Source organism: Triticum aestivum, chromosome 2A (genome assembly GCF_018294505.1).
Source record: "Triticum aestivum cultivar Chinese Spring chromosome 2A, IWGSC CS RefSeq v2.1, whole genome shotgun sequence".
NCBI classification, from domain to species: domain Eukaryota; kingdom Viridiplantae; phylum Streptophyta; class Magnoliopsida; order Poales; family Poaceae; genus Triticum; species Triticum aestivum.
This window is the reverse complement of record NC_057797.1, coordinates 171,608,670-171,680,758: the sequence shown is the minus strand read 5'-3', so window position 1 is coordinate 171,680,758 and position 72,089 is coordinate 171,608,670. Positions and strand designations below refer to the sequence as shown.

General features: G+C 47.6%; 1 protein-coding gene across 1 annotated transcript; it reads right to left on the bottom strand.

Annotated features, from left to right (window-relative positions):
- Positions 1–32,563: 32,563 nt before the first annotated feature.
- Positions 32,564–44,402, bottom strand: LOC123188192 (fatty-acid-binding protein 1). Its single transcript, XM_044600229.1, has 4 exons — positions 43,934–44,402; positions 43,530–43,776; positions 33,434–33,525; positions 32,564–32,866 (listed from the first exon to the last, which is right to left on the bottom strand). The coding sequence occupies exons 1-4, from the start codon at positions 44,277–44,279 to the stop codon at positions 32,727–32,729; spliced, it is 825 nt and encodes a 274-aa protein (XP_044456164.1). The 5' UTR covers positions 44,280–44,402; the 3' UTR covers positions 32,564–32,726.
- Positions 44,403–72,089: the final 27,687 nt, after the last annotated feature.

The window sequence follows — 72,089 nt, the reverse complement described above, 5'->3', positions numbered from 1 at the left end:
GGGTATCCTGGTTTAGTTCCCATCAAGATAATAATGATGCTTCTGTTTGTTGGTGCACTTCTCATTAATTCTTATTGACAATTGAGATGTCGCTGTTAATCTTGTACCACTGCCAAAACAAAGTAACAACACTATATCCCTTTTTTATATTTTTGCAAACAGCGATGCGTATCTCCATACCCGGGCATGTCTTCCTCAATTTTAGTGGAACTACACAAAATTGGATGGCCATTGTTGTTCCGCCTCATTGTCCTCTGCCATGTGGTTCTTCCTTCCTCGAGCTTGATTACTGAGAAGAAATAACCACGGTGAGGATTTGTCGAACTTCATAGGTGCCTCACCCAAACTTGATGCCAAATGGATGATGCATCGCCATGATGACCTACTGATGCTCATGGTTGCGCCTCATGGTTGCATCGGCTAGTGAAGCTGATCGATTTTTAACGAAAAACAAGCTATCTTCCATCTGTGCTCTTTGCTTGTTACCCACAAAGATGATATCCTTCATCAGCTCACCTTGGTTGCATTGCAGACGTAGTCGTCTTCCACGTTGGTGCAATTTTATCACACAATTCGCTATGAACCAAATGTTTCCTCGAAGAAGGGTCGACGTTGGTACTAAGGGCATAAGTTTTGTATTGATTTCTAAGCCTTCTCACAACTTTGTCTTCAGCTCCCCTGTAATTTTATTTGTCCATCTATTAACTTTGATTAAGAAATGGTGTGGACTAAAAACCAGGATGGATGTAGTAGCCCTCCATTTTTATTTACTCTGCGTATTAGATTTGACTAAAGTTAAACTTTGTAAAGTTTGACCAAGTTTAGGCCGAACACAACAAACCATAACTATTAAGAGAGGGCAAACTGTACATACTCTCAAACCTTTCCGATAATTGAAATTAAAATTCTTTATTTGTACGCACTCCCACACGTTTCCGATAATTTGGCGCATGTGTGGTTGTTCACTTAAGGGAGGGTAGTGTACCGCACGTGAAGGACAGGAAGTGCGACCAGGACGCATGGATCGTTAGTTCATCGAAAGTAGTTGTTTTCTTCACTGGTACGTTAAATAAAGAGTTTTGTTTCGTAGATACACAATTTAAAATGATTGTTATGGAGAGAATAAGAAAACCACTCCATTATATATTAGTAGTATACACGAGTACTATATGGACGCAGCTTCATTGACTTAGTGCACTTGCCTTTGGGTGTATGATAGGTGGGCCCAAAATGTGGCTGGCCCACCTGTCATACAACCAAAGGCAGGTGCAGTTAAGGTACCGGAGCTCAGTCCGTAATACACTATATATGCAGTACACTATATAAGATGGAGCCTCAGCGCTTGTTCGCTAGGGTTTGCACTCTCCACACTCTCACCGTACTATACACGCTGGAGGCTCAGTGTTCCTTTGTTAGGGTTTGCTATACTCACAGTCTCTCACCCTCTTCACCAGATCTAAACAAGACTGTGTTGGCCTCTGTCTCTCTCCCCCGTCACAGCTGTTGAAGGAGGCGTTCGGATCCCGTCGCACAGGGAAGGGGAGGAGGCGCAACGTTCACTCTATCGCCTTCGGCGAGGGAGGCAATCCACTGCCGGCTGCGCTGTTCTCTTTCACCCAGTGCCTATACAAGAGGGCCACCGACCCCTTCTTCCTTGCTGTCGCACGTAGTGTCGGCAGATCCGGCCTCTCGCCGCATGCCTTGCCACATCCCGATGACCCTAAGGTATAAGTTTCTTTGATAGCATCACTGCTCTAGCTGCATGCGGATATTTTTCTATTCTGTAGTCGAATCTAGGTCTTGGTTCAAAGAGGAAAGAAGGGTGCGGTGGGGTGGAGCATGAATTTAGGACATGGTTCAATGAGGAAAGGAGGGAGGGAAAGTAGTATAGATTGGCTATCCAGCTGCTTTGTTGGTCGAAAAGGGAAAGGGGGCAACCCCCAGTACACACACCTGTAAGGAATCGTCCACTTTGTTGAAAAGGGAAAGAAACTGGGGGGTCGGGAAGTTTGTGTAGGACTAGATTTGCTGCCCTCACATAGGAAAAAGGTTCAAAGAGAACAAATATGGGACCAACGCAGATATGCTGCTTGGATACATACTCTGCATCACCCATTTATACGTGTTGACGCACATGGTGCTGGCATGTCCCATGTCCCATACAACTATTTTTCTGTTGTTAATCTAAGAATGCTGCTGGAAAATTGAAGCAATGCCACTGTTAAAAGTAAATTACATTTTTAACGAATGTTGTTTTAACAGAATGTCTCTATTAATATGAATCAATGCAACCGTTTTAGAAATGCTAATGCCCTACTTTGTTTTCCATCAACATATGTTAGATGCTTCTTTTTGTAGCCATTTGTTTCATCCTCCTTTATTGGCCAGTAATTGTTTCCTTTTTGCCTCTGTTAAAACAGGGGTATCTATTCAACTTGTTGCTATAGCAAACTTAAATGTCACACTAGTGACTTTGCTTGATTTTAGTGCAACTACACAAAACGAGATTGGATTTCCTATTCGTGTTGGCAGATTCGTATGTGATCTTGTGTGCGTCATGACAGGTTGGTACTTGCCTTCATCCACATGATCGTGCAATGTGTTTTGAGATGTTATGCTACTTGTATTGGTACTGTTTTAAATAAATGTTGAATTGAAGCTATTGTATTGCTCTCTTTTCCCATTAAGTAGTGAACAAAAATGGCACCAACCCAGACATGATGCTTGTTGCTTTGTTACAACAAACTCTGCATCACCCCCTTTATAAGTAGATGGAAGCACATGGTGTTGTTGCGCCCACTCTCCCCTGGAACTGTTTATGCTTTTTGTTAATCTAATGCCGCTGGTAAAATTAAGCAATGCCACTCTCAGAATTAACTACTGGATCTTAGTTCAGAATTGCAACACTCGTTAGGGATTGGCGGAATGACCATTTTTGTGGCCGCATGTTTCATCCTCCTTTATTGGCCAGTAATTGATTCCTTTTTTGCCTATGTTAAAATAGGGATATCTATTTAACTTGTTGCTATTGCGACATTTTGCTTCGCTACACGAAACACTTTTGTTTTAAGAGTGTTTTGTGCAGTTCAACTTGAATGTCACACCGGAGACTTTGCTTAATTTTGGTGGAACTGCACAAAAGGAGATCATGGATTTTCATATATGTGTTGGGATTTCTTTCAATTCCTCCTCGCGAGTTGTTTCAAATCTTGGTCAAGAAAGGTCAGTACTGACTTTCATCCACATGATGTTGCGGTGCCCTTTGAGATGTTGTGCTGCTTGTATTGGTACTGTTTTGGATAAATGTTGAATTGAAGCTATTGAACTACTATCTTTTACCATTAAGTGGGCAAAAAATGTTCCAACCCAGACATGATGCTTGTTTCTTTGTTACAACAAAACTCTGCATCACCCCCTTTATAAGTAGATGGAAGCACATGGTGTTGTTGCGCCCACTCTCCCCTGGAACTGTTTATGCTTTTTGTTAATCTAATGCTGCTGGTAAAATTAACTATTGAATTAACTATTGAATCCAAGTTCAAAACTGCAACACTTGTTAGGGATTGGCGGGATTACCATTTTGTGGCCGCATGTTTCATCCTCCTTTATTCTCTAGTAATTGATTCCCTTTTGCCTCTGTTAAAACATGGATATCTATTCAACTTGCTGCTATTGCGACATTTTTCTTCACTTAATTTTGGTGGAACTGCACAAAATGAGACCGGATTTCCATATATGTGTTGAGATCTCTATCGGGTCTTCCTCATGAGTTGTTTCAAATCTTGGTCTTGAAAGGTTAGTACCGACTTTCCTCAGAATTAACTACTGAATCTTAGTTCAAAACTGCAACACCTGTTAGGGATCGACGGGAGTACCATTTCTATTAGGGATCGGCCAGAGTACATGTTTAAGAAATGTATTGTTCAGATAATGTCTCTGTTATTATATATCAGTTACAGTGTTTTACAAATGGCACTATCCTGCTTTGTAGTTCTTTCTACATGTTTAACCAAGGTATTATTAAGATAATGTCTCTGTTAAAATGAATCAGTCGCATTGTTTTAGGAATGGTACTTTTTTGCTTTGTCATTCTTTATACATGTTGAAACAAGGCATTGTTATGATAATGTCTCAGTTAATATGAATGAATCACACTGATTGAGAATTGATACTCTCCTTCTTTGTTTCCCATTAATATAAGGTAGATCAGTAGATGTTTTTCTTCTGGGAGTACAAGTCATCAACCGTTATTTCTTAGTAATTGTTTCCCTTATACCTATTCTTGCTTACAAGGGTATCAAAATTAAAGCTGTGTTTTATTCCGACTTTGATTTTAGTTGAACTGCACAAAAGGAGCCAATGTGTTTAAGGCAAACTGCTGCATTAGTGGGTCCAGTTGGTCTTACCACTCTGCAGAAAGAAGCAGTCACTGTTTGCACTACATTACAGAAGGAATGATCGAGAAGCTTTACAGAGTATTAGTAGACGCTGGTGACATGACTAGTCTGCAGAGAGCATAGGCAACTCTACAACACATGGAGTGCACTGGGAAAAAAGTGCCCAAACAAGTACAAGAAGCCAGGACATGACTCCAAGTCTGCCAATGTCATTCTAAGCAACAATGATGGGGCATCTGGGTATGGTAATTTGTTTACCATACTTTAAGTTTGTTAGTCCACCGATTGGTGGGTTGACACTGGGGCCAATATTCATGTGTGTGCTGATGTGTCTTTGTTTTCTTGTAGCATATAAATATGAAATCCACAGGGATGCTGAGCTTGATTTTAGTGGAACTGCACAAAATGTTCAGATGGTTCGTGTCCTCCATAATACTTCATCATGCACAATACATCGAATGGTTTTCTAATCATTCGTTGTCACCTTGAGCCACCGGACTATCAGGTAACAAACTGATGACAAACCCTGCATGTTCCACAATCATAGGCATTACATATTTTGAATGGGAAAAGCTTGTCAACGTTTAATCATTGATGTTAGCAAGAAGACATTAGTTTAATATATTGGAATTGGAAAACCTTGTCAAATTTTGCTCATTGATGTTAGCCAGAAGACATGCATTTGATATTTTTGAGTGGGACGCCCTTTGCTGTGAGCAACGTCGATCATTTTTTCCTATTCTTGTCTTCAATTCAGAAATATTTACTCTGCTGAGATGCATAGTCACATGAATGTTGACTTATGTAAGGTATTTTAAGAGTTTGTTATGAATGTTGTCTATGTAATGCCAGGCCTTGTGAGTTTGATTGCAAAGTACAGCTTGGAATGTTGTGGCATGCGGCATCACGAGCTGTTCACCATGCCTCCTGAGAATAATGCTTCATATGGTTTTGCATGTTGAGCTAATGCCTGTGATTTGCATGTTATGAAGATCATCCTCTTCTGTTGTTTCTGTGCTTAAGAAGTTCATTGTCTTATGTTTCATTCATAGCCTATACGACAACTCGGGTAGGTTAGAGGTGAAACCATATGAGCTTCCAACCAACTCATCATCTTAGGTCGTGATTGGATCGTCGTTTTCCAACAAAAACCGCTTGTAAATAAAAGCAGATGGTCTCGAGCGAAGAGCTTGGTTGGTCGATTTTGACTAGTAAAATATACACTGGTCTCTCAAATTACACGCGTAACACGCTAGTTTTCGTTACAGACCTCGGGCCCTCGGTTTCATTACGCATGTATATCACGCGTTGTTTCTGAGGATGAGTAAATTACACTTGTATCTTAATATAGGTGTGAAATAAACCAGAGCTCCCAAGCGCGGCCTTACCATTTCATGCCGTCTCAGTCTCTCGAAGGTGCTCATAGGTGTCCGATGATCCAGGCTTCCTGAATGAGCAGCGGGCGCTGTATCAGACCATCTGTAGGGCCCGTGAGGCCCTCTCCGTCGTTCTTCGAGTTGTTGCGCTCGTCATGGCACCGCCGTCTCGCGTTGTCAACATGGTCAATAGTGAACATGGTCAACAGACATGAGGAATGAGGAGATGACTTTACTTGGAGAGGATGATAGTGGGGACCCACCAGGGCCATAGCCGCACGTACGCAAGTGCCTCCTTATTATATACAACTGTAATTTTTTGCTTCCTCCTGGTTTCCTGACATCACGGTCCCACACCATTGTCAACCTATGTAGTCAATAAATGAGAAAATTGCACATGGAGCGGCTGACAGCTGGGACCAAGCGGCTCGAGCAGTATTTGTGTTTTTGAGGTCTGAGCACTGCAGAGTTTTTCTTAAGCGATGTTTTCGTTGTTGTTCAGAGGAGAGCAGGGTATTAACTAGGTGGGTTGTGGCCCGTCTAGCCCAGGCCAGATATTAATTTTTTCCAAGCTGAAAATGGCTAGCCCAGCTATACATTTTTTTGAGGAATACCCAGGCAAGGTCAACTAGTTATTCCAAGAAAATGGTCTTTAAGAAATAATAAATGGGATGTAATTATAAAAAGTGGGCAATAATTATAAAAAATGCACCAAACATGTAATTACTTTATAAAATATTATTTTTGGATTTTGAAATTTTTAATTTCATTAATTGTTGCGCGCGCAATGTTTCATTGGATATTTACGTAATATAAATTTATATTGAAACTGTATTTAATCTGACTAGAAATTTCGGGATAAAAATATTTCAGATCCCATCAAAATATGGAAATTTTTATTGAATTCTGTTTTGAATGGTTGGTTGAAATTATTAATCGTTGTCCTAGCTAAAATAGGATGTACTTTTAACAAACTGTAAATGGGCTGTAGTAAATTCCATTAGAATTCAAAAATGGGCTGTACATTATTACAAATTGCAAATGGGCTATAAGTTCTCTGCCACATACTTGTGGGCCTACTAAACTGACGCGTCCCCTAAAAAAATAAGTAAGTAGAGCATATGCAAGGCTTTGTCAACTTATAGTCAACACACGGTTCTAGCAATAGTGGTCGTTGGATGTCCATCCAACGGATGTCGTGCTTCTTCTTCAATCTCGGATATTCTAGCTTCAGCTGCCCAAAAAATGATTCCTCCCCCTGACATCTAGGGCGCACCGTTTCGGAGGCTGACCTGTGGGCCTACTAAGTTGACGCATACCAAGGACTTTGTCAACTTAGTCAATATAAATGATTCTAGCTACAGTGACCGTACGATGCCCATCCAATGGTCGTCGTGCTTCTTCAACCTCTGGTCTTCTTGCTCCAGCCGCCCAAAGCAGCGCCGGTCGTGCCACCTGCTCCTGCCTCCTGTGGCCGGCTGTGCTGCCGCGAAGGCCTCACCGCCCCTACTACTCCCACCGCTGGCAAGGCCATCCCTCTGCTCTTCCTGCTCCAGCCGCTCAAACAAGCACCGGGGGGACTGCCTGCTCCCTCCTCCCGTGGTCGGCTGTGCTGCCGCGCGGGCCTCACCGCCCCACCGCACTCCCATCGGTGGCCTAGCCATCCCTCTACTCACCCACACCTGCTGTTATTCTTCAGCGACGACGGATGAACCAGTAAACCCTTGTATTCCCCTCTGCTTGGGAAACAACTGTCAAGTCTTCCCTGGCTCCGTGTCGTTCCCTTCCTAGGCCTCGCCGTCATCCACCGCCCTGGTGCTCTCGGCGCGGCGTGGTCAACGTGGTCAACGAACGACGTCCATCGGAAGTGGATTGTACGTGGAGATGCTGACAGCTAGGTCCATGACCGCATGCAAGGAAATGCCTCCTTATTACGTGCAAAATAATGATTCCTCGACCTGACAACTGGGACCCACTAGCTATATCTTCACACGCAAGGAAGTGCCTCCTTATTACGCACAAAAAATGAATACTCCCCCTGCTAGCTGGGACCCACCATAGTGGGAGGCTGACTTGTGGGCCTACTAAGTTAACGGGGACGGAGGGCTTTGTAAACTTAGTCAATATAAATGATTCTAGCTCCAGTGATCATACGATGTGCATCCAACGGCCAAAGAAGCGTCGGTCGTGCCGCTTGCTCCTGCGTCCTGTAGCCGGCTATGCTACCGCGGACGCCTCACCGCCCCCTACTATTCTCACCGCTGGCCAGGCCCTGCGGCGATGGCAACCTCACACCACAGCCGAACCAGTGAACCCTTGTACTCCTCTCCGCGTGGGCATCCACTACCACGTCTTCCCCGGCTTTGCATCGTCGCATTCCTAGGTCTCACCGTCGTCCACCGCCCTGGTGCTCTCGGCACGGCATGGTCAACGTGGTTAAGGAATGACTTCCATTGGAAGAGTACTGTACGTGGATGTCGGTGTCCTGGGAATGGGGGTACCCAGACTTGCCTGCCTGCGGCCCAGGGCGTGGCTCCACCAACGGCCTGGTATGGCCCATCTTCATCAACAACCACTCAAGACCCTCACGAGGTGCCAAGCCTCGCGAGGCGGACGATGCCAAGACCTCCTGGGGGCAGCCTCCCTAGGCTGGCTCCCGAGGAGCGGAGATATCAGTGCAAGGGGCACCTCACGAGGTTCTCGTGACGTGAGCCATGAAGACCAAGGCCAGGCGCACGCCAGCTGGCGTAGGGTTCCAGTTTCCTCTTTGGAGCTAAGGAAGCAGGCGCAGGCGAGGAGTCCCAAGGCATCAGGCAAAGGTTTCCATATCGGTGCAACAAGACCAAGACCAGCAGGACGGCACGACAGAGGTCACTGTGGATCCCATGGTGGCGTCACCACCAGAGCCTTTGGCAGGCGAAGACCACCTTTTGTCAGGATAACTTGTACTAGTTGTCCCCCTTCAAAATTGGCCATTGTGGGATCCCTTCCTGCCTAAATATTCAGGAAGAGGACCGGGGCCTCTATAAATAGGACTAGCCACCACCTTAGCAAGGGACGGATGATTGAGACCATCCTCACACACACAAGCTCACCGAGCTAAAGAACACCTCTCCTGAGGAGGCTGTTCATCCCTTGTACTAGTTAATCCTCAGCCTGCGAGGCAATCCACCACACCACACTGGAGTAGGGTATTGCACCGCAATGGTGGCCCAAACCAGTATAAACTCTCGTGTCACTTGTTCCTTGGGTTCGGTGAGCTAGGCCTAGAGATCATTGTGAGAGTGAGTGAGGAAGGGAGAGATCTTCACGCGCACCCCAGTGTTCGAACCTCAAGGGTTTGCCGGAACCCGTAATCTGACATTTGGCACGCCAGGTAGGGGTGCGCCGAAGCTTCGCCTCTCCGTTTGCTTCTTCCAGCTCCATGGCCGACGCCATCCCCCCAATTAGGCCGGCAGGCACCTGTGGATGCGCCGCGGGCATCTGGGCCTTCACCCATGCTTTGCGGCAAGTGAGGTGGCCCCGCAAGTTCAGTCCGGAGATGCCGCCCCGCTACGACGGCGCGACGGATCTAGCAGCTTTCCTGGAGGCGTATGAGGAGGTCGTCCTCGAAGTCAGAGGCGACAACCAGGTCATGGCCAACTGGTTCCCCCTAGCCCTGGCCGGCGTGCCACGCGCCTGGCTGCTCAGCCTACCGGGATCTTCGGTGGCCTCCTGGGAGGAGTTGCACCGCCTCTTCATCGCGCGCTTCGCGGCACAAGCGCCTCTCGCCGTTGTAGCCCTCCTTGCTGGTTGGCGGGCACCACCCATGGATCGCCATGTCAAACAGTTCTTCCGCCATGTGGCCGCTGCCCGCGTGCAGCCGGGGGCTCCCCCGGGTGGGCGACACCCTAGGCTGACCTCACCTTCAGCTTGGAGGACCACCCAGCTATCACTGCGGGCTCAGGCGCGCTCCCGATGTTGTGCACACCCACCCTCTGCAACGTGGCGGTGACCAAGACCCTCGTCGATGGCAGAGCCGGCCTCAACTTGCTATCTGTGGAAGCCTTCGGCTTGCTTCATGTACCATATGGCAGGCTCCGCCCCACCAAGCCTTTCTATGGGGTCGGCATCGGCTCCACCAGCCCCTGGGGCAAATAATCCTCCTGGTCACCTTTGGTACCCACAACAACTACCGCACCAAGCTGATCGACTTTGACATCGCCCACATCGGCCTCCTGTACAACGCCATCCTCGGGTACCCTGCCCTGGCTCAGTTCATGGCGGCAACCCATCTAGCCTATAACCTCATGAAGATGTCGGGGAGGAGCGGTGTTCTCACCGTGGCATGGGACACCAAGGAAGCCCTGACGGCTCTCAGGCTCTCCTTTGGACTCGCCGCGGCGGCACGCCCAGCCGACGAGGCCACCCCGGGGGCTAAGGGGGCCGCACCGGCAAAAAAGAAGCAGTTGTTCACTCAAAATCGGGCAGAAACCAAGCAAGTGCCGGTCGAGGAAGACGGGACCTCGGGAGCCACTTTCACCATAGGCGCCAACCTCAACCCCGACCAAGAAGAGGCGCTGGTGAGATTCTTGCGTGCGAACAAGGAGGTATTCGCCTGGGAGCCCAAGCAGCCAGTGGGAGTCCCAAGGGGAGTGATCGAGCATCACTTAAGGGGCCCCAATGTGCGCCCTGTGAAGCAGAAGGCGCGACGACAGTCCACGGAGAAGCAGTCTTTCATCATCCAGGAAACCCACAAGCTACAAGTTGTGGGTGTCATCCGCGAGGTCTGGTACCCAAAATGGCTGGTGAACCCCATCGTTGTGCCTAAGAAAGGTGGGAAGGAATGTATGTGCGTCGACTTCACCAACCTCAACAAAGCCTGCCCTCAAGACCCATTCCCACTTCCGCGCATCGACCAGATCGTCGACTCCATCGCCCAATGCGACCTGCTGTGTTTTCTAGATGCCTTCTTGGGTTATCACCAGATCAAGATGGCGGTGGAGGATGTGGAGAAGATGTCCTTCCTAATCCCATGGGTGGTATACTGCTACACCTACATGCCGTTCGGACTGCGCAACACTGGGGCAACCTTCCAGCGGCTAATGCACATCGCCCTAGGCCAACAGCTCGGGAGCAACGCTGAGGCCTATGTCGATGACATCATGGTGAAATCTCAGGAGGCGAGAACCCTCATACAATACTTGGAGGAAACTTTCGCCAGCCTGCGACAGGTGGACCTATGACTCAATCCAGAGAAGTGCATGTTCGCCCTCCCTTCGAGCAAGCTGTTGGGTTTCCTCATGTCGCATAGGGGGATCGAGGCAAATCCGGAGAAGGTTAAGGCAATAGAAGACATGAGCCTGCCCCAAACTCTCAAGGAAATGCAGAAGCTCCCGGGTTGCATGACCTCGTTGGGGCGCTTCATTTCCATGCTGGGAGAACGCGCCATGTCGTTCTTCAAGCTGATGAAGAGGAAGGGCTCGTTCGAGTGGACCCCAGAGGCTGACCTGGCATTTCAAGACCTCAAGAGATATTTGACCAGCCCTCCGGTGATGGTCGCGCCTCGACCCCTCGAGTCCCTAGTGCTCTACCTGGCCGCCACGCCCCATTCATCCAGCGCGGCGTTAGTGGCACTCCGGGAGGAGCGCCGGGCCAAGGAAACGCTGCGTAATGCCGAACCTCTAGCCGGGACAGAGTGGCATCAGGATGGCGCCGCTAAAGCCACGATGAGGCCTGCGGACAATCGGACCCCGTAATATGGCATCTCTAGGCCTATGGAGGCCGTGGTGGGCAACCAAGCTCCTGAGGTCCCCGTACCTCGGGGAGGCACCACACCCTCCGGAGGCCGAAAGCTCCACCGACGCTCCCGCCCTCGTCGAGCACCCAGTCTACTTCGTCAGCATGGTACTACGGGACGCAAGGGCACGGTACCCCATGCCGCAGAAGCTCCTGCTCGCGCTCATGGTGGCTTGACGCAAGCTGCACCATTACTTCCAAGGCCACCCAATTAAGGTCGTCTCAGCCTACCCACTAGAGAGGGTGCTTCGGAGCCCCAACGTAGTGGGCAGAGTCGCCGAGTGGAACATCAAGCTGCAAGCATTTCAGCTGGAGTTCAGCACAACTAGGGTCATCAAGGGAGCTGCACTCGCCGACTTCATGGCAGAATGGACCGATGCTCCGGAGCCCGAAGCGGGTGAGAACCGATCCCTTTCGCTAGGAAGTAATGCGCCAAACGGCTAGGTCATGTACTCCGATGGCGCTTCCGCACGCCAGGGCGTGGGGGCCGGAGCCGTGCTCACCTCGCCCACTCAAGACAAACTCTACTACACCGTGCAACTCAGCTTCCAGCGGGGTGAGAAGGTCTCCAACAACATGGCGGAGTACGAAGGTTTGATCGGCGGCCTCAAGGCTGCAGCAGCCTTGGGGGTGAAGCGCCTCACCATCAAGGGCGACTCTCAGCTCCTCTTCAACTTCTCCAACAAGGTATACGAGCCAAAGGACGAGCACGTGGAGGCATACCTCACGGAGGTACGCAAAATGGAGAAGCAATTTCTGGGCCTAGAACTGCAACATGTGCCCCGTGGCACAAACAAGGAAGCGGACGATATCGCCAAGCGGGCATCAAGGCGACAGCCCCAGGAGCCCGGCGTCTTTTAGGAGCGACTCTTTAAGCCTTCAGCGGCCCCTCCGGCTGCGGAACCTAAGCCTCTCGAGAGGAGCTCCCACCACCACCAACCTCAGGAGCTCCCGCCTGTGGCCCGACCTCAGGGGCACGCCTACGCCTTGCGCTTGAGACTCGGGAGGGGTACTGGACTGAAAAATTCAAGGCATACCTGCTGCGGGGGACACTGCCGGAGAAAGAATAGGAATCGGAGCGCGTGGCTCGGCAAGCTACAGCATATTGCATCCAGGATGGTGAGTTGTACAGGAAATGACCAAACAATGTTTATTTGCGATGCATCTCCACGAAGCAAGGGTGAGCTGCTAGCTGACATACACGACGGAGACTGCGGGCATAACTTGTCGTCACGCACCCTAGTTGGCAAGGCGTTCCGCAGCAGATTCTACTGGCCCACGACACTCAGCGATGCAACTGAGCTGGTGAAATCCTGCGAGGCTTGCCAGTTCCATGCCAACCAAATCCACCAGCCTGCTCAGGGCCTCCAGACCATCCCACTCTCTTGGCTGTTTGTGGTTTGGGGGCTGGATATCCTGTGTCCATTCCCTCGAGTGCCAGGGGGCTACCGCTACCTCTACGTCGCCATCGACAAGTTCACCAAATGGGTGAAGGTGGAAGCCGTCTGCACCATCCTAGCTGGGCCAGCAGTTAAATTCATCAAGGGCCTAGTGAACCAGTTTGGGGTCCCTAACCGCATCATCACCAATAACGGCTCGCAGTTCACTAGCAATCTCTTCAAGACATATTGTGCTAACCTTGGAACGCAGATTTGCTACGCTTCGGTAGCACACCCCAGGAGCAACGGCCAAGCCGAGCGCACCAACACGGAGGTCTTGAGAGGCCTCAAGACTAGGACCTTCAAGAAGAAGCTTGAGGCCTGCGGCAGGGGCTGGCACGACAAGCTCCAGTCCGTGTTATGGTCCATTCACACCACCGCCACCAAGCCAACAGGTGAGACCCTGTTCTTCCTCGTCTACGGAGCATAAGCGGTTCTCCCACACGAGGTCAGGCATCGCTCCGTGCGGGTCCTGGCGTTTGATGAGATGCAGCAAGATGCCATGCGACGGATGGACCTTGTGTTGGGGGAGGAATGCCGCCGTGAAGCCTCGCTCCGGGCGGCAAGGTACTAGCAGGTGTTGCGATGGTACCACTATCGCAGTGTCCGCTCCAAGACGCTCGAGGTGGGTGATCTCGTCCTGAGGCGGGTGCTCTCCAGGGAAGGGCTGCACAAGCTCTCACCCATGTGGGAGGGCCCGTTTAGGATTGCCTGTGTCTCCAGGCCTGGCGCCATGCGCCTGGAGACACAGGACAGGATACCAATCCAAAATGCTTGGAACATCCAGCACCTCCGGGAAGTTCTACCCATGAAGCAAGGCCCAGTGCCTGTGAAGGTCTCCGCTCGTGACACTCTCACGTAATAATGAGTGGGGCTGTACACACCCCGGAGTCTCCAGAGTGCCGCCCTCGAGCCTCGGGGGCTCCCTCCCACGTCCTAGTGGCAGCACTTAGCTCCGCGCTGGTGAGAAGACTAGATTAGGTGTCGAACGCGGCTATTCATTTGCTTTCTGTAGTTGGTTTGCCCCTTTTTGGAGTTCTGGCATTTCTCGATTGCTTGGTTGGACCCTTTCTTTGCCCTACTTCCTCGCTTGGTTCTTTGTTTTGTACCAGGGAGGGCGGCAGTTGCTCGATGCTCTCCCTCGCATGCCTCGCGCGGGGGCTGCGCAGGTGTGTGCGCTCGCCAGGCCACGAACACGCCTCGCCAAAACCCTGTCGCTCCAGAGTTCTGGCTCCCCTGACCTTCACGAGGCACTCTCGATTGAGCTTGCGGTTGGCGCACCCTCCCTTAAGTCTGTGCCCCACGGGTACCGTAACATGGTGCGCTGGGCCACAATCATGAGGCCTCGCGCAAGCAAGGGCAAGGCACCTAACAGACGTCTTAGTGATTTCTGCAGCTCTGTGATGCCTTCCGAGGACAACGACCCCCGAGCAAGACTACCCTAGGCGCATCCAGCTAAGTTACCCTTCTAAGTCTACACGGAGCATGAACGTCATAACACAACACAAGAGTGATAAACATGGAACCAAACAGCATAAGCACTGCAGTTCATTGCACGCCCCCGCGGGGCCCCATACTTGTTCTTGCAATACAGGAGGAAAGGAAAGGACAGGCAAAAGCGGCTCCAACGGCGTGGATGCTCATGAGGATCAACCCCCCGGACTCAGCCGGAGCCCTCCTCACGCTTCACCAGGGCGCGACAACGGGACGACCCGCCACCGTCCTCGAAGCGAGCCCAACGATGTGGCTGCTGGTCGTAGCCGCCACTCCTGGAGCTCTCGTCGGAGGAGGAGCTGCCGTCGCCAAACGAGTCGCGGCCATCCTTGGGGGCAAGGCCTCCCTCGTCCTCGTCGCGGCCGTCGCCAAGGCCGAGTACTTCGTTGCCCTCACCGTCCTTAGGGCAGCACCCGGCGGCGACCATCTTCCCCGAACACCCTCACGAAGAGGGTCAGGGCCCTGTCGTATTTCAAGTGGAGGGTGCACAGCCTTACCAGGCCGCGCGCGTGGGCAAACGTTTGCCAGCCGCGGGCTAAGGCTATGTTTCCCGCGGCGCAGACCTCCACCGTGACCCATGAAGCCTTGCTGCAGCAGCCGTCGGCCTGCAGCCAGAGGCCGCCGGGACCCGATGCCGGCAGCTCGACGACGAAGGAGCGCGGAAGCTGAAGCCAGGTGCTGGCCAGGTTCTCCGACCACACGGCGAACTCCGGCAGCACCTCCGCCGAGTGGAAGCGCGACTGAGGAGGTCGGGCGACCATGGCGCGCCTCCCTTCGTGGACAGGACTGCCGCATCTTGGGCGGCTCCCGCCGCGCGAGGGGACGCCGCCGTGGCCGCCAGGAATGGCGCCAGACTCCAAGGAAGTCCGCTCGCGCCCCCGAGCGGCCATGGCAGGAGTCGCGGCGTGCTTGCGGGGGCGGCCACGTCCCCGCTTGGGCGGCGGAGAGTCGGGCCCCTCCTGGAGTGCCTTCCCCTTCTCCGCGGCCGTGAATCACTTTGTCGACGCCATGGGTGTCGCTGCAAGGCGGCAAAGCAAATAGGAAGAAGAGGAAGCAAGCGGGACGGAGGAAGATATGAGCAACGGGGGCTTCAGCCCTTCCTCATTTATAGCCAGAGGGAGGCCAACCGCCAGCCTCCACGATCTAAGGTAATGATGATTTTCTTCTGCATGTAGCAGGGTCTCGTCAAGTCGGGCAGTTGCCGAGGCAACATGGGGTAGCGGAGACGCACGCGACCTATCAATCACCACACGTTAATCGAGGCCACAGGCTATTGGGCCCATGGTGCTCCGCACTTGACCCTTGGCTTTCGCCTCGAAGCCAAGTCTGAGTGCGCCTTGGGCCCAGGGGCTACTCTCGGCGTCCTGGGAATGGGGGTACCCAGACTTGCCTGCTTGCAGCCCAGGGCGTGGCTCCACCAACGGCATGGTACGGCCCATCTTCATCAACAACCACTCAAGACCCTCGCGAGGGGCCAAGCCTCGCGAGGTGGACAACGCCAAGACCTCCTGGGGGTAGCCTCCCTAGGCTGGCTCCCAAGGAGCAGAGATATCAATGCAAGGGTCACCTCACGAGGTTCACGTGACGTGAGCCATGACAACCAAGGCCAGGCGGGCGCCAGTGGGTGCAGGGTGCCAGTTTCCTCTTTGGTGCTAAGGAAGCGGGCAGGCGAGGAGTCCCGAGGCATCATGCAAAGGTTTCCATATCGATGTAACAAGACCATGACCAGCAGGACGGCAGGACGGAGGTCACCGCGGAGACCACGGCGGCGTCACCACCAGAGCCTTTGGCAGGCGAAGACCACCTTTTGTTAGGATAACTTGTAGTAGTTGTCCCCCTTCAAAATTGGCCGTTGTGGGATCCCTTCCCGCTTAAACATTCGGGAAGAGGGCCGAGGCCTCTATAAATAGGACTAGCCACCACCTTAGCAAGGGACGGATGATTGACTCCATCCTCACACACACAAGCTCACCGAGCTAAAGAACACCTCTCCTCAGCAGGTTGTTCATCCCTTGTACTAGTTCATCCTCAGCCTGCGAGTCAATCCACCACACCACACTGGAGTAGGGTATTAGACCGCAACGGTGGCCCAAACCAGTATAAACTCTCGTGTCACTTGTTCCTTGGGATCGACGAGCTAGGCCTAGAGATCGTTGCGAGAGTGAGCGAGGAAGGGAGAGATTTTCATGCGCACCCCGGTGTTCAAACCTCAAGGGTTTTCCAGAACCCGTAATCCGACAGTGGAGAGGCTGACAGCTGGGTCCACGGTAGCAGCAAGGAATTGCCTCCTTATTACACGCAAAATAATTATTCCTCCACCTGACAGCAGGGACCCACCTAACGGGGCACCGTATTTCGCGAAAAAAATGTTCCCCCCTCACTACTGGGACCCACCAGCTACATCTTCGCACAGAAGGAAGTGCCTGACAGTTAGGACCCACCTGGTCGAAGCGTACGTAGCATTGTCATTCTGGTCGCTAACGTGTATGTACATACGATCGGTATGTTTGCAGGCTGCAGCGATGAACCGTGGTCGTGTAAGGAAGGGCATGTGTCGTAGTATAGGCGCGCACATGTCGTAGTAGAGGCGTGCACGTAGCATGTACACGTACGTACAGCCAGGGTGCAAGAAAGAAATTACGGCCACGTACGTACATACGGGCAGGGTCTTGAACGCCTACTCGCGCATACGTACGGCCAGGGCTCATGTATATGGCTGGTCGGAATGGAGAAACTACGTCGTCGTCGTGTTCATGGGGAGCCAACCGGCTGGGTCGGAACGGAATGCGTCGCCGTGTTCATCGGGAGCCAACCGGCTTGGGTGGAACAACCGATGGAAACGAGGCTTGGCGTACTGCAGAACGGAGGAAACGGCCTTTTGTTCGACCGACCACGGTCGAAACGGGATCCTATTCATCGGGAAGGGTCTGGCATACCACAAAATGAAGGAAATGGACTTCTCTTGGTGGAAACGGGGTCCTATTGATCGGGAGGGGTGTGGCGTACCGCAAAATGGAGGAAACGGACTTGTGTTGGAGCGCTACGATCGAAACGGGGTCCTGTTCATCGGGAGGGGTGTGGCGTACCGCAAAACGGGACTCGACGAGATACTGTTCATCTTCACCGTCGACCTCCTCCGGCCTCTACGGGCTACTGTTCATCCACCGTCGACCTCCTCCAGCCTCCACCTACGACTGTTCATCCACGGGCTCCTGTTCATCCAGCCTCCACCGCGCGCTCCTCCACCGGCTATTGTTCAACCACCCCTCCATGGGCTACTATTCATCTAGCCCTCCACTGGCTACTGTTCAACCAGCCCTCCGCGGGGTCGTCTTGTTCATCCAGCCCTCCACGGGGTCCTATTCATCCACCCCTCCACGGGGTCATGTTCATCCACTGGCTCGATCGATCGGGGTACTGTTCATCCAGCGGCAACGGCCTCTACTGCCACGGGGTCCTATTCATCCCCCCCGGGAACTGTTCATCCACCCCCCCGACAATGCTCACTGTTCATCTAGGGGCAGCAGGTTTGATCGGCTTCAGTTAGCAGCAGTAGCGAAGGAATCACTCGATCGGGTTCAGTTAACCGCCATCGATCGATCGCTCAGGTTCAGTAACTCGTAGCCTGCAGTGCAATCGCTTGGGTTCAGTAGGCGAACGCCTCGCTCGGGTTCAGTTAGAGCCCAATGCCTCACACCCACGCACGTACATGTATGAGAGAAACATGCATCGCTCGGCCCCCGACCACCCACCGTAACCGGGAACTCCCCGATATTTTCCTCGCCCTCGCTTCTACCACGTTTTTTTCCATCATGGACGGCCCAAAGAATGTCATGCAGCTACGTCTCCGGCCTGCCTAGGATGAAAAGCCCATTTTCTGTCATGATTTTTTGTCATAGAAGTAGGAGCTCACTACATCTATGATGATACCGGGTTTTGTCACAATTATCGTCATAGAAGTGTCATAAGTATGACAGAATGTTTTTTCGTTCGGCCCAAAATGTCACGGATGTGTCCTTTTTTTGTAGTGTCTATTGTTGTACCTCGTACTGATCCTTTAGAACAATATTTGCTAGACCATGAAAATGATGTGCACTTGCGTGAAAGAAATGAAATAGATAAAATATCCTTAAACACAATTTTCCTATAGAAACTCTAGGAGGTCCTCCTCCACCTAAAGGTGATCCTGTGTTTGAATTAAAACAATTGCCTAACACTCTGAAGTATGCTTATCTTGATGAGAAAAAGACATATCCTATTATTATTAGTGCTAGCCTTTGAGAACATGAAGAAGATAGATTATTAAAAATTCTTAGGAAGCACCATGCTGCTGTTGGATCTACTCTTGATGATCTTAAGGGCATTAGTCCCACTCTGTTAGCACAAGATTAATACGGAACCTAATGCTAAACCCATTGTTGATCATCAACGACGATTGAATCCTAAGATGAAAGAAGTTGTAAGAACTAAAATACCAAAGCTTCTAGAAGCAGGTGATGGCTCGTGTCCACGTTAGTATTTCCCCCGAAGAGGAAGGGATGATGCAGCACAGCTACAGTAGGTATTTCCCTCAGTGATGAGACCAAGGTTATCAGACTAGCAGGAGAACCATGCGACACTATGTAAATGGTAGCTGCACACAAAGAACAAATACTTGCAACCCGACGCGTAAGAGGGGTTGTCAATCCCTCCTGGGTAAAAGATAGATTGGTCTATAGTAGCAAGATGTTTTGGGTTTTTTGGAATAACAGATCTGAAAATAAAAGAGGCAAATAATAGATCGGAAAGCAAATATGATAAAGAATAGACCCGGGGGTGTAAGATTTCACTAGTGGCTTCTCTCGAGAAAAATAGCATACGGCGGGTAAACAAATTACTATTGGCCAATTGATATAGCTTCAAATAATTATGACGATATCCATGCAATGATCATTATATAGGCATCACGTCCAAGATTAGTAGACTGACACACCTGCCTCCATCTACTACTATTACTCCACACATCAACCACTATCCAGCATGCATCTAGTGTATTAAGTTCATGGGAAAACGGAGTAATGCAATAAGAACAATGACATGATGTAGACAAGATCTATTCATGTAGGAATAGACCCCCCTCTTGTTATCCTTAATAGCAACGATACATACGTGTCATGTCCCCTTCTGTCACTGGGATTGAGCACCGTAAGATCGAACCCATCACAAAGCACCTCTTCCCATGGCAAGAAAAATTGATCTAGTTGGCCTAACTAAACCAAAGATTCGAATAAGAAATACGAGGCTATAAGTAATGATGCTTATAAGAGATCAAAACTCAAATAACTTCCATGGATAAAATGAATCTGATCCCAACAAACACACACAAAAAGAGTTACATCAAATAGATCTCCAAGAGACCAATGTATTGAGAATCAAAAGAGATAGAGGAAGCCATCTAGCTACTAACTACATACCTATAGGTCTACAATGAACTACTCACGCATCATCAGAGAGGCACCGATGAGGATGATGAACCCCTTTATGATGGTGTCTAGATTGGATCTGGTGGTTCTGGAACTTCTGGCGATTGGAATTGTGTTTCGTCGACTCCCCTAGGGTTTTTGGATTTCTGGGGTATTTATAGAGCAAAGAGGCGGTGCGAGAGGCCACCGAGGTGGGCACAACCCACTAGGGCGCGCCTGGGCCCCCAGGCGCGCCCTGGTGGGTTGTGCCCCCCTCGGGGCACCCCTCTGGTACTTCTTTCGCCCATCTTGTGTCTTCTGGTCCGGAAAAAATCTCCAAAAAGTTTCGTTGCGTTTGGACTCCGTTTGGTATTGATTTTCTGCGAAGTAAAAACAAGCAAAAAACAACAACCAGCACTAGGCACTATGTCAATAGGTTAGTCCCAAAAATGATATAAAGTTGCTATAAAATGATTGTAAAACATCCAAGAATGATAATATAATAGCATGGAACAAGCAAAAATTATAGATACGTTAGAGACGTATCAACAGGTATAATCTATCTGATAGCTGATAGTAGATGGGTAAGTCATGTTCATTGTGTCCCTAAGAAAGGAGGTATTACTGTTGTTCCTAATGATAAAAATGAGCTTATCCCACAAAGAATAGTGACTAGCTATCGAATGGTAATTGCTATTAGAAAATTAAACAAAGCTACTAGAAAAGATCATTACCCTCTGTCTTTCATTGATCAAATACTAGGAAGACTATCTAAGCACACACACTTTTCTTTTCTTGATGGATATTCTGGTTTCTCTCAAATACCTGTTTCACAACTTGGTAAAGATAAAACCACTTTTACTTGACCTTCGGGAACTTATGCTTATAGACGTATGCCCTTTGGTTTTATGTAATGCACCTGCTACCTTTCAAAGATGTATGACTGCTATATTCTCTGATTTTTGTGAAAAGATTGTTGAGGTTTTCATGGATGATTTCTCCGTTTACAGAACTTATTTTGATGATTGCTTAAGCAACCTTGATCAAGTTTTGCAGGGATGTGAACAAACTAATCTTGTATTTAATTGGGAGAAGTGTCACTTTATGGTTAATGAAGGCATTGTCTTGGGGCATAAAATTTCTGAATGAGGTATTGAAGTGGATAAAGCTAAAGTTGATGCAATTGAGAAAATGTCGTGTCCTAAAGACACTAAAGGTATTTGTAGTTTCCTTGGTCATGTTGGTTTCTATAGGAGGTTTATTAAAGACTTCTCTAAAATATTTAGGCCTCTTACTAATATTTTACAAAAGCATGTTCCATTTGTTTTTGATGATGATTGTGTAGAAGCCATTGAAACACTTAAGAAAGCCTTAACTTCTGCACCTATTATTCAACCACCTGATTGGAACTTGCCTTTTGAAATTATGTGTGATGCTAGTGATTATGATGTTGGTGTTGTTCTAGGACAAAGAGTTCATAAGAAATTAAATGTTATCCATTATGCTAGGAAAACTCTAGACAGTGCCCAAAGAAAATTATGCTACTACTGAGACAAAAAATAGCAGTTGTGTTTGCTTGTGATAAATTCAAATCTTACATTGTTGATTCCAAAGTAATTGTTCACACCGATCATGTTGCTATAAAAGATCTTATGGAAAAGAAAGATGCTAAACCTAGACTCATTAGGTGGGTTCTCTTGCTATAAGAATTTTACTTACATATTACTGATAGAAAAGGAGCTGAGAATCCTGTAGCAGATAACTTGTCTATGTTAGAAAATATTCTTGATGAGCCACTACCTATTGATGATAGCTTCCCTGATGAACAATTAGTTGTAATAAATGCTTCTCATAACACTCCTTGGTATGTTGACTATGCTAACTATCTCGTTGCTAAATTTATACCGCCTAGTTTCACATACCAACAAAAGAAAAAATTCCATGACTTAAGACATTACTTTTGGGATTACCCACATATTTATAAAGAGGGAGTAGATGGTATTATTAGATGTTATGTACCTTAGCATGAACAGGAACAAATCCTACGAAAGTGTCACTTTGAAGCCTATGGGGGACATCATGCAGGAGATAGAACTGCTCATAAGGTATTATAATCTGGTTTTTATTAGCCAACTCTTTTCAAGGATGCCCGTAATTTTTTCTTGTCTTATGATGAATATCAAAGAATAGGTAATATCAGTAAGCGTCGGGAAATGCCTATGAATTATTCACTTGTTGTTGAACCATTTGATGTTTGGGGCTTTGATTATATGGGACCTTTTCCTTCCTCTAGTGGGTACACACATATTTTGGTTGATGTTGATTGTGTCACTAAGTGGGTAGAAGCTATTCCAACTAGCAGTGCTGATCATAACACATCCATTAAAATGCTTAAATAAGTTATTTTCCCAGGGTTTGGAGTCCCTAGATATTTAATGATTGATGGTGGTTCGCACTTTATTCATGGTGCTTTCCGAAAGATGCTTGCTAAATATGATGTTAGCATAGAATTGCATCACCCTATCAACCTCAATCTAGTGGTAAAGTTGAACTTAGCAATAGAGAAATAAAATTAATATTACAAAAAACTGTCAATAGGTCCCGATTGGTCTAAGAAACTTGATGATGCACTTTGGGCCTATAGAACAGCTTATAAAAATCCTATTGGTATGTCTCCATATAAAATGGTTTATGGAAAAGCATGGCATTTGCCTCTTGAGTTAGAACATAAAGCATATTGGAAAATTAAAGAACTCAATTATGATTTCAAACTTGATGGTGAAAAGAGGTTATTTGATATTACCTCACTAGATGAATGGAGAACCCAAGCTTATGAAAATGCCAAATTGTTCAAAGAAAAAGTTAAAAGATGGCATGACAAAAGAATCCAAAACTGGGAATTCAAAGTTGGTGAATATGTTCTATTGTACAATTCTCATTTTAGATATTTTTTAGGAAAACTTCTCTCCAAATGGGAAGGACCATATATTATCGAAGAAGTTTATCGCTCTAGAGATATCAAGATTAATAATGCCGAAGGTACCAATCTGAAGGTGGTCGATGGACAAAGAATTAAGCACTATATTTTAGGTACACCTATTAATGTTGAAACTAACATTATCAAAACCATGACACCGGAGGAACACATAAAAGAAACCTTCTAGAACACTCCAAAACCCTGGAAAAGAAGAGGTATGTGATACGGTAAGTAAACGGACTCCGAAAAATCCGTAAAAATATTTTCTGTCAGTTTTGGAATATTAGAAAAAAGGAAAGTAAGAAATAATCGGGAAGGCAACCCAGGTGCCCACAAGACACCTGGGCGCCTGCCCCACCTGGCGCGCCCTGGTGGGTGGTGGTCCCCTCGGGCACCTTCCTGACTCCATTTTCCTTCCATATTCTTGTTTCAAGATAAAAAATATGTATATATACCCCGGGACGATTTGACCATCGCATCGCGGAGAAATCCTCTGTTCTTTTTGCGTGTTGTTTTCCTGGCAGATCTGAAAATATGTCATCTCAAGATTCAGAGGGAGAGAGCTATGTCGCTGATTATATCGCAAATCCCAAAGTCTATAGGGAGGAGGATCCTTGCGGTTGGACCACGGATGAGGAGGAAGACGCTGACATGGAGACAGCCAGGGATGATAGCTCCGATGAGGATGAAGATCCACTACCTCAACCTGGAGATACGCACGTGGAATTCAATAAGTCAAGCCTTCCTGACAAAAGAAACAAACCAAAGGCTGCAGGAGAGCAAGGCAGCATTATGCAAGAGGGTATTAAAGCTTGAGCAGGAAAATGATGATCTAAGGGAGGAATCTTTTATCCTCCGACACAAGTTGGAGAAAAAGACTACCTCTTCACCACCACCACCATCTTCATCACCAAAGGAGACTTGAGTACACGGATATGGGCACTCCCCTTGGCTTGTGCCAAGCTTGGGGAAGATGCCTCGGTATCGTATCGCCATCACTTTTATTACCTTTACCTATCTTAGTTTGATCCTTAGCTATTTCATGATTTAGTTGAATAGAAGTTTAGTATGATCTATTTTCAAGTGTTAGTTTCGTGATCTATCTATCTATGTAGTCGAGTGAGAGTTATATAATAAAGTTTAGTTTGAGTTTTTGCTTCTTTACTTTTATGTTTCAATCAAAATAAAAGAAAGTAACGAAAAATATCATATGCTAATCTTATGGTAAGTAATGACATCACATAAGGAGAAGTATAAGTGGCAAAATTTGTTGAAAGTTGACAAACATAGCATTGGTCAATAATGCAATTCATGAAAGAATTAATAAGGGAAGAGAAGATTCACATGCAAATACACTATCTTAGACATATTTTATGATTGTGAGCCCCCACTAAATATCTTATGTCAAACTGTTGACGTTGGACAAGGAAGACAACATAATGATTTATGTTTGTTCATATTCACATCGAAGTTATATTGTCATAGATCCTTCAACATGTGGTGCTTGCACAATATCTTTTCTAGCCAAAAATCCGCACTAAGTAGAGATACTACTTGTGCATCCAAAACCCTTGAACCCAAACTCATGTTTGATAGTCCACCATACCTACCTATGAATTGAGTAAGATCCTTCAAGTAAGTTGTCATCGGTGCAAAAAGGCAATAAAAACTGATAAAAAATTTGTTTGATCCTTTAGTGTAAGGGAAAATAAGTGTTGTACGAACTTGTGATGGCAAAGTAATAAAAGTGACGGATTGCATAATAAAGGTTGCTATCATAAGGGGCAATATAACATGACGTTATTTTGCATTAAGAGATTGTGCATACAAAATCAAAAAGCGCATGACAACCTCTGCTTCCCTCTACGAAGGGCCTATCTTTTACTTTTATGTGTTTACTTTTTATGCAAGAGTCAAAGTATTCTTCTCTATTCCTTTTTATTTTTCTCTTTGGAAAGCATCATGTGGCAGGGAAAGATCTAGGCACATATACCCGGTTGGATACGAGTAATCATGAGTTATTATTATTGACCTCACCCTGGAGGTGAATGAGTTGGGAGGCGAAACTATTAGCCCCTATCTTTCTATGTGTCCGGTTGAAACTTTTTGCTCATATATATGTTGTGAGTGTTAGCAATCATAGAAGATTAAATGATGATTGAGTATGTGGACTTGCCAAGAGGCTCCTATACGAGACCCTTCCTAAAAATATGATGAATTGTAGTTGCAAAGTTGACTGGGAACACAGTTTCTTGGTTTTCAATAATGTTTATGCTTTTTACTTCGATGTTGTGATGAATTGTTACTTGTTCATGAGAAGCTATATGATAAAGTTTGTTGTTGTTATAATAATGATCATGATGCTACTATGTCTGTATTTTGTTTTTATCGACACCTCTCTCTCTAAACATGTGGACATGATTTTTGATATTGGCTTTCGCTTGAGGACAAGCGAGGTGTAAGCTTGGGGGAGTTGATACGTCCATTTTAAATCATGTATTCCTACTGTTATATATAGTCTTTTTATGCTTTACAACACTTTGTGGAGTAATTCCAATGCCTTTTCTCTCATAATATGCAAGGTTTACACAAAGAGGGAGAATACCGGCCGTTGGAATTCTGGACCTGAAAAAGCTATGTCAGAGATACCTATTCTGCACATCTCCAAATGAGATGAAATTTTACAAAGAATTATTTTGAAATATATAATAAATATTGGAGAGAAGAACTACCAAAGAGGGGCAGCCAGGTGGCCACAAGATACCAGGGCGCGCCAGACCCTCCAAGCGTGCCCTGGTAGGTGGTGGGCTCCCTAGCCCACCTCCGGTGCCCATCTTCTAGTATATAAGGTATTTTGACCTAGAAAAATAAAGAGAGGACTTTCAGGACGGAGCACCGCCGTCTCCAGGCGGAACTCGGGTAGGAGCACTTTTGCCCTCCGATGGAGCGATTCCGCTGGGGGGAAGTTTCCTCCCGGAGTGGGAAATCGAAGCCATCATCATCACCAACAACCGTCTCATCTTTGGAGGCCAATCTTCATCAACATATTGAACATCACCATCTCATCTCAAAACCCTAGTTCACCTCTTGTGTTCAATCTTTGTACCAGAACCTTAGATTGGTACCTATGGGTGACTAGTAGTGTTGATTACATCTTGTAGTTGATGCTAGATGGTTTATTTGGTGGAAGATTATATGTTCAGATCCATTATGCTATTTAATATCCCTCTAATCTCGAGCATGGATATTATTTGTGAGTAGTTGCCTTTGTTCTTGAGGCCATGGGAGAAGTCATGTTGCAAGTAATCATGTGAATTTGATATTCGTTCGATATTTTGATGATATGTATGTTGTGATTACCTTAGTGGTGTTATGTGAATGTCGAGTACATGACACGGGCCTAAGGGAATGCATTGTGGAGTAGCTATTAGATGATGGGTTGCTAGAGTGACAGAATCTTAAACCCTAGTTTATGCGTTATTCCGTAAAGGACTGATTTGGATCCATATGTTTAATGCTATGGTTAGATTGTTATCTTAATTCTTATTTCATAGTTGCGGATGGTTGCGAGGGGGTTAATCATAAGTGGGAGGCTTTCTCAAGTAAGAACAACACCCAAGCACTGGTCCACCCACATATCAAATTATCAAAGTAGCGAACGCGAATCAAACCAACATGATGAAAGTGACTAGATGAAATTCCCGTGTGCCCTCAAGAACACTTTGCTTATTATAAGAGACCGTTCCAGCCTATCCTTTGCTACAAAAAGTATTGGGCTACTTTGCTGCACTTTATTTACCGTTACTTGCTCTTACAAATTATCTTACTATCAAACTACCTGTTACCGACAATTTCAGTGCTTGCAGAAATTACCTTGCTGAAAACCGCTTGTCATTTCCTTTTGCTCCTCGTTGGGTTCGACACTCTTACTTATCGAAAGGACTACGATTGATCCCCTATACTTGTGGGTCATCACTCTTTGTCGCACGTTGAAGGATTGTTATATGATTCAGTTATGTTAGCACTGTTGAGAGATTCCACTAGTGAAATTGTGAACCCTAGGCCTTGTTTCTAAGCATTGCAATATTGTTTGTGCTCACTTTTGTTACTTGCTACCTTGCTGTTTTTATATTTTCAGATTACAAAAAGCTATATCTATTATCAATACTACACTTGTATCACCATCTCTACAATTTACCATTGTATTTGGTGCGTTGGAGACACACGAGATTTCTTGTATTTGATTGCAGGGTTGTTTGAGAGGGACCATCTTCATCCTACGTCTCCCATGGATTGATAAGCCTTAGCTCATCCACTTGAGGGAAAATTGATATTGTCCTACATATCTCTACGCTTGAAGGCCCAACACGAGTATACAAGAATAAGTTGTGTAGTATAAATCAGTCCCTCTTTGGCAAACAAAACTCGAGATGTGCATGCTAATCTCCATGCATGGGATCGATATACACTGAAAGGACCAAAGAAACGGATCAATAAATTGAAGAAGGAGTTGGAGAAGTTGAAATCGGGCACCCAAAATTCTGAGAGTCGGGCGCGACTAAAGGAAGTACAGGTATTGACAGAGAACCTCTTGGATCAAGAGAAGATGTATTGGATCCAAAGAGGGAGAGCAAATTGGCTGCTGCATGGCAACAGAAACACAACCTACTTCTAGAAGACTGCGTTTGCAAGAAAGAAGCGTAATCAGATCAAAAAGTTGATGGATGATAATGGTGTATGCCACCAAGGAATGGATCCATTAAATAACACTATCAGGGAATATTTTTTGAATTGTTTGACTCAGAGGTGGTTGATCCTGATCCTACAGTTATCTCGAGGGTGCAAAGGCGTGTTACCTATGAAATGAACAATGTGCTTACGACACCTTTTTGGCAGAAGAAGTGAGAAAAGGCTTGTTTGATATAGGAGATTTCAAGGCCACGGGCCCAGATGGTCTTCACTCCATATATTATATAAGGTTCTGGCCAATGCTTGGAGATGATTTAGTTTAGGAAGTCCTCCAGGCCATTAACACATGCACAACTCCCCCTGGTTGGAATGATACAGTCATTGTCATGATACCTAAGAACAACAACCCAGAGAAGGTAACACAATTTCGTCCAATCAGTCTATGCAATGTAGTTTACAAGGTTATTTCGTTGCATGCCTTAAGCCTTTGCTTCCAGAATCATTTCTCCCACCCAGAGTGCCTTTGTTCCTGGAAGACTTACAACTAATAATGTTCTAATTGCGTATGAGAGTCTGCATGAAATAAAGAACAAGAAGAAAGGGAGGGAAGGATGGTGTGCAGTGAAACTTGATATGCACAAGGTGTATGACCGTGTGGAATCGGCATTTTTGGAAGCTATCGTGCTAAAAGTTGGCTTTAATGCAAGTTGGGTTGAGCTAGGTATGCAATGTGTCAAGTCCATGCAGTACAGGATGCATTTCAACTCATAGGAAACATAAAGTTTCAAGCCATCTAGCGGGTTGAGACAGGGCAATCCCCTCTCCCCTTATCTTTTCCTTCTCTGTACAGAGGGCTTGTCTGCCCTACTATCGCATGTTGAACATACTGGAGCTCTAGAGGGTGTTAAAGTGCATGGAGATGCACTGGTTTTGACTAACCTTTTATTTGCAGATGATTCGCTCATCCCGATGAAAGCAAACATCCAGAATGAGGAAACTTTGAAAGGAATTATTGACACATATTGTTTGGCATCTGGACAGCAAGTGAGTGTAGACAAATCAAGTATTTTCTTCAGTCCAAGTACACCTATTGAGACCAGGGCACATGTCTGCACCACCTTGGAGATTATGACAGAAAGCTTAAATGGTAAATATTTGGGGCTCCCAGCCAATGTAGGGCTGGATGGGAGTGACTGTTATAATTACCTAATTAACGGAATTATTCAGAGATTAATGGGATGGAAAGAAAAGGCTCTATCACTGGGAGGGAAAGAGGAACTTCTCAAATCAGCGTCTCAATCCATACCATCTTATGCAATGTCGGTCTTCAAAATCCCTAAAAAATTGTAAGGGAATAACAGACACGATGGCGCAGTTTTGGTGGGGTGATGATGCCGGTCATAGGAGAATCCACTGGTCCGCTTGGTGGAAAATGTGTATTCCAAAGAAAGATGGTGGAATGGGGTTCCGTCACATTCATTGCTTTAATCTGGCTCTGCTGGTGAAACAAGCATGGCATTTGTTGGACGACCCTAAGTCCTTATGTGCAACAATACTTAGAGCCAAGTATTACCCTGATGGTGATTTGTTGAGTTCACCCTTGAACAAGAAATCCTCATACACTTGGCAAAGTATTATGGAGGGGGTCAAAACTCTAAAACTCGGGCACATATGGCGAATTGGAGATGGACACGAAGTAAACATTTGGTCGAATGCTTGGATTCCTCAATCACCCTCTAGGCTACCGATTATTCCAAGAGGTAATAATCTGCTGTCCAAGGTTCAAGACTTGATTGATCCTACAACAGGCCATTGGGACGCGATGCTGGTGGAGCAAACCTTTTGGCCGGTTGACGTTCATCGGATACTAACCATTCCACTACCATCCTTTGACATGCCTAATTTTGTTGCTTGGCACCCTTCAAAACATGGCATCTTTTCAGTCAAACCGACCTATCTAGAGGTGTGGCGGAGTCACTATGAACATAAAGCCCCAAGGAGAAACTCCCTGAGCGCTGCTGCACCCAATCCAATTTGGGAATTTTTGCGGAAACTGCCCTGCCCTACTAAGGTGAGGATCTTCCTATTGAGAATGCTACATGGCACTCTTCCCTGTCGAGTCGGTCTCGCGGATAGGCATCTAAAAATTATGACAAAACGCCCGGCGTGTGAAAATGCTGAAAGTATGAAGCACATGTTGTTCTGATGCAACAAAGCAAAAAGAAGTATGGAAGAAATTGGGTTTGGATATCATCATTCAGAAAATATGTACAGTCGATCGAGTGGGAGAAGCGGTCCTGGAACATCTCCTGTCTCTTCCGGTGGACGAGACTATAGTCCTTGGTCAGAAGAATGGTAACTTAACCGTCACCTGCAGACTAAGGCATAGCCTAGTGATGGGAAGGGGCTGATGCCTTCCCACCCACCCAGGTTCAAGGCATGGTACTTGCAATTTAGGTTTGTTGCACCAATTATACTGTATGGGGTTTCCTTACAGTCTTTCTGTCAGAAAAACTTAATCATCACCTGTTGGTTTCTGTGGTGGGAGAGAAGGAAAATTGCGCATGGTGAGCAAACAAAACAACCACGACAGATTGTTCTTTCAATCCGAGCCCTTGCTAAGAATTTTATTGTTGCGGCGGCCAAGTCAGCTGAGGAGAAAAGGAACCTGTGGTCAAGACCGCCGTCGGGATATACCTATGCCTCATTTGATCCGGATTTGCTCCAAGGCAGGGTTGGAGATGTTCTGCGTGATAGTGCTAGTAATTTCCTAGCAGCAAGCAATAATGTTGTTGGTGTTTGCATGGATGTGTTCATGGTCGAGGCTCTTGCCCTTCGGTTTGGACTGAACTTGGTAACGTCCGTGGGCTGCAACAAGTTGATAGTAAATTTAGACAATATTGATCTGATCTAAACAATGCGAGATGGAGGTAATTCTTCAGGAACGTCGGCTGCTATTCTTGATGATTGTCATCATATGGTCAGGGACTTCTCTCATGTGCGGTATGAACACTGCCATAGAGAAGCTAATGTTGTTGCAAATGAACTAGCTAGACTTTGCAAATCCCCCCCCACCCCACCCCCAAACTCTTGGTTTGTTGAGGCACCCGAGGCCGTCACTCCTTTGCTTGTAAGTGATACTGTTTTGATTACTAGCTAATAAAGGGGTGTTGAGATGTTAAAAAAATGCCTACGAAACTAAGAACAGATGCAGAACTTGTAATAATAAGTAAAGAATTAAGGGAACACAATGAGAAAAACATGGGGATTTCCCCCAAGGTTTGGATTATTGGTGGCGGGGTGGTTTGTACATAAAACCATAAGTTCATCAATATAGATCATAGAGGATCTAACTCATCTATTCCACCATGGCAATCACTCAGGAAGGCTCACTCAGGGTAGATATTCACAAAAAGACAATCTTCAAGCCTTGTACAAACTTCTTGGTTTCTTTGCACACTTAAAGGGTCTCAGTGACACTAACCGTCTAAGAGGCGTACAACTTATGAGAGTAACAAGCAAAAGCAAGGCCACTTGGATGAACTCCCAAACAAGGTCTGCAATTAACACACACACACTCTCTCTCTCTCTCCCTCCCCCCCCCCCCCTCTCTCTCCCTCCCTCCCTCCCTCCCTCTCTCTCTCTCTATCTATCTCTATCTCTATCTCTCAGTAGGTTTAGAGAAAAGAGAGGTAATTCAAGCAGCAAATGCATTCTCAAAGGTATAGTTCTGATATAAAAAACATATCTTCAAATCACCTCCCACTAAAGGGTGTGGGGTCTATTCATACAAAAAATAGAAAGCCGACTCTTGAAGTCTAAAATCACCACCCACGATGCCCCCCAGGTGGGTCCAGGCCCCTCCATCATTCTGTCCCGAAACTTCTTTAACATTTAATTTCTTTTTCTTGTCTTCAAAAAATTGTTTCTCTGAAAAGTCTAAAAAACAACAACTAGCAATTGGCACTGATTAATAGTTTAGTCCTGAAAATGATGAAAATTGATGCCAAAACTATACCATTATGATATCATTATAGGATGAAGCAAGCAAAAATTATATATATGTTTAGGACGTATTAGAGGCCCAACAATGTCTATAAGAATAGAAGTGTGTAGTAGACATCAGTGTGCGAGAGAGAGACCCTTAGATATAATTGATCATTACACACTTTTTCATGTAGTTCGAAGGAGCTGGACGATTTGCTCGAAGGCCTCAACTAAACTAAAAGAGGCAACTTTCAAGTAACCTGGAGGGTTCGAACAAAACTCATCTGGAAGCTCCGAATAGTATTGGTTCACCCGCACACGCTACTGGACATTGTTCGGAATATCCAACCGAGTTGGTTTGGAATATTTGAGCGGGGGTACATAGGCTTACATAAGTCCTCCGGTGGCACCGAATGGAGTTGTCATGATGGATTAGGGTTTGCAACGACTATCTTTGAAATGGATCAGATGATCCGAAATGGATGTTCCTCGGTGGCTTCGAACACTAAGATGAATTAGAGTGAGAGGGAAATGGTTGAGATGGTTTGGAGTTTGATCTCGATGCACATAGCAAGAAAAGCATCACCACTCATCTTTGAACCCTTGTGATAGTATTGGCATACCCATAGACTCATCGTGATACTGATCACTAAACGATAAATATATGTCTTAGCTTTGTCGCTCAAGAACTATGGTCAGCAACCATCTTCCTAGTTCCATTTCTTGGGATATAGTCTGGAAATACACTCGAATGATCATTGGTCCCTTAAGGTATACTGTCATTGATCATAAACAAACTTCCAGCACCCCCCCCCCCCCCCCCCCCCCCGCCAATTTTTAATGCTTTCTTGTGACGTCTTATATAGGGAGTAGTAATTTGTAATCGTATTAGTTTTACATAGGGAGTAGTAATTTTTAATGCTTTCTTGTAATCATGTCATGTAATCGTCAAACTGAGTAAAAGCCACTGAAATGTCACGCAAGATGAAAACCTAAGTTAGCATAGTTTTATTCCTTTGACCGAAAGGAATTTAGGGCCAGAAGGCAACTCGTTCCCATAAATGTTTGGAGAGGCATTAGAGTGCTCTTGGAGCTAAAATGACAACTTCTTTACAGAACTTAGTGTCACTTAAATTCGAGCACTACTTCTAAGCTTTAAGAATGCTAGCCAAACTTCCTTGGATGTTGTTTTTCGCATTCTTGTCAAACGGGTCGTCTCCAATGTAAAGATCTAAGATAGACTGGCACAAGAGCTTGTTCTGGATACTTCCCACATCTTCTCCTTCAACTACACATAAATGAAGATCTTATTAATCAAGACTTGTAATAACCTTTTAATGAACATAGGAAAGTCATAGGTAGGTGAAAGAAATACCGTATGGAACATAATGAGGATCTTTACCATTGCATACAAATGCCACAAGTGGAATCCTTACTTTCTAAGAACGAGCAGCAGTGATGGTTTATACCCAAAAGTAGATTCCACACAATAAATGGAGTCAATATAGCTTTTGTTCGTACCAAAAATTCTATACAGCTTTTACCGTTATTAGTGCAAGTAGTCACCATTTGCTGGACTTTTTTTCAAGTATTAGCAAATACAATGAAAAATGTATAAGTTATTAACAATAATAGATTGATTTCATTATTCCTTTCAGTAATCTCCATGTCGAATACATGAATCAAATGAGTGAAGAAAAGCAAGTGTATGCTGACTGGTACTCGGATACTGAATACAAGCCAATTCATTGTGAATAACCCACATATCTTTCTGACTCTTAAAATCTTTCCTTTCTTCCATCAACACAAATCATATCATCTAAAAATAAAGGGAAACGAAAACAGAACGACTTACTGCTTATTTTAAGAACGTGATTTGATTCCCTCGAAAGCTCAATTACAGATCCCTTTGGTAATTTGTACTCATCCTTGAAAAGTGAAACAAAACTGCAGAAGATCAAGGTGTCAAAATCAGATGAGAAAATTAGATATTGATAGTTGAACTTGGCGAGCATAGGATATGCTAAGATTGGACGATATGATTAAACACAACAATGGAGCAAGTATCATCCAAGTAAACCAACACTGACACACTTCAGCAAATATAGTCTGAATATTTCAGGACTAAGTTGGCCGATTATAAAAGATACTGGTCAGATAACAGTTTTGGCATGTAACACCAAAGCTCCTTAGTTGTAGCACCAGAATAAGAAATTTCCTTCAGTATGAAACGGAACACATTCAGGTCTCTAACAGCCCTACATTGTAGATGGATTATTAACAACGGCAGTTATGATCAAGTGCCAACATTGTGTCAGTGCCATTAAGGTACAGTCCAGCAGGGTCGTGCCTCCCTTCTCCACCGAGGTAGACGAGAGCGTTGGGTAGACGAGAGCTCCCTGCCGGCCGCCACCCCGGCACCGGCAGCCACCGCACCCGTCGCCGCCCACGTGGGCGCGGCGTCCACCTTCCTGCCGTGTGCCCCCGTCCGCGCATGACAGCCACCTTCACGGAGCTCCGTCGTGCAGCCTGGGGTCCCTTCTCGAACCCACACTTTAGTCGTCCACTCCCGAGGTACGTCGTTCATCTGGTTTGCTCTCTTCGTTGGTGCTCTTTAAGCTGCAGCCCTGGTCGTGCCTCCCTTCCTTCTCCTCCGCCCGCCTCGCGCCCCTCCGTTGCCTCGTCGGGCTGCGCCTTGGCCATGCACGGCAGCAGCTTCGAGGATGCCATGTTGGCCAAGTATGGTTGCGGCACGGTGGCACAGGTGGCTGGCCCTCGCCGGCCCGCCGGCATCCTTGCCGTCGTCCGCAACGAAGGCGTCTTTCTTGCCCCTAGTTTTTTCGCTTCCATGCTGGTCAGCTGGTTCGGTGGCTTCGCCAACGGCTACCAAGTTCGTCATCTCCAGCCTGGCTCTTTCCTCTTCCAAGTTGCGCATACGTCCATCGCCAAGGAGATCGTGCTCCGCGGTTCCTGGAGGTCGGGCATCATTGCGATCGACATGTCCCTTTCCAGTTTGGCCCTTTCCGGTCTCCTCGAGGTGTCACGCTCTATGCGCTCTGCATGCCATGTGACGAAGCGACAAGCTTGGCACGTCAACTCTCTCCTGCCATCGATCCTTGGTCCAGGGCCGGCTCCGTCCGCTTCGGACTCGGCTTGCAGCCCATCGAGCGTCTCCTCCCCGCGTGCCCAGGTTTTCGGGGGCCAGTGTGCTGCAACCCGGGGCTGCGACGCTTATGGCAGCGCCCAGCCCGAGGGTCATCATACTTCTGTGCACCTGCCCTCCCCTAGCGCTGTCGCCACGCTGGCGTCGCCGCCGCCCCAGGGCCAATCCCCAGCCGTCTACGGCTCGGATCCTGCGGGATCTGCTTGCAGCGCTTCGGCTGACCCCAGCGCCCCCAGCTCGCCTCTCTGTCTGTGCATGGTGATGCGCCATACAAAAGAGCCTTGCTCTCCACCAGGCCGTCCGTCTCCGCTGCCTCGCGCGCCACGCCAAATCTGCTTTACAGATTTGCTAAGCCTAAAAACCCGCACAAACGTTGCTTCCGCTGCCTCTCCTAGTCATCGTCGGCGGGATTGCCGGGATCCCGTCGTTTGCTGGTGTTGCCGCCTGGTCGGTCATGTCAGCTTTCAATGCTCTCTCCGCCCCCGGCGCTCACCCCAGCCCAGCCCCTCTTTAAGTGCCGCCCCCCTCGCCCATAGTTCGTCACCTCCAACACCTGCTTCCTCTGCGCTTGTCCTCCACGCTACACCCTCCTACGCTGGTGACCACGCCCCCCCCCCCCCATCCCCCAGCCATGGAGCCCGTGGTGCATGGTCGCCCCACCTCCCTCGACATCCACTACCCCATGATCGCCGACCAAAACTCTCTCGTTTGCCTCGTTGACATCGTCCCACCACGCCCGGCTTACTTGGCATGGCTAAAGCGCGTCCTCCGCTACCAGCTTGGCATCTCTGTCGTTCGGTTCGCGGGCTGCTCGGTGGGCACTGTCTTTGCTATCTTTCAGCGTGAATCCGAGCAGGCCGCCGCCATGCGTGCCAGTCCTATCTGCCTTGGCAATCGCAAGATCTGGATCCGGCCGCACAATGCCGGTGACAATGCTTTTTCCTTCTCCTATCGCTGCGTTGTTAGCATCTCCCTTGAAAAGATGCCGCTGGAGCTGTGGAATAGGAGAGGGGTCGCTGCCAGTGTTGCGGGCTTCGCCAATCTCTTCAGGCTTGAGCATGCATGCCTCCATGGTAGCAAGTTCTCCTCCATCTTCGTGCTTGTCAAAGTCGAAGCCCTCCACCATATCCCACACCACCTCACCTTCCATCGCGTCGATGGCAATGGCATCTACGCGAACGTCATCATCAACGAAATTTGGGATGTGGCCCGCTCCCTCGGCGCGCCAACCGCACCGCCCCGGCCTACCGGGCTGGTGGAAGGGGGCGGCGCCAGCAGCTCGCTCCAGCACGCCATGCCACGACAGGGGCATGCTCACCCCCGGCCTGCGTTGTGCAGCTTTGGGGGCAATGAGGGCATGGCTGATCAGGCCCTTCGTGCTTTCCTCCACCCCGAGATGGCCTCGGTCCGGGACTGCCTCGCCATGCTCAAGGTCGCAGTCAAACCAAAGCTCATCAAGAACGCCACCTTCTCCCTTCCGACGGTGGCGCAGATCGGCCATGAGGACGAAGGCAGGCATTGCCTCCTTTCCTCCCTGCTCGCCGCCGACACGCGCGTGCCGCGGGTGTCCGTCTCCTTCGACCCTGAAGAGCTGCAGTTCTCTTTCAAGTTGGAGCTTGCCAACCGGCGCTCGGTCGTTGGGACCATCCCGGTGCGGCCGCTCTCCGTGGGCGACGGCTACTTCCCGTGCTTCAGCTACACCTCCGAGGAGCTCACGCGGGAAAGTTGCAGGTCCCTCCTTTTCAAGTTCTGGCCCAAGCTGCTCGATGGCAGCCTTTGCCCCCACACCCTGCCTCTGCTGCCTTCAGTGGAGTGCAAGTATCCACCCAAGCCCAATGTGCCTTCCAGCCTCCTGCCCGCGGTCGCCCCCCCCCTCTCTCCCGGGGACGGCCCGCTCCTCCCCGCTGCTGCTTACTTTCCAGCCCAGGCCCATCTTAAAGCCCACCAGATTCTCACCTCCCGGCCCATCTGCTCGCGGCCAGCCAACCGCATCCCCAGGCCTGAACCTGGTATCCTGCCTTGTGGTCAAGCCTCGCCTGTGGCGCTGACTGACCTTATGCATGGCGCGTGCGCCGCGCTCCCCCCCCCCCCCCCACGTCGCTACCGTCTTCTGCAGCTGCCGAGACCCGCCGCGGGACCCTGCCGCCGACGAGCTCCTCTCTGCAGCTCCTTGACCCCCAGGTGGGCCAGGCGAATGATCAGCGCGGCTTGTCTCCTGGCGCGCTCGATCTGAATCTGGTACCGGCCTCTGACGGGGGCCAGGGGGCCGTCGGCGGTCTGGAGGCTGCGCTCCCTGCCTTGGAGGGGGCTATCTCCCCGCGACGCAGCCGACGCCTCTGGGATGCGCATGATGGGGTGCGTTTGGGCTCCGTGGAGCGTGCAGCCAAGCGCAAGGCGGCGGCGTCCGACGCGGATGCGGACCCAGGCGCTGGCCCTTCCCGCTGCACTGGCCGTTCCTCGTCCCGCCGCAAGAAGGTCAAGACAGCGGCGATTTCAGGCCTCCTCGAGCTGCCACTGCTGTCAACGCCCTCCCCTCTGACCAGGAGCAAGCTGAAGCAAATCGTGGAGATCTGCGATCTTAATGCGACTGCCATCCTCGACCAAGTCACCGCGCGCTCCTCCCCCGCCACGTCTTCAGTTTCAGCCGGTTCCCCGTGATGGGAATAAGCCATGCTCAGGTCCGTGGTGACCCGCGAGTGTACGCGTACGTGCCAGGTCAATGGCGACCGGGCATGCGCAGGTGTGTGCGTGAGTGCATGTTCGTTAGAGATAGTCACGGGATAGGGGTAGACGCTAGCGATCCATGCGGGTTCCAGCCGCGCCCAGCGCGTAGGAGCGCGTCGTGAGCGCAGGCGGCGCATGCGGATCGTGGGGCGTGTACGTGCGCATCATGGGTGTGTGAGCAGCGCGTGTATAAGGTCTCCCTCGGCCTGTGTAACTTGGAGTGGTGCCTGGGAACGAGTTCGTGCTCGTGGTAGTGGCGTTCGAGCGCCGGAAACCTCCTGTGTCCACCTGTGTCTTCTTCTTCCCTTCTTCTTCTACCTCGGTCCGCTGCAGAACAAGAGAGCTGCGGAGAGGTAGGCGAGAGCTAGGGCTAGACGGCAACAACAATTGGTATCAGAGCATCGGGTTCGGAGGAGCTTGCTGGCGATGGCGCTCGTCCCGTGCGGCGGCGGAGGACGGTGATGCCGGGCGCGCGGAGAGCGCGGCGGCCGCGGCGGACCTGCGCGGTGGCGCAGAGGCTGCGGTGGCGCGGCGTGGCTCGGCGGAGGGAAGGCCAAGCTCCGGGACACGCCGGATCGGCCACGTTGGTCGCATCGGAGCGCGATCATGGCGCGAGCTGGAGACGAGCGGAGCGTGGCGAATGAGGCGCGGCGGCGAGCCGGGCGCGACCGGTGCGTGTTATGGGTGCGCACCGGACGCGTCGGGCGCGTCGGGACCGCGGGCGTGGACCGCGTCGAGGCGCTGGACCTGGTTGCGCAGATCGCGTACGTGCGCGACGGGAGCGCGGGCCGGGAGCGCGGCGACGTGGGGAGTGCGCGCGAAGGGCACGGCGGTCGCGGAGACGAGGAGGTCGCGAGGGACCTGCGTGGTGGCGCAGAGGCCGCGACGGCTCGGCGCGACAATCGTGGAAGGTGCGCGGCACGGAGACGCGGCGTGGCGGCCCACGGGACTGCGGGCTGCTGCAGCGGGAGCGAGCGGAGGCTTGTGACGGAGACGCTGCGGAGGCATACATGGCGACGTGACGACGACAACGACGGAAGCTGCACCAACTCCGGCGACGGCAGATCATGGCTTAGGGCGTGAATGATGGGAATAAGCCATGCTCAGGTCCGTGGTGACCCGCGAGTGTACGCGTACGTGCCAGGTCTGTGGCGACCGGGCGTGCGCAGGTGTGTGCGTGAGTGCATGTTCGTTAGAGATAGTCACGGGATAGGGGTAGACGCTAGCGATCCATGCGGGTTCTAGCCGCGCCCAGCGCGTAGGAGCGCGTCGTGAGCGCAGGCGGCGCATGCGGATCATGGGGCGTGTACGTGCGCATCGTGGGTGTGTGAGCAGCGCGTGTATAAGGTCTCCCTCGGCCTGTGTAACTTGGAGTGGTGCCTGGGAACGAGTTCATGCTCGTGGTAGTGGCGTTCGAGCGCCGGAAACCTCCTGTGTCCACCTGTGTCTTCTTCTTCCCTTCTTCTACCTCGGTCCGCTGCAGAACAAGAGAGCTGCGGAGAGGTAGGCGAGAGCTAGGGCTAGACGGCAACAACACCCCGGCCTTCAGCAGCTCGTCCGCGTCATCTGTGCGTGTCCTCTCCAGCCTCAATGATTAGGCTTTCGCTTCTTGCTGATGTTCTCATCTGGTTGCGCCTGGTTATGCCCAGTTATGCACTCTTTCGCCTATGTTTGTTCGTCCGCCTTGTTAGTTGGTTGGTCAGTGTTGGTACGGGCTGTGTGTTTGCCCTTGTATCTGGATTCGGCTACTCCGGTCCTAGTCTGTTTCGTGTCCACCCACGGGTGCCTCTACCTAGTTCCTCGTGTTCTTAGCACCTGCCTGTTCCATGATCTGGGTTGTATGTTCTCTGTTTTACCATGAAGATTTTAAACTGGAATGTGCGCGGCCTTGGTGATGACGATAAGTGCTCCCTTGTTCGAGATGCTATAACCTCTTGCTGCCCCAACATTGTTTGTTTGCAGGAAACCAAACTGCCTCACCTCACGACGATCAAGCTCCGATCCCTCCTGCCTGCCTCTTTCCAGGGCCAGGCCGTCACCCCCTCTGTGGGTGCCGCAGGTGGCATTCTTGTTGCCTGGGACACTTCCCTTGTTCAAGGCCAGATCATCGACACACACAGATACCACGTCACTCTGAAGATGCACTCAACCTCTTCTGACACTGCCTTCCAGATCACTGCTGTGTATGCACCTTGCTTGCAAGAGGAACGGGCTGCTTTCTTCGATGCCCTCAATATGGTTGCAGCTGACGAAGACACACCATGGGTCGTCTTGGGCAACTTCAACATGTACCGTTTTGCACATGAGAAGTATTGCGGCCGTTTCAACTGCGGCCTCATGGACATGTTTAACACTTGGATCAGAGAGATGGGTTTGGATGACATTCAGATAGACAATCGACTTTTTACATGGTCAAACAAAAGGGCCCGTCCCACTCTCGTCAGGTTGGATCGAGTGCTGGTCAATGCGGCGTGGAATCTGAGTTTTTTGCAGTCCCAGGCCGCCTGTGTACCTGCAGTTACCTCCGACCACACCCCAATTCTGCTGCAGTTCAACGCCGACGTGCCCAAGAGCAAGTTCTTCAGGTTCGAGAACCACTGGCTCGAGATGCCAGAGGCCAGGGAAATCATTCAGGACTGCTGGACCCGTGGTACAAGAGTGTTCAAGTCCTCGGCCTCGCTCATCAGCTTCAAGATGAGGAGAACCAGAGCTGCTCTACGACAATGGTGTCGGCGCAAATCCAGCCTCAAAACTCTGCTAGTTAACAACAAACATGTCATCAGTTTCCTGCAGACTGTCGAGGAAAAGCGGCACCTGTCTCTGATGGAAGTGGTTCTTCGTGAAGCTGCTACTGCCAAGGCCGAGCAACTCATCCTTTGGCAAGCAGCCATGTGGCGTCGCCGGGCCAAGCTTAGGTGGTGTGTCGATGGTGACGAGAACAGCCGCTTCTTCCATGCGGCTGCCAACGCACAACATCGACGCAATCAGATCAGGGCCCTTGCCCATGACGGTGTGCTGCATTATCACAACAGCCGGCAACTTGCCATTGCAACTCGCTACTTCATGGATGTTTTGGGTCAGCCCAGCCCCTCTCTGCCAACGCTTCAGCTCAACGTTCTGTACACTGGTGAGGACATGGTTGACCTTTCGGAGCTTGCCAATACATTCTCATGGGCTGAAGTGGTGCGCGCCATTAGCCAGTCGCCAAACAACAGAAGCCCAGGGCCCGAAGGTTTCACGAACGAGTTCTATAAAGCTTTCATGTCTCTTCTGAAGGACGACATGCTCGCTCTACTCACGGCTTTCCACAATAATCGTCTGCCTTTGGGGGGTATCAACACAGCCTACATCACTTTGCTTCCCAAGAAAGACACCCCGCTGGAGATGTCTGACTTCAGACCTATCTCGTTGGTGCACAGCACGCCTAAGCTGACGTCCAAGATCCTGACAAACAGGCTGCAGAGAAGAATCCCGGAGTTAGTCCACCTTCTGCAGTCAGGGTTCTTGCAAGGCAGATCTATCACTAAGAATTTTGTGTTGACCGCGGAGATGGTGCAAACTACACATAAAAGGAGGATGCCTGTTATAGCACTGAAATTGGATTTCCGGAAAGCCTTCGATTCGGTTAGTTGGACTGTCTCTTTCAAGTGATGGAGGCTCAAGGTTTCCCCTCTAAGTGGTCCCAGTGGATCAACTCCCTCCTCTCCTCGGGCAATTCTCGTGTGCTGATCAACGGAGAGCTGGGTGATCCCATTGTGGCCAAACGAGGTTTTCGCCAAGGAGACTCTTTGTCACCCTACTTATTCTTGCTTGTGGCTGACGTCCTCCAGAGACTCTGTCTGCACCACTTCAGAAATGGCAACCTTATGCACCCGCTGGGGCCTGACGTCCTCGACTGTTTTCCGGTCTTAAAGTACGCAGACGACACACTGATCATCTTCCGTGGAGATGTGCAGCCGGCGGGCATGATCAAGAATATTCTGTCCGCTTTCTCTGATTTCTTCGGCCTACAAATTAATTTCCAGAAGAGTACGCTCGTACCGATCTGTGTGGATGAAGGTACAACCGTTGAGATCGCCTCTCTGTTAGGGTGCCCGGTGTCCTCTTTCCCATGCAACTACCTCGGGCTGCCTCTGTCCGTTCATAAAATTAAGCATGGAATGCTGCTGCCGGTCATTCACAGAGTTGATCGTAGGCTTTCTGGTTGGCTGGCCTCCTTTCTATCCTGGGGTGGTAGGCTCACTCTTATCAACTCAGTTTTAGCTGGCATCCCTACATACTTCATGCAATGTTTCCCTTGGCCCAAGGAATCACTGGATAAACTAGAGGGCCTGCTTCGTGCCTTCTTCTGGCAGGGCAAGAACAAGGTGAAAGGAGGGCAGTGCAATGTGGCTTGGAGTAAAGTTGTGGTGCCTCGGATCAAAGGTGGGTTGGGGATTATAAATCTGGAGGCACCCAACAAGGCTATGATATGTAAGTTCGTGGCCAGAATTCTTCAGTCATCCGACATCCCATGCTACCGTTGGTTCGCTTCCCAGTACTGCAGTGCTTCTCTACCTCATGATACCAGAGCGCGGGACACTGCCGTTTGGAAAGGTTTCAAGGCCTGCATCCCTCTAGTCATCTCTTCTTCGAGATGCGTTGTCGGAAGTGGCGCCCTTGTTTCTTTCTGGCACGATCAGTGGCTTCCTGAAGGCAGGCTGCGACTGCTTCTCCCGGTGCTGTTCTCCTTTGCTCGCAACCCTTTCTGCTCCGTGCAGTCGCAGTATGAAGAGGAGGGCCGGCGCTTGTCTCTGCATCCAAACCTGACACACACTGCAGCCCTACAGCTTACGCGGCTCATGCAGTTGATTGCGCATGTCACCCCCGACAACTCCAGGCCTGATTCCCGCGCACCGCTCTTCCTTGGAAAACAGCTCAGCACAGGCCATTTTTACAGTCTGCTTAACTTCAGAGGTGTGCGTTGGGAGTATGCTTGCTGGGTCTGGGATCCAATCATACCACTCAAATACAGGATCTTCCTCTGGTTGCTTCTTTGGGGCCGTCTCAACACCAGGGATTTCATGACAAAGAAAGGCTGGACTGCAGTGTCTCCCTCCGCATGCTGTGACCTCTGCCCAGCCTTGGAAACTGTCCATCATCTCGTGCTAAGATGCCGGTATGTCAATGCAATATGGGATAAATTGCTGCTGGCCACCCTAGCTTGCTCCTTCCCAGATATCCAGTCTTTCGTCACTGCGGCTGCCAGCCAGTTACAGTTCAACAGTAAATGGAATGTTGCCTTTGCCGCATCTGCTGTCGCTCTGTGGCATGCCAGGAATGATCGGACCTTTAACGACAACAGATGGAGCGTGACCCACATTCGATCCTATGCTGCTAACTTGCTACGTTTATGGGCCAGCAGAGCTTCAAAACAGTGTGACAAAGAGGATCTGCACACTTGGGCTGTGATGCTTGGGTCGTAATTTTTTTTAGGGTAGAGCAAAGCTGTCGCATGCAAGCTTGCATGCATCTATCCTCCTCCCCCTCTCATGTATCCACCCCACCCCCCTTCTAGGCTGCTTGTGGCCATGCACCATGGTGCATTTAGCAAGACTTTGTTCACAACTCCAGGCTTCAGCCTGCTTTGAAATATAAAGATGGCCTTGAGCCATCTTTCTCTTTCAAAAAAAAAAGTGCCATTAAGGTAATCCGACCACCTGAGCTCCAAAACTTCAGAAAAGTGAACAATCCACAGCAAAAATAATGGCCAGTTCGATTACACACAACCTAACTAAAAAATGGTTCGAGTCTTCACGAGATTCATGTAATATGCATCCTAAAATCTTTCTAGGTCCAGTTTGAAACTAAATGCAATATAGATATCTAGTTCCTTTTGTCAATCCTAAACTGAACTTGATAACCATGGCACTATTCATAACTGTGGTTAAAAATTATAACTAAATCAAACATAGGATGAAGACAGCACTGCATCCAGCCAGTCTGCAACTGCAAACCAGTATCAAGGATGTATATTTGCTTCTCTCAACAAGAGCACATCATCAAGAGCCAGAATTGCATTTACCTCTGAAGCAACTCTTTGGTGTCTGACCCCCCAAACTTCTGAAGCCTGCTTCCTACACTCTTCTCAAAAGCGCTCCGAACTGAACCAATGCTCAGCCTCCCATAAACTATCTGAAGCCTGACCGTCATACGAATGTCACGCTCTAGTGCATCGTTGATCAGCTCATCATTTTCCTTCAGATCAGAGATGGGAAGCTTCTGGTACTTGTCCCTCAGCTGCTTCAGATCGCTGTCATCCGCATAAACGCCTGCACAGAGCAACATTTCACAATCTCTTCTCGGCGTTGCAGTTTACAGCATTTTACGATCTGTGTCGATGTTGCAGTTTCCTTTTCTACATTAGATATGCGATGCGACTAGAGGTGTCAATGTAAAAAAAGGAAGGAAATTTGATTAGTAGGTTACCGAACGCGTAGACGTCGATGGACTTGAGGCCGAGGATGGTGGTCTTGCGGAGGCCAACGCCGAGGAGGCGGCGCCCGCCGGCGGTCTCGGCGGGGAATGCGGCGCCGGTGCGGGGCTCGACGTTGCCGGGGGCGCCGCTGTCGGCAAGGGAGAGGGAGGCCCAGAGGGATGCAGAGTGTGACGGGCGCGGGAGCGGCCGACCGGCAGATTTGGCGGTCAGGGCGAAGCCGGCTGCGGCTGCCGCAGCCGCGGCGGCGGCAATTGCGGCGGCGATGGCGGCACGGTGGGGAGGCGGCGGGGTGGGGAGGTGGGCGAAGGTGGCGGCGGGGAAGCGGAGGGACACCATGGCTGAGGCGGAGCGGAGGCCGGAGGCGCGTGCAGTGTGCTGTGCGGTGTACTGTGGTGTCTGGTGTGGTGTGGCCGCGTGGGGGACGGAGCACGCGATGTGGACGGGCGGCAGTTGGCGCGTGGCGACGGCAGCAGCGGGGTGGCACCCGGAAACACAGCCAGAAAGTCTTGCAATTTTCGAATTAATTTTGGACGAAACACGAACATGTAGATTTTGGACAAAAAGCAGTTGGGTTCGTGTTGTGAAAAGAAAGAGTTGTGGAGGGTGTAGCCGCTAATAAGACCAAGACTTGTACTTCCTCTGTATTTTTAGATCACGGTAATCTAAAAACTTTTGTATTAATTTATAGAGGGAGTAACTTGTAAGTGTTTTGTTTTCAATCGACCACAGGACCACCAATAACAACGGAAGATGACAGCTATGTCGGTTTCCGATCTCACTAAGGGGTTGTGTGAACAGATGGCAGCTACGATATGCCGATTTTTTGGGCAAAACAAGATAATGATCAGAAGATACATTGTTTGTCCGCTGAGAAGTTGACTCTTTCCAAAAAAGAAGGTGGTTTGGGATACAAGGATCTCCATGTGTTTAATTTGGCCATGCTCACTAAACAAGCGTGGAGATTGTTAGAACACCCTGATTCACTTTGTGCTCGAGTTCTCAAAGCGAAGTATTTCCGTGAAACCGACATACTGCATGCTACACCCAAAAGGGAATGTTGTATGTGTGGCATAGTATCTTACAGGGAATTGAAGTGGTTAAGAAGGGAGTCATCAAGCGTGTCGGTGACGGCTCGACAGTGAAGATCTGGGAGGACTCGTGGCTTCCTAGAGACTGGGACGTGAGACCGATGACACATCGCCGGAACGCTGTCGTCTCAACTGCTGCTGAGCTGATGGACGCATTCTCTGTGGCATGGGACTAACAGCTAGTGCGGTCAATATTCTGGGCACCAGATGCGGACTTGATCCTAGCTTTGCCCATTAAAGAAGATATGGAAGATGCCTGGGCACGGCATCTTGACCATCGTGGTTGTTTCTTTGTGAAGTCGGCGTACAAGTTATGCAGACAATTTCAGATGGTGGACTCGGGTGAGGTTGGTCAAGCAAATGGGGACAACAACAACAACAGTTTCAGATGGAGTTCCATATGGCACGCGCCGTGCCCAAATAAAGTGCAACAATTCCTATGGCGTATGGCACACAACAGCCTTCCCCTATGTGCCAATCTGAAGAGGAAAGGAGTAGACATTGACACACTTTGTCCAGTCTGCAAAAGAAGAGATGAAGATGGTAGCCATCTGTTGTTTCAGTGTAAACAGGTCAAGCAATTGTGGAGGGAATTAGGACTAGACGAGGTACGTACTAAGTGCATGGCAATGCATGATCCAAAAGAAGTAATACATGAGCTGTTGGGGGGTGATCTGCAACGGAAAACAATCATCATTGCACTAGCATGGACGTGGTGGAATGCAAGAAAAAAACTGTGGATGGAGGGAAAGAAAATAGACATCACTGGACTACTTTGGCAGATTAGGATTGAAGCTACTGAATATATGACTTACTTCAGTCATGAGAAGAAACCAGTTGAGCGGGAATCTGAAGTTTGGACCAAGCCGACTGACGGTGTGCTAAAGATTAATACTGATGGCAGCTTTTGTGCGGCGTCATCATTAGGAGGGTGGGGCTATGTCATTCAAGATCATGACAGTGATGTTGTGGTAGCGGCTGCAGGAAGGATATCGCATGCACATGATGCCTTGCAAACTGAAGCTGAAGCATGCATATTTACTCTATACAAGGCGCATGAGTTAGGCATCACCAGGGTTGTGGTGGAGACGGATGCAACGTTGCTGGTCCATGCAATCAAGTTGTCGAACTTTGATCGTTCTTCTATTGGGGTATTGTTCAGGGAGATAAAGACTTTTGCTAGTTTGAACTTCAGTTTTTTCATATTGTTCATTGTCCGAGGGCTTGTAATAAGGTTGCAGACGCTCTTGCGCTGTATGGGTCGAAGATGGAGCTTGTACCCCAAGCCGTATGGCCGGTTCTTGCCCCTACCTTTGTCCGGTCTTTTATTGCTAGCGACGTCGCTAGACATGTTGATTAATGGAATGAAATGTTCCAAGCTCAAAAAAACAACGGAAGACAAAACAAAGTAGCATCATCCATGTTGCCAAAAGAAAAGTGAAGTCCTTTTTTGAAAAATATTCAAATATTATAAAAGTTCGTCACAAGTACAAAGCACTACAAACATAATAAAAATTAAATCGAGGTCTATGGACCACCAAACGAACAATACTGCTGCCTGAACGAGCCATCGACGCGTCGATGTCTCCGCTTCCCTATCGGACCGGCTTGACCTTGTCGATGACAACAAGAAAGTCTTCGTGCATGTTGTAAGGGCATATTTATCCCTAAGTAGTTTTGGTGATTGATGATAATGCATTTGCAGATTAATCGTATGCATTAAGCATTTCAAATATCTCATGATTTAGGCACAAGACGATTCGTTGCCCCTCGGAGTCTAATGAAGACGGAGTTTTCCCTATGTTCCTTTTCGGTGGATTTGAGTCGTAGGAAAGCCGTACTATTAAGAGGGGGTCCGCGTTGGAAAGGTTTGGGTGGAATCATCACATACACGTCTATTCCTTTTGCACCCCCTTTTCTTTGCACCTTTGGAGCAACCATTGTTTTTCCGTGTCTCTGCAAAATGAAGGACTCCTAGTGTTTGTTGTGCTGTGGCATGCAGTAGTACTGCTCATGGGAGCAGTAGTACCACAGAGGCCCATGATAGTACCGGCCGGGGTCGCGGTAGTACCGCAGGCCCATGCGGTAGTACCGCTCCCCGGACGCGGTAGTATCGTGGCCTCGGGCCGGGCACAGCAGCACGAGCGGAAGTAGGGGCAGATGCAATTTTTTACATCCGCGTCCTACACGGTAGTACCGCTCCCTTTATGCGGTAGTACCGTGTCAGAGTTTAGCACAGATTGTTACTTAGCGGAAGTAGCCACAAATGTATTTTTATTCGTCCGTGCTTTCCCAGCCCAGACAAACCCTGCCTTGCGGTAGTACCACAAGGGGGAGCGGTAGTACCACTCCGGCGGTTCTACCGCTCTTTGCTTCAACGCATCAGGGATGGTCTAGCTCCTGCCGCGCATGTGGTAATACCGCAATGCCCCGCAGTAGTACCGCAGGCCCTTGCGGTAGTACCGCATGTCTGGTGCGGTAGTACCGTCGCGGGCTGAGTAAGTAGAAAACAGTTGGATTTGTCCTATCACTATAAAAGGGGAGTCTTCTTCTCCGAGTTGACTACCTCTTCCATCCCTAAGCTCCATTTCTGCTCTAAGCTTCATTTTCGCCCGATCTCTCTCCCTAGCCAATCAAACTAGTCGATTTTCTAGGGATTGGTTGAGAAGGCTCCGATCTACACTTCCACCAAGAGAAATTTGATCCCCCACTAATCTCTTGCGGATCTTGTTACTCTTGGGTGTTTGAGCACCCTAGATGGTTGAGGCCACCGCGGAGCCATATTCCATTGTGGTGAAACTTCATGGTGTCGTTGGGAGCCTCCAATTAAGTTGTGGAGATTGCCCCAACCTTGTTTGTAAAGGTCCGCTCGCCGCCTCCAAGGGCACCAATAGTGGAATCACGGCATCTCACATTGTGTGAGGGCGTGAGGAGAATACGGTGGCCCTAGTGGCTTCTCGGGGAGCATTGTGGCTCCACATCGCTCCAACGGAGACGTACTTCCTCTCAAAGGGAAGGAACTTCGGTAACACATCCTCGTCTCCATCGGCTCCACTCTTGGTTATCTCGTACCTTTACTTGTGCAAGCTTACTTTGTGTTGCATCCCTTGCTTGCTTGTGTGCTTGTTGTTGTTGCATCATATAGGTTGCTCACCTAGTTGCATATCTAGACAATCTACTTTGATGCAAAGTTTAAATTGTTAAAGAAAAGCTAAAAATTGTTAGTTGCCTATTCACCCCGGCATCTCTAGTTGAAAGTGAAACTATCCCTAGGTGGTTTTGGTAATTCATAACAACATATAGCTCATTGAGCTAATGCTATTCCAAGATGACTATTTCAGGAAAGCTCAATGATTGGCATGGCATGGATGTGAAAGTGGAACCCTCAAAATGCTAAGGACAAAGGATTGGCTCAAGCTCAAAAGCTCAAGACTCTTCATTTTATATTTTTCTGATCCAAGATCACATTGAGTCTTTAGGAAAAGCCAATACTATCAAGGAGGGATGAGGTGTTGCTTAATGAGCCTCTTGCTTCATGTGCTTAGTGATATGCTCCAAAACCCTCAACTACTTTCCCATATCCACATATGACCTAAACCCTAAGCCAAACTCGGTCCTACCGATTCTTTCTATCCGGCGCCACCGAGTTTCACTTGTCATAAGCCACTGCCAAACCCTAGCAATTCGGTTCTACCGATAGGGATCTCGGTCTCACCGAGATGGGATTGCAAACTCTCTGTTTCCCTTTCGTAACTTTTCGGTCTCACCGAAAGAGCGAATCGGTCCCACCGAGATTGCAATGTAAACTCTTTGTTTCCCTTTTGTAACTTTTCGGTCTCACCGAAAGAGCAAATCGGTCCCACCGAGTTTGCCTGACCAACTCTCTGGTTAGCTTATTACCAAACTCGGTCTCACCGAGTTTGTGTAATCGGTCTCACCTGAGATTACGTTATGCCCAAACCCTAACCATATCGGTCCTACCGAGTCGCATGTCAGTCCCACCGAAAATCTCTAACGGTCACTAGGTTTACCTTTTCGGTCCGACCGAGTTTGTTGATTCGGTCCCACCGAGATTGGAAAACTGTGTGTAACGGTTGGATTTTGTGTGGAGGCTATATATACCCCTCCACCTCCTCTTCATTCATGGAGAGAGCCATCAGAACACATACACAATTCCAACTCATATGTTCTGAGAGAGAACCACCTACTCATGTGTTGAGACCAAGATATTCCATTCCTACCATATGAATCTTGATCTCTAGCTTTCCCCAAGTTTCTTTCCACTCAAACCTTCTTTCCACCAGATCCAAATCCTATGAGAGAGAGTTGAGTGTTGGGGAGACTATCATTTGAAGCACAAGAGCAAGGAGTTCATTACCTACACACCATTTGTTACTTCTTGGAGAGTGGTGTCTCCTAGATTGGCTAGGTGTCACTTGGGAGCCTCCGACAAGATTGTGGAGTTGAACCAAGGAGTTTGTAAGGGCAAGGAGATCGCCTACTTCGTGAAGATCTACCACTAGTGAGGCAAGTCCTTCGTGGGCGATGGCCATGGTGGGATAGACAAGGTTGCTTCTTCGTGGACCCTTCGTGGGTGGTTGCTTCTTCGTGGACCCTTCGTGGGTGGTTGCTTCTTCGTGGACCCTTCGTGGGTGGAGCCCTCCGTGGACTCGCGCAACCATTACCCTTCGTGGCCGTTACCCTTCGTGAGTTGAAGTCCCCATCAACGTGGATGTAGGATAGCACCACCTATCCGAACCACGGGAAAAACATCTGTGTCTCCAATTGCGTTTGAATTCTCCAAACCCTTCCCTTTACATTCTTGCAAGTTGCATGCTTTACTTTCCGCTGCCAATATACTCTTTGCACGCTTGCTTGAATTGTGTGATAATTGCTTGACTTGTCCTACAATAGCTAAAATCTGCCAAGAACTAAAATTGGGAAAAGGTTAAGTTTTTATTTGGTCAAGTAGTCTAATCACCCCCCTCTAGACATACTTTCGATCCTACAAGTGGTATCAGAGCTTTGGTCTCCATTTGCTTTGATCTCCATAGCTTTTGGTGGTCATAGCCTTGGTTTCACAACCTAGGAGAGTATGGCGTCTAGCGAGGGAAATTATCACCGTAGAGGTCCTTACTTTGATGGTACTAATTTTGCTAGTTGGAAGCATAAAATGAAAATGCATATTCTTGGACATAACCCCGCCGTTTGGGCTATTGTGTGTGTTGGTTTGCAAGGTGACTTCTTTGATGGGAAAGAACCAAACCGTGAAGCTACCGTGGATGAGTTGAAGATGTTGCAATACAATGCTCAAGCTTGTGATATTCTCTTCAACGGATTGTGCCCCGAAGAATTCAACAAAATCAGCCGTCTTGAGAATGCAAAGGAAATTTGGGACACTTTGATTGATATGCACGAAGGTACCGACTCCGTCAAGGAATCCAAGTTGGATGTGCTTCAAAGTCAACTTGACAAGTTCAAAATGAAGGATGGTGAAGGTGTCGCTGAAATGTACTCTAGGCTTGCTCTCATCACAAATGAGATTGCCGGCTTAGGAAGTGAAGAGATGACCGATAGATTCATCATCAAGAAGATTCTAAGAGCCTTGGATGGAAAATATGATACCGTGTGCACATTGATCCAAATGATGCCCAATTACAAAGATCTCAAGCCAACGGAGGTGATTGGAAGAATTGTTGCTCATGAGATGTCACTTAAGGATAAAGAGGAACTTCACAACAAATCAAGTGGTGCCTACAAAGCCTCATGTGAAGCCCCTACATCATCAAGTGAGAAACAAAACTTCAATGAAGAATTGAGCTTAATGGTGAAGAACTTCAACAAGTTCTACAAGAGTAGAAGCAAAGATAGAAGCTTCAAGTCAAGGTCCTACAATGACAAAAGATCTTCTAGTCGAGAGCGAAACTGCTACAGTTGTGGAAGACCCGGACACTATTCCAATGAGTGTACGGCTCCCTACAAGAGAAGAGAAGATTCTCCAAAAAGAAGAAGCAAAGAATCACCACCAAGAGAGAGAAGGAGTAGAGATGATCGTTATGAACGAAGATACTCACGGAGAAGCAAGGATTCGGAAAGGAAGGAAAAATCATCAAGGAGCTACACAAAACGAAGACATCAAGCTCATGTTGGTGAATGGGTATCCGACTCCGACTCCGACAGCCACTCCGAGAGAAGTTATCACTCCGACTCCGAAGATACTCAAGATGAAGGTGTTGCCGGTCTAGCACTTGTGTCAACCAACTCCTACGACATATTTGACTCACTAAATGAAGGAATTGGAAGATGCTTCATGGCTAAAGGTCCTAAGGTAACACACCCCGAGTATGTTGATTTCAATAGTGATGAAGATGACTTGTTAGGTGATGATTTACTTGTTGACAACTCTAGTGATGAATACTATGATGAAACATCAATTAATCATGCTAATCAAGATAAAACGAATGACAATGATAAGGAGAAGATTGAGGCTCTAACTAAAGAACTAAACACTCTTAAGTTAGCTCATGAAACTATCTTCGAAGATCATCGAGAACTTTTAAGAGCTCATGAGAAATTACGCTTTGAAAAGCTCAATCTTGAGCAAGAGCATGAGTTCTTAAAAGCAATCAATGATGATCTCCGCAAGAAAAGTTCTTCTTACATTGCCAAGCGTTTACTCTTATCCACTTACATGCCTCAAGTCAAGTCTAGTAACAAGAACAAGAAAGATTCTTCCTCTAGCAGTAACAATGATCATGCTAAATCCAATATTGTTGCTTCTAGTAGTTCTCTTGATTCCACTAATGATTCTCTTAGCCAAGTTACACTTGAGCAAGAAAATAGCTTATTGAAGGGAATTATAGAGAAAGGAGTGTACAAAAGCCTTGCCGAGAGTAAGCAATTCGAGGAAATTGTGCGCAAGCAAGGAATGCACCGGAAGAATCAAGGTGTTGGTTTTGAACGAAAGTTCAATGCCAATGGAGTTGAGTGGGAAGAAGATCAATACCCCAAGACAAAGTTTGTTCCTCAACAAGAGAAGTATGATACTTCTTTCAAGGGGACACAAGCTCAAGATGATCTTCCACCACAAGACTACAAGCAAAAAGGCAAGGACAAGCTTCAAGAGGAAATTGATGCATTTGAAGAAGCTCCTAAGACCTTAGTCAAGTGGATTCCCAAGACTACTTCAAGTTCCACTTCATCAAGTACGACTACAACTCCAAGGATTCCCATCAAGATGGTGTGGATCCAAAAGAAGAAGAACTAGAGAGTTCTTGAGGGTGACTCCGCCAACATACTTCACTCTTATCATTTTGGCAAGAACAAGTGCAATCAACTTCCACATCTTGCACTAGTTCAAGGAGTCACAAACCCTCTTGTTGGTAAGACAAGGGACAAGGTAACCTAAAAGTTTTCATGGACATCATCTTGTGTGTGCATCACTCTATGTCTATGGATATCCTTGTTTGTTCCTTGTGGGACTAACCCATGTAGGTATTGAAAGTGCAATTCACTCAAATGGATAGCTCCAAGTGATCTACATCAACATTGAGCATCCACATCTTCAACATCTACATGAAGTCATCATCGACAAAACCCGAGGTTAGTTCATCCCTCTAAGGGGGGATATCACATCTAGGGGGAGCTTTACTCTAAGACTTGAGCTAAAGCAACTCTAAAGATGTGAACACAACAATGCTTTATGTAAAAGTGGTAACCCCACTTGAGCTTAAACGATGAGTATGACCTATGATCAAGTGTTCTCACTTGACTCCTAAGTCAATATACTCATATATAGATGACCTTGTCATCGCAAATTGCTTGATAGATGCTAGAATTGGTTGTGCATGCCTTGTCACATATTTCATTTGCCATCTTATTGTGTGAGCATGCTGGTTGCATATTTTACTCATTCGAGGACATCCACTTGTTGTTTTGATTGTTTGGTTTTATTTCCTTTTGCCAAGTGGATGGACAAGAATGCCTAAGAACCTCCTCTAGCTATCTATGCTTTTCTCGTCTCAAACTCTATTCATGCTACATCACAAAATTTGATCAAGTCAGATTCGAACTACTCTGTGTGAGGAGCGGTCGGAGTCCCCGATTCGTCATAGACTTAAACTTCCAAAACCTCTTTATGATTCTCGGTCTGACCAATACCCCACTTTCGGTCCTACTGAGATCATTAAGTTGATCTAGGTTTTCGATCTCGGTGCAACCGATTTGAACCATCCGGTCACACCGAGTTGCAACAACTGTATACAGTTTTGCATCTCGGTGCCACCGAGTTGTTCCACTCAGTCACACCGACAGGGTAGGGCTATATGTAGTCACGGGCAAAAATTTGGAAATTTCTCCGAACCCCTTCGCCCGCGCGATAGCCTGCTCTGCCAACTTGGTCTCCGGATCGTCTCCTCACCGCCAGCCGCCTCTAGTCGCTGGTCTCCGTCGCCGTCAATGGAAATTCAACCCCGCCGTTGTCGCCGTAGCGAGTCTCCGCCGAACTAGGGTATGGACTCGATCTTTGTGCTATTCCCCAATCCGATTCTTAGCACATTGTGATCATCATGATTCTTGCCACGCTTGTTAAACTTTTATCCAGTCAATGAACTCGTAGATTAGGTTTAATTCAAAAAATTTAGGGTTAGGTTTCCGCTGAAACCATCTCGGACCCACCGAGTTGAAAAACTCGGTCCCACCGATTTGGCTTATGCCATTGCACAAGTGAGACTCGGTCTGACCGAGAATTACTTATCGGTGTGACCGATTTTGGAACTCTGTGAAACCCTAGCAGTCTCGGTGCCACCGAACTGTGACTCGGTCTGACCGAGTTCACTAGTTTAGGTGCCAAAACTGCTTCGGTATCACCGAGTTTAGAAATCGGTAGATCCGAGATGCTTTCAGTGGGAAACTAAAACTAAGTTTTTGAATTATTCTTTTGCAAAAATCTCTGCATTTTGTGATGCTCATCCACTCTATCTCATCTATAACCTATTCACAGGGTCAGCAGTCAGAGTTTGCATCATGTCAGACCAAAGTGATAGCCAGAACTTGTCAGAGCAGCAAGTGCAGATGAGTGAGGGCACTAGTCCCTCAAGTTCCTCAGATGATGGCAGCAGAAGTACTCCTAGCAATCTGCCTAAAGCTGCCACCAGACAGAGAAAGAAGAGAACCTCAGAATCAGAGGATGAGGACTATGTGGCAGAAGAGGAAGCAACTTCCAAGAGAGTTGAGAGGACTATGTGGCAGAAGAGGAAGCAACTTCCAAGAGAGTTGAGCCAGCACCTAAGGCACCCAAGCTGATGGGTGATGCCATAAGATCAGGGGCAGCTGCTTCCAAGGCCAAGCCAGCTCCAAAGCCAAAACCAAAGAGGAATACAAGAAGCATCCCAGCTGCTGAGAAGAACAAGGCCCCAGTGCCTGACACTGCAGAAGATGATGAAGAGCAAGTTCTCAGAAAACTCAAGCCCAAGATCCCAGACCACAACGATGCTCATCCTGTGGCTGAGGATATGAAGCTCAGGAGAGACTCAGGGCTGAGGAAGTGGAGAGAAGTAGATCCGTATGCTTCAAGGAGGAGGACTGCTGTTGACTACAGGTTCCACACTAAGGAACAACAGGACTTCTATGAGACAGTCTTATTGGATAAGAAGCCAATTGTATGTGATATGAGATGGGTTGATTGGCAATACATCAAGGACAACGAAGAGTACTACCCTGGAGTGCAGGACAGCTTCAAGGCATGTGGAGTAGAGGACTTTGTTGGGCAGAAGCTCACAAAGTGGAACGAGGAGCTTATCATGCAGTTCTACTCCACAGCACATTTCTATCCAGATGGTAAGATCACATGGATGTCTGAAGGTACGAGGTACCAATCTACTGTTGCTGAGTGGGCACAGCTTATCAATGCCCCAGAGGAGCATGAGGATGACTTGGATATCTATGCCAAAAAGAAGATGGACCACAACTCTATGTCCAACATGTACAAGGAAATTCCAAATGAAGCACTTGATACTTTCAAGTTTGGCTCAGTGCATTATCTTCTATCGGGGCTGCCAACTATCAACTGGATCCTTAGCCACACCTTGTTGCCCAAGTCAGGTGATCACAAGATGATCAGAGGCCATGCGATCAATTTGCTTCATATATTTGATGTGCCACAGAAGTTCAAAGTGATGAGCCTCATGGTAGAGACCATTAAGAGGACAACAGCTGATCAGAAGAGGAGCTGTGGATATGCCCCACAAATTCAGGAGTTAATCAACTCCAAGATGGGCACAGGCATATACTTATTGGACAAGGAACACCTGCCCATCCGTCCAGATTTTGAAGATAATCAAGTTGTCATGAATGAGAATGAACCATCATCTGCACAAGCACAAGCAAAGAAGGAGAAGGCAAGGAAGGAGAAAGCTGCCAAGATGCCAACTCAAGAGGAGGCATCTGAGTATTTCTTGAAAACCAAACAAGAGCAGCTTGGTTACTTGATTGCATCCACACTGAGGATTGAGCAAGGACTGGCCACCCTCACTCAGAATCAGCAGATCTTAGAGAGGATCATGGAACAAAAGTTCTATGACTTGGATGTCAAAGTAATAGAGATTCAGTCTGCAGTGGAACAACTTCAGGATAACATGCAGGAGAGGAGAGGCAAGACTACAACTGATGCATTTGCCAAAGTGCCAAGAGCTCAGAGATCACATGCAGTGCCAGTTGCTGACACCAGAGCCACCACTTCTACACCAGCTACAGCTTCAGTTCCACCAGCTCCAGCATCTACTTCAGCCTCAACTCCAACCACGTCTACAGAAGGCTTCGTCCTTGGAGTGCTCCGGACTCCACCACCACCAGAAGATCAAGCCTGAGAGTCGATCTAGAACTATGCATTTTCTAGGAACTTTTTGGTAACTTGTTTCCAAAGGGGGAGAAAAATGTATAGATCATAGGCTTCGAGAGAGAGAGAGTGTTGCTTTTATTCTCTCTTGTTTTATTTGGTGGTTTTTCGAACTTTGTTTGCTTTTGTGTGAGATACTATGTCATTGCTCGTGAGACATTGATGATCATGTGTTTGATCATAAGCTACACTTAATGTTTGCTTAATATTATCATCTTATCTATCTTATGTGATCATTCACTATTCTTGGTGATGAGTGCATGTATTTCATTCTTATCATTTTAAGCGCTCCACCAAGATGTATGTGACATGGAAGAGTAACCCATGACTCTAACTCTTTGTGCATTTGCAGTCCAAAGCAAATTTTAAATATGCACAAATTTAGGGGGAGCTCTTACTTGTCACATACTTCTCAAAGGGACGATATATTTCATGCTTATTATCATTTGTCGAAGCTTTGATCTATATGTTGTCATCAATTACCAAAAAGGGGGAGATTGAAAGTGCAACTATCCCTAGGTGGTTTTGGTAATTCATAACAACATATAGCTCATTGAGCTAATGCTATTCCAAGATGACTATTTCAGGAAAGCTCAATGATTGGCATGGCATGGATGTGAAAGTGGAACCCTCAAAATTCTAAGGACAAAGGATTGGCTCAAGCTCAAAAGCTCAAGACTCTTCATTTTATATTTTTCTGATCCAAGATCACATTGAGTCTTTAGGAAAAGCCAATACTATCAAGGAGGGATGAGGTGTTGCTTAATGAGCCTCTTGCTTCATGTGCTTAGTGATATGCTCCAAAACCCTCAACTACTTTCCCATATCCACATATGACCTAAACCCTAAGCCAAACTCGGTCATACCGATTCTTTCTATCCGGCGCCACCGAGTTTCACTTGTCATAAGCCACTGCCAAACCCTAGCAATTCGGTTCTACCGATAGGGATCTCGGTCTCACCGAGATGGGATTGCAAACTCTCTGTTTCCCTTTCGTAACTTTTTGGTCTCACCGAAAGAGCGAATCGTTCCCACCGAGATTGCAATGAAAACTCTTTGTTTCCCTTCTGTAACTTTTCGGTCTCACCGAAAGAGCAAATCAGTCCCACCGAGTTTGCCTGGCCAACTCTCTGGTTAGCTTATTACCAAACTCAGTCTCACCGAGTTTGTGTAATCGGTCTCACCGAGATTACGTTATGCCCAAACCCTAACCATATCGGTCCTACCGAGTCGCATGTCAGTCCCACCGAAAATCTCTAACGGTCACTAGGTTTACCTTTTCGGTCCGACCGAGTTTGTTGATTCGGTCCCACCGAGATTGGAAAACTGTGTGTAACGGTTGGATTTTGTGTGGAGGCTATATATACCCCTCCACCTCCTCTTCATTCGTGGAGAGAGCCATCAGAACACATACACAATTCCAACTCATATGTTCTGAGAGAGAACTACCTACTCATGTGTTGAGGCCAAGATATTCCATTCCTACCATATGAATCTTGATCTCTAGATTTCCCCAAGTTGCTTTCCACTCAAACCTTCTTCCCACCAGATCCAAATCCTATGAGAGAGAGTTGAGTGTTGGGGAGACTATCATTTGAAGCACAAGAGCAAGGAGTTCATTACCTACACACCATTTGTTACTTCTTGGAGAGTGGTGTCTCCTAGATTGGCTAGGTGTCACTTGGGAGCCTCCGACAAGATTGTGGAGTTGAACCAAGGAATTTGTAAGGGCAAGGAGATCGCCTACTTCGTGAAGATCTACCGCTAGTGAGGCAAGTCCTTCATGGGCGATGGCCATGGTGGGATAGACAAGGTTGCTTCTTCGTGGACCCTTCGTGGGTGGTTGCTTCTTCGTGGACCCTTCGTGGGTGGAGCCCTCCGTGGACGCGCGCAACCATTACCCTTCGTGGGTGGAGCCCTCCGTGGACTCGCGCAACCTTACCCTTCGTGGGTTGAAGTCTCCATCAACATGGATGTAGGATAGCACCACCTATCCGAACCACGGGAAAAACATTCGTGTCTCCAATTGCGTTTGAATTCTCCAAACCCTTCCCTTTACATTCTTGCAAGTTGCATGCTTTACTTTCCGCTGCCAATATACCCTTTGCATACTTGCTTGAATTGTGTGATGATTGCTTGACTTGTCCTACAATAGCTAAAATCTGCCAAGAACTAAAATTGGGAAAAGGTTAAGTTTTTATTTGGTCAAGTAGTCTAATCACCCCCCCTCTAGACATACTTTCGATCCTACACTAGTCAACTATATCGATCCTTTCAATTGGTATCAGAGCCTCGTCTCTTTATTAAGGACTTTGTCGTCCGAAGAGTATGGTTGACACCGTCGACAGTGAGGAGGAGCACCCCGGTGTGATTCCGTCCTCGTCTACGGCCGATGGGGGAACCTCGGTCTCACGTGAGGAGTTCAATGTGGCCTTGGACACATTGAAAACCTCCATGACGGTCGAGGTCAAAGGCATGCTTAAGAACTTTCTTAATGGTCTTAAATTGTCCACCGCACCATTGGAAGTGGTCGATCCCACTAACAAGGTGGCGGATGCTAACTCTCACAAGGGGGGAGCTACTAGTGATAAAGTTCCTTTGTCTAGTGGTAAAAGTGGAAACGACATCTTTGCCCATGTTGAACCTCCTCTTACTTTTGGAGGACCGGTTCCCTTCACTCATTTAAATCATGCGGGTTCTCCTTCTAAGATTGTTAAAAATGAGGATTTTGACTCATGGGTCTATCTCTTTAAATGTCATTTAAATCATGTCAATACTAATGAGAATCATTGAGCAAGGTTTCTATCCTGTAACGCCCTCGATGCGGCTATATCTCCCACGTGTTGAAGCATGACTTAGAGGCATAACCGCATTGAAAGCAATATCGCAAGTGAGGTAATCTTCACACAACCCATGTAATACATAAGGGACATAGATACATAGTTGGCTTACAATCGCCACTCTTCACAATACATGAATAAAACATTACATCATCCAAATACAATCAAGGCCCGACTACGGAGCCAAAATAAAAGAAGACTACCCCAAATGCTACACAGATCCCCGACCGACCCCAACTGGGCTCCACTACTGATCAACTAGAACGAAACAACACAAAGGACAAGATCTTCATCGAGCTCCTCCTTGAGCTTGGTTGCGTCATCTGCACGGTTCAACGACACCTGCAACCTGGTTTTGGAAGTGGCAGACCCGTTGACTAAACTTCTCTCACAAGCAAAACATGATCACACCTTAGTACTCTTTGGGTGTTAATCACATAGCGATGTGAACTAGATTATTGACTCTAGTAAACCCTTTGGGTGTTGGTCACATGTCGATGTGAACTATAGGTGTTAATCACATGGTGATGTGAACTATTGGTGTTAAATCACATGGAGATGTGAACTAGATTATTGACTCTAGTGCAAGTGGGAGACTGAAGGAAATATGCCCTAGAGGCAATAATAAAGTTATCATTTATTTCCTTATATCATGATAAATGTTTATTATTCATGCTAGAATTGTATTAACCGGAAACATAATACATGTGTGAATACATAGACAACACATAGTGTCACTAGTATGCCTCTACTTGACTAGCTCGTTGATCAAATATGGTTATGTTTCCTAACCATAGACATGAGTAGTCATTTGATTAACGGGATCACATCATTAGGAGAATGATGTGATTGACTTGACCCATTCCGTTAGCATAGCACTTGATCGTTTAGTTTGTTGTTATTGCTTTCTTCATGACTTATACATGTTCCTATGACTATGAGATTATGCAACTCCCGTTTACCGGAGGAACACTTTGTGTGCTACCAAACGTCACAACATAATTGGGTGATTATAAAGGTGCTCTACAGGTGTCTCCAAAGGTACTTGTTGGGTTGGCGTATTTCGAGATTAGGATTTGTCACTCCGATTGTCGGAGAGGTATCTCTGGGCCCACTCGGTAATGCACATCACTATAAGCCTTGCAAGCATTGCAACTAATGAGTTAGTTGCGGGATGATGTGTTACGGAACGAGTAAAGAGACTTGCCGGTAACGAGATTGAACTAGGTATTGAGTACTGACGATCGAATCTCGAGCAAGTAACATACCGATGACAAAGGGAACAACGTATGTTGTTATGCAGTTTGATCGATAAAGATCTTCGTAGAATATGTGAGAGCCAATATGAGCATCCAGGTTCCGCTATTGGTTATTGATCGGATACGTGTCTCGCTCATGTCTACATAGTTCTCGAACCCGTAGGGTCCGCACGCTTAAAGTTTGATGACGATCGTAATAAGAGTTTTTGTGTTTTGATGTACTGAAGGTTGTTCGGAGTCCCGGATGAGATTGGGGACATGACGAGGAGTCTCGAAATGGTCGAGACGTAAAGATTGATATATTGGATGACTATGTTTGGACATCGGAAGGGTTCCGAGTGGTTCAGGCATTTTTCTGGAGTACCGGGAGGTTACCGGAACCCCCCGGGAGAAGTTATGGGCCTTATGGGCCATAAGAAGGAAGCACACCAGCCCACAAGGGGCTGGTGCGCCCCCTTTGGGTAGGAGGCCGAATTGGAGAAGGTTTGGGGGGTGTGGCCCCCCTTTCCTTCTCTCCTACTCCTCCTTCCCTTCCTCTCCTACTCCAACTAGGGAAGGGAGGAATCCTACTCCCGGTGGAAGTAGGACTCCTCCAGGGCGCGCCATAGGGGCCGGCCCTCTCCCCCTCCTCCACTCCTTTATATACGGGGGTGGGGGGCACCCCGTAGACACACAAGTTGATCTTCGTGATCGTTCCTTAGCCGTGTGCGGTGCCCCCTTCCACCATATTCCACCTCGGTCATATCGTAGCGGTGCTTAGGCGAAGCCCTACATCGGTAGAACATCATCACCGTCATCACACCGTCGTGCTGACGAAACTCTCCCTCAATGTTTTGCTGGATCGGAGCTCGAGGGACGTCATCGAGTTGAACGTGTGCAGAACTCGGAGGTGCCGTACGTTCGGTACTTGGATCGGTCGGATCGGGAAGACGTACGACTACTTCCTCTATGTTGTGTCAACGCTTCCGTTGCCGATCTATGAGGGTACGTAGACTACACTCTCCCCTCTCGTTGCTATGCATCACCATGATCTTGTGTGTGCGTAGGAATTTTTTGGAAATTACTACGTTACCCAACATCTGTGAGTCACGGGGACTCAGCAATCTCACACCCTCGCGATCAAGACTATTTAAGCTTATAGATAGGGTAAAAGGTATGAGGTGGAGCTGCAGCAAGCGACTAGCATATTTGGTGGCTAACATATACACAAAAGAGAGCGAGAAGAGAAAGGCAAAAGCACGGTCGAACAACTATGATCAAGAAGTGATCCTAGAACAACCTACGTCAAGCATAACTACAACACCGTGTTCACTTCTCGGACTCCGCCGGAAAGAGACCATCATGGCTACACACGCGGTTGATGCATTTTAATTAAGGTCAACTTCAGGTTTTCTACAACCGGACATTAACAAATTCCCATCTGCCCATAACCGCGGGCACGACTTTCAAAAGTTCAAAACCCTGCAGGGGTGTCCCAACTTAGCCCATCACAAGCTCTCACGGTCAATGAAGGATATTCCTTCTAGCGGGAAGACCCGATCAGACTCAGAATCCCGGTTACAAGACATTTCGACAATGGTAAAACAAGACCAGCAAAGCCACCCGAATGTGCCGACAAATCCCGATAGGAGCTGCACATATCTCTTTCTCAGGGCACACCGGATTGTCCAAGGTTCCGGTAGGCCAGCCCAGAGTTGCCCCTGGTGGCCACCGGCAGCTGACAGGTTGGACCAACACTCAGAGGAGCACTGGCCCGGGGGTTTAAATAAAGATGACCCTTGAGTCTGCAGAACCCAAGGGAAAGAAAATGCTAGGTGGCGAATGGTAAAACCAATGTTGGGCCTTACTGGAAGAGTTTTATTCAAGGCGAACTGTCAAGGGGTTCCCATTATAACCCAACCGCGTAAGGAACGCAAAATCTGGGAACATAACACCGATATGACGGAAACTAGGGCGGCAAGAGTGGAACAATACACCAGGCATAAGGCCGAGCCTTCCACCCTTTACCAAGTATATAGATGCATTAATTAAATAAGATATATTGTGATATCCCAACAAAATATCCATGTTCCAACATGGAACAAGCTCCAATCTTCACCTACAACTAACAACGCTATAAGAGGGACTGAGCAAAGCGGTAACATAGCCAAACAATGGTTTGCTAGGACAAAGGGGGGTTAGAGGCTTGGCTTAACAAAATGGGAGGCATGATAAGCAAGTGGTAGGTATCGCAACATAGGCATGGCAAAAGAACGAGCAACTAGCAAGCAAAGATCGAAGTGATTTCGAGGGTATGATCATCTTGCCTGAAATCCCGCAAGGAAGAAGAATGAGTCCATGAAGAAGACAAACGGACGTAGACAAACGAGTCCTCACAAACGCGACGTAACCGGAACCAACCCGAAGAAGCAACACCGGAAAGAAGCACACAACATAGTAAACAAACCACCCACGAACATGGTATGATATGAGGGATGCGGTATGTGATGCATATGCATGATATGGCAAGGAATGATTGAACCTGGCCTCAACTTGGAAATCCAAGAGTGCCACTGGAAAGGTGAGGTGATATCGGTCGAAATCAACATAAAGATCACCGGAATCGGATGCACGGTTTGGAAATGGCAAGCGAAACAAATATGGCACTGGTCTGCGATAATCAGCAAGTGACGAACTAAATGCATCAAGATAAATACGCTACAACACTGAAACATGACAACAAAATACATGGCAGGGATCCACTCATGATGCTTGACAAAAGATGAACACTGAGCTATGACTAATTCACTCAATAACAGGTTCAAACAAGCATGGCAAAAGTGCAAATGATAACAGGTTTCAGACTTGGTGGAATTAACACAAGTCTGGAATTTATCATCAGGAAGCACACTTTAGAGCATGAAAACTACAAGCTACAGGAAGTTAAAATGTCAAAGAAAGGCATGGCATGAAGCTACTCAAAGCACTTAACAAAAGTCCCTTACTGACCTTGAGCCAAAAGGGATCAGAAAATACAATTGCAAGCATGTGAACATAGCAAAAACATAAACAGATTCAGACTTAGTGAAAAACTGGAGCATGGCAAAACAGTTAACGAGTAGGCATGTTTACGAGCTCGATGCACTCACTACAGAGCATGGCATGACAAACTAAGCATACACTCATCAAGAAGACATGGCATATGAGCTATACATGGCAAGAACAACATCATAGCATGCATGGATCAATAGCAACATCCTCGGCAAAATCGCTAAACATGTCAATAATCTGCCAGGATCATTTATAGCAAAAGTAGAGCTCGATTGACTCAAGCTAGGGTGCTCCATAAATGCAAACAAAGACATGGATAGATAGAGCACCACAATATTAACAAAACATCCTTACTGATCATCCTCAAAAGAGGCACGGATCACTAGGAAACAACATGAACATATGGCATAACAACGAAAACAGGCGAAGGACTTAGTGAAATTCTAAGTCCCTGAAATCAGCATTACAAATTTCGCTACTTTGCAAGCTTGTACTAGTCACACAAATATCACAAAAATACATGGCAAGCACCTCTGTAAAGATGACATGGCATATAACAAAATACATGTAGAGCTTAGGATCATAACATGCACACATTAAACATGGCAAAAATGACAAAATGCCATTTGCTGAAACAGATCTGACAAATTCATCAAATAGCCCTCTTCCAACAGCATTTCGGGCATCAAGATGAGCTCAAATGAAAATGATGCAATGAGATGAAATGATGTACTCGTCGAGACGAACATTTTTATATGCTACATGCACGAATCGGAGCTACGGATGATGAGTTATGAGCGATGGAAAATGCATAAAAAATTCTGAGATATGGGGACTTGGCAGATCTCGAGGGGAATGAAAGTCAACCTCTGGGTTTTTTCAAATCTAGGCGCGGCGAACGAGGATCGCCGGAGAATACCTCGCGGTTGCCGGAGACGAAGAGGGAGGTCGCCAGCGAGGGAGTTCCGGGGCGGATCCGTCCGAAGTTGACGAGGCCAGCACCGGGCGCGGTCGCCGGAGGAAAGGGCGCGCCGAGGCGGAGCTTGCCGCGGGCGGGCTCCGACGGCCGGATCTGTAATGGCGAGGCGGAGCGACGCTGGTAGACGGTGGAGCGGCGTTGCGTGGTGGTGAGGGCGCGGCTCGGCCAGGCGATGGCGGCGGCGCGGTGGCGGAGCCGGGGCGGCTCGGGCGGCGCTCGTCGGCGCGGGGCGGCGCAGGCACGGCGGCGGAGATGGCGGCGGCGAGCGACGACGGGCGGCCGGCGGCGCGCGGTGGAGGTCGCCGGCGGCGCGGCATGGGGTCGCCGGCGGGAGAGCTCCGGTGGCGGGAGCGGCGGCACGGGCTCGCGCGGGCCCGATTCGGGTCCCGCGGGCCGCGCGATGGTGGGAGGAGAGAGAGGGTGAGGTGGAGCGACCCGATTGGCTATGGCAGGCGGCGGAGGTGACGTGGCACGCTGCCATTGGTCGGAGTGAGGTGGCCGGGCGGGGTGGACATTGTCCAGCGCGGGACGAAATGTCCGGCGGCGCGCGGAGGAGGAGGTTAGGGTTTATGTGCGCGAGAATTTCGGAGAGAGACAGATATTTATAGGTAGAGGGAGCTAGGAGAGTCCAAATGAGGTGCGGTTTTCGGCCACGCGATCGTGATCGAACGACCGAGATGATGGAGGAGGTTTAGGTGGGTTTTGGGCCACTTTGGAGAGGTGTTGGGCTGCTACACACACGAGGCCTTATCGGTTCCTCTTAACCGTTGGAGTATCAAACGAAGTCCAAATGGTACGAAACTTGACAGGCGGTCTACCGGTAGTAAACTAAGTCCGCATGACAAGTCTCGGTCCAATCCGGAAAACGTTTAACACCCGCACACGAAAAGAGGTAGAAAGGGCCACCGGATGACATAGGAGCGCCGGATAGCAAAACGGACAACAGGGAAAATGCTCGGATGCATGAGACAAACATGAATGCAAATGCAATGCACATGATGACATGATATGATATGAATGACATGCAAGCAAAGACAAGGCAACAACAGCGAATAACTGAAGGACACCTGGCACATCGGTCTCGGGGCGTTACAACACTCCACCACTACGAGAGGATCTCGTCCCGAGATCTAGAATGGTACCGGAGGGAAAATGGAGGAGAAAGGAGAAGAGGTAAAACTAAGTTTCTCCTTTGACAAACGAGTGAAACCACGAACCATGAGCGGTTGAACAAATTCGAGAAAAGAATACAACGAAGATGAGCAAAGTTGAGAAACCTCCGTTAGAAAAGAGGAACAAGGAAGAACAACTTTGGGCAGCACTCCTGTTGAGAAGGGATGCAAGGCTTGATAGGATGAAAAGGACTTGAGCAAAGGGGCACAATACTCTGGATAAATGGGTAAGCACGAAAAGAACACGATCCTGACAAAATAAGAAGATGGGTTGAAGAGAGCAACATCACAAAGCCTCCAGAAGAAATGAAAGAATGAAAATGGAATGAACGGAGGGAAACAAGATCATGAGAGAGCACGCTTACAACAAATGCTAGAACGGAATTGTTGGATTATCAACAACGAAAAGATAAGCTTGAAGTGGGCTTATGGAAAACATCTCAAAATTATGAGGTGAAATTCTGCCACAGACGGAAAAGATTCGATTGATATCAACAAGGAGACGAGAAACTTATTTCATCGGGAGGATAAATGAAGAACTTGGATCATTTATGAGCACCATAAATAGCAACAACCCTTAGGGAAGGCTTTCGGTGGAATATAAACCAAGATAACTCCAATGATGAGATTGTTGGATTTAAAGTACCTCATTCTTAACAACATGTGAATCATGAAACATGAACTCAAATTATCAAGAATGACATAACACCACCTCAAAAGATGAGATATGAAAGAATTGCACTCCGGATGCAAGATGAAGAAAACTTGATCTCCTCCGAAAAGAAGCTTGATGAACACCTCGAGAAGGAATTAAATCATTGATGAACCAACATGTAGAACTTCTGTGAAAAACTCCGGTAATCAAAAGGATGACCAAATGAAAAGAAGGATGAAAAGAATAAGATTGAAGCCTTGCAAAGATTAGATGGATCTCCATGACGAGAAAATTGAGAGAGCTTGGAACTCCGGGAAAAAAGAGAAAAATGAAACAATGTAAACAAGAATTTAATGAGCCTCCGGAATAGGGAATTGAGTTCACTCGATGAAACAAAAATAAGAATTACATCATGCGTATCCTTCACCAATTTAAATTGATGACAAACAACAGATTTGGCACACTACTTATTCTCGTAGAAATGATTTAATATAGATATATCACAAACTTGAGAAGGTCTTCAACGAACCACCGGTATGATTGGAATGACGAATGAATTGATAAGATAACATTGGAAGAGAATCCTGGAAGAACCACCGTAAGAATTTAACAACGAATGAAGTAAAAGGATGAATCATCGGTAAGAATTAACAAACGAACGAACATACATTAGAGAGTTAGGATACATGATAACGAAGAGATCACGAACTGATTAGAGATCACTTGAACGATGCACCGGTAAGATTTAGAGAAAGAGAGCTGAAAGCTGAGAATGAACAAATCTTAGATGATGGGCTCCGGATGATCAAACTGAAAAGGCTCCTGAATTGCTCCGGATGGGTGAAAAGAATTCTCACAATCAAAACAATTATGAGAGGATGGCCTCGAACTAGAACCACGAATCTCTGAGAGAACGGATAAGATATGGAGGTAAAACTCTTCTTCGGTCTTCAAATGCAGAGAATGATGATGAGAACCACCACTGAGAATTATTGAGGCATTCCGGAATGAAGAATGGAAAGGTTGATCCAACGATGAAAAGAATTTGAAAGCTCTTGGAGAAAAACATTTGACTGATGACAGTTCATTCTTACGTCAAACTTTGGAGAGAATTTGAGAAGCTCCGGTAAAATAAGAAGAGTCAGGTAAGATCCTAGGAAAAGACCTGTGGGTTAGGGCCCACTGAAAAGAAACACCGTTGAAATGATTTAAAAGAGAGGTTGCACCCGTTGAATTAAATGACTTGAATGAGATAACATCCTCGAAAGAGCCGGAACGAAAGCAGAGTGGAAACACGAATCTTCGAGATATCTTGAGCACTCTGGAACAAATGAATAGCGAGAAGTGAAATATTATGAGGTGCACCGGTATGAAAAAAGCATTTGAAACAAGGAAAAAGGATATGATCAACACGAAAGCTTGAGTTCAGTCCACCGGAGAAGAAAAGAGCAAATAATGATAACTTGAAGCTCCGTTAGTATCTTCTAGAGAATCACCGGATAAGAACATTGATGGAAAGGAATGGAGAGACTTCACATCAATAAAGTGGATAGTAGATTAAGAAATATGAGTCCTTAAAGAAACAAAAGGGAGGGAGGGAGGGAAAACAAAGACAATTTTGCAAGGATGAAACGAACACCGTTGAGAAAGCTGAGATTGAATCTTGCGGATGTTGAAAAAGATTGGATCCACTTGAAGAGAAACATGCCGGTTAAAAGGGATTGACAAAACAATCTCGAAGATCAAGAAGGATTGGTATTCACATCGGAGTATGAGAACACCGCTTGGGGAAGGTATGGAATCAACATTTGACTTCGAAGCAACTCGAATACCACAACTCAAAAACAAAACAAAGGATTGGCTTGCAGAATAAGCCAGAACAAACATATGATAGAGATTTCATCCGTAGTTTTCGTGGTGGGGCCTACACGGGCTCGATCATACATCACCATCATGTACAAGGTAGTGCACATGACATACGAAGCATCCCCGAGTCCGCATAACCAAGGACTCTTTAAGACACAACGAGACCACTATAAAACCAACCGTGGATAGGCGGACCACTAGACGTCGAACCCCAATTTCATATCATACATCTCTCGGAAAGATATCCTAAGAGCTACTTGAATTCCCACTTATAAACTCCCGAAATTTTCCGGTTATGCAACCAGGTGTTGGGGATACAGGGGAAGCATAATATATCACCCAAACTAACAAATCCTACATCCAGCTGTATCCATCCTTCAACACATAACCAAGAAACCTTCGGAAATCGTTTACCTCAACCTTCGAAAAGCATCCGTTATACGAGTTATGGCAATACTCCCGAACTCCCGCCCCAGTACTGGGTGGCATCGAGGTTATCTCACCAACAACTGCATAAAAGAGATTTTCGATGTTGGCAAAACTAAACTCAGGTATTCCAGAACTGCAATGATAAAATTGGGACGACAACACCTCGGAGCTCAACTCCCCGGGACACTGCCACAACCCCTAAATGACAGGAGGCACCAAGAACAATGTTCTCGTCACAAAACCATCGGAACGATTCCAAGATACCCGCGTGATCCTAAACTTTTTTTAGTGAAATTTGAGAAGAGAAGAGTCAAAACTATATGTCAGGATGCCTCACCAGAGCGACGAAGGGAATGAGGAGTAAAAGGAATTCCTAACTCTCCGATATATATAATTCCTAAATGCCTCAAAACATTTCTAGACTCAATAAGGCCAGCGATTCGATCAAGCAAGGGGCTCCTAAGGTCGGGGAAGGCTCTGATTACCAACTTGTAACGCCCTCGATGCGGCTATATCTCCCATGTGTCGAAGCACGACTTAGAGGCATAACCGCATTAAAAGCAATGTCGCAAGTGAGGTAATCTTCACACAACCCATGTAATACATAAGGGACAGAGATACATAGTTGGCTTACAATCGCCACTTCACACAATACATGAATAAAACATTACATCATCCAAATACAATCAAGGCCCGACTACGGAGCCAAAATAAAAGAAGACTACCCCAAATGCTACATAGATCCCCGATCGACCCCAACTGGGCTCCACTACTGATCAACTAGAACGAAACAACACAAAGGACAAGATCTTCATCGAGCTCCTCCTTGACCTTTGTTGCGTCATCTGCACGGTTCAACGACACCTGCAAGCTGGTTTTGGAAGTATCTGTTGAAGGAAATATGCCCTAGAGGCAATAATAAAGTTATTATTTATTTCCTTATATCATGATAAATGTTTATTATTCATGCTAGAATTGTATTAACCGGAAACATAATGCATGTGTGAATACATAGACAAACATAGTGTCACTAGTATGCCTCTACTTGACTAGCTCGTTGATCAAAGATGGTTATGTTTCCTAACCATAGACATGAGTTGTCATTTGATTAACGGGATCACATCATTAGGAGAATGATGTGATTAACTTGACCCATTCCGTTAGCATAGCACTTGATCATTTAGTTTGTTGCTATTGCTTTCTTCATGACTTATACATGTTCCTATGACTATGAGATTATGCAACTCCCGTTTACCGGAGGAACACTTTGTGTGCTACCAAACGTCACAACGTAACTGGGTGATTATAAAGGTGCTCTACGGGTGTCTCCGAAGGTACTTGTTGGGTTGGCATATTTCAAGATTAGGATTTGTCACTCCGATTGTCGGAGAGGTATCTCTGGGCCCACTCGGTAATGCACATCACTATAAGCCTTGCAAGCATTGCAACTAATGAGTTAGTTGCGGGATGATGTGTTACAGAACGAGTAAAGAGACTTGCCGGTAACGAGATTGAACTAGGTATTGAGATACCGACGATCGAATCTCGGGCAAGTAACATACCGATGACAAAGGAAACAACGTATGTTGTTATGCGGTTTGACCGATAAAGATCTTCGTAGAATATGTGGGAGCCAATATGAGCATCCAGGTTCCGCTATTGGTTATTGACCGGAGACGTGTCTTGGTCATGTCTACATAGTTCTCGAACCCGTAGGGTCTGCACGTTTAAAGTTCGGTGACGATCGTAATAAGAGTTTTTGTGTTTTGATGTACCGAAGGTTGTTCGGAGTCCCGGATGAGATCGGGGACATGACGAGGAGTCTCGAACTGGTCGAGATGTAAATATTGATATATTGGATGACTATGTTTGGACATCGGAAGGGTTCCGAGTGGTTCAGGCATTTTTCCGGAGTACCGAGAGGTTACCGGACCCCCCCGGGAGAAGTTATGGGCCTTATGGGCCATAAGAAGGAAGCACACCAGCCCACAAGGGGCTGGTGCGCCCCCTTTGGGCAGGAGGACGAATTGGAGAAGGTTTGGGGGGGTGCGCCCCCCCTTTCCTTCTCTCCTACTCCTCCTTCCCTTCCTCTCCTACTCCAACTAGGGAAGGTGGGAGTAGGATTCCTCCAGGGAGCGCCATAGGGGCCGGCCCTCTCCCCTCCTCCACTCCTTTATATACGGGGTGGGGGGCACCCCATAGACACGCAAGTTGATCTTCGTGATTGTTCCTTAATCGTGTGCGGTGCCCCCTTCCACCATATTCCACCTTGGTCATATCGTAGCGGTGCTTAGGTGAAGCCCTGCGTCGGTAGAACATCATCACCGTCATCACGCCGTCGTGCTGATGAAACTCTCCCTCAATGTTTTGCTGGATCGGAGCTCGAGGGACGTCACCGAGTTAAACATGTGCAGAACTCGGAGGTGTCGTACGTTCGGTACTTGGATCAGTCGGATCGGGAAGACGTACAACTACTTCCTCTATGTTGTCTCAACGCTTCCGTTGCCGGTCTACGAGGGTATGTACACTACACTCTCCCCTATCGTTGCTATGCATCACCATGATCTTGTGTGTGCGTAGGAATTTTTTTGAAATTACTACGTTACCCAACAGTGGCATCCGAGCCTAGGTTTTATGCGTTGATGTAATATGCACGAGTAGAACACAAGTTAGTTGTGGGCGATATAAGTCATACTGCTTACCAGCATGTCACACTTTGGTTCGGCGGTATTGTTGGCTGAAGCGGCCCGGACCGACATTACGCGTACGCTTACGCGAGACTGGTTTTACCGCCGTGCTATGCACACAGGTGACTAGCGGGTGTCAGTTTCTCCAACTTTAGTTGAACCGAGTGTGGCTACGCCTGGTCCTTGAGAAGGTTAAAACAGCACTAACTTGACAAACTATCATTGTGGTTTTGATGCGTAGGTAAGAACGGTTCTTGCTCAGCCCGTAGCAGCCACGTAAAACTTGCAACAAAAAAGTAGAGGATATCTAACTTGTTTTTGCAGGGCATGTTGTGATGTGATATGGTCAAGACGTGATGAGATATAAGTTGTTGTATAAGATGATCATGTTTTGTTGAAGTTATCGGCAACTGGCAGAAGCCTTATGGTTGTCTCTTTATTGCATAAGATGCTAGCGCCAAATAATTGCTTTACTTTATCGCTATGCGATAGCAATAGTTGCAAGAGCAGTAGCTGGCGAGACGACCATGTGACGACACATTGATATAGATCAAGATGATGGAGATCATGGTGTCATGCCGGTGATGATGGAAATCATGACGATACTTTGGAGATGGAGATCAAAGGCACAAGATGATGATGGCCATATCATGTCACATATTTTGATTGCATGTGATGTTTATCTTTTATACATCTTATTTTGCTTAGTTTGATGGTAGCTTTATAAGATGATCTCTCACTAATTATCAAGGTACAAGTGTTCTCCCTGAGACGCACCGTTGCGAAAGTTCTTCGTACTGAGACACCACGTGATGATCGGGTGTGATAGGCTCTACATTAAAATACAACGGGTGCAAAATAGTTGCACAAGCGGAATACTCAGGTTAAACTTGACGAGCCTAGCATATAACAGATATGGCCTCGGAACACGGAGACCGAAAGGTCGAGTGTGAATCATATAGTAGATATGATCAACATAGTGATGTTCACCATTGAAACTACTCCATCTCTCGTGATGATCGGACATGGTTTAGTTGATATGGATCACGTGATCACTTAGAAGATTAGAGAGATGTCTGTCTAAGTGGGAGTTCTTAAGTAATATGATTAATTGAACTTTAATTTATCATGAACTTAGTCCTGGTAGTATTAGCATATCTATGTTGTAGATTAATAGCTCGCGATGTTGCTCCCAGTTTATTGTGTTCCTAGAGAAAAATTATGTTGAAAAATGTTAGTAGCAATGA

What these genes read in the sequence shown, in the direction of transcription:
- LOC123188192 (XM_044600229.1), bottom strand. Translation starts at nt 44,279, where the DNA reads ATGGTGTCCCTCCGCTTCCCCGCCGCCACCTTCGCCCACCTCCCCACC. An exon ending in CATCGACGTCTACGCGTTCG is followed by an intron (nt 43,777 to 43,933) that starts GTAACCTACTAA and finishes TGCTCTGTGCAG; the next exon opens with GCGTTTATGCGGATGACAGC. An exon ending in TCACGTTCTTAAAATAAGCA is followed by an intron (nt 32,867 to 33,433) that starts GTAAGTCGTTCT and finishes ATTTATGTGTAG; the next exon opens with TTGAAGGAGAAGATGTGGGA.